This window comes from Schistocerca gregaria, chromosome 7 (genome assembly GCF_023897955.1).
Source record: "Schistocerca gregaria isolate iqSchGreg1 chromosome 7, iqSchGreg1.2, whole genome shotgun sequence".
Classification (NCBI taxonomy): domain Eukaryota; kingdom Metazoa; phylum Arthropoda; class Insecta; order Orthoptera; family Acrididae; genus Schistocerca; species Schistocerca gregaria.
In genome coordinates, this window is record NC_064926.1 from 64,823,132 (window position 1) to 64,884,079 (window position 60,948).

At 45.1% G+C, this 60,948-nt stretch overlaps 1 long non-coding RNA gene across 1 annotated transcript; it reads right to left on the reverse strand.

Moving 5' to 3' along the window:
- Nucleotides 1-34,073: 34,073 nt before the first annotated feature.
- Nucleotides 34,074-60,188, reverse strand: LOC126282109 (uncharacterized). Its single transcript, XR_007551329.1, has 3 exons — nt 60,154-60,188; nt 41,349-41,504; nt 34,074-34,221 (listed from the first exon to the last, which is right to left on the reverse strand). It is a non-coding gene; the product is annotated as an uncharacterized LOC126282109 (long non-coding RNA).
- Nucleotides 60,189-60,948: the final 760 nt, after the last annotated feature.

The following is a 60,948-nucleotide window of genomic DNA, read 5'->3' on the forward strand; positions in this document are numbered from 1 at the left end:
ATGATGCGACATTGAAATTGTGTCTCGAATGGAAAATATAGGCCCCAAGGTACTTTTCTATATGGGCCTAACGCAGCTTCATTTACCTCATTGTATCTCTCCTGGGAGACCAGTAGCTTGTGTTCGACGAACCACTGCCCATTTACTTTATCCCTCGCACAATCATATTGGCGATTCGATGAAGAAATTGCGTCACAATTGAAAATTACTGGCTCCATGCACACATTTCTGTAGGAGACTACCGCGGTAGCACTTACTGGGTTGAATCTCACCTGGGAGCCCAGTAGCTTAAATCCGACGTGCAACTGTCACTTGCTGTACCCGTGGCACCCTCAAATTCATGATGCGACATTGAAATTGTGTCTCGAATGGAAAATACAGGCCCCAAGGTACTTTTCTATAAGGGACTAACGCAGCTACATTTACCTCATTGTATCTCTCCTAGGAGACTAGTAGCTTGTGTTCGACGAACCACTGCCCATTTACTTTATCCCTCGCACCCTCATATTGGTTATTCGATGAAGAAATTGCATCGCAATTGAAAATTACTGGCTCCATGCACACATTTCTGTAGGGGACTATCGCTGCTGCACTTACCGGGTTGAATCTTACCTAGGAGTCCAGTGGCTTAAATCCGACGTGCAACTGTCACTTGCTGTACCCTTGGCACCCTCAAATTCATGATGCGACATTGAAATTGTGTCTCGAATGGAAAATACAGGCCCCAAGGTACTTTTCTATAAGGGCCTAACGCAGCTAAATTTACCTCATTGTATCTCTCCTGGGAGACCAGTAGCTTGTGTTCGACGAACCACTGAACATTTACTTTATCCCACGCACCCTCATATTGGCGATTCGACGAAGAAATTGCATAGCAATTGAATATTACTGGCTCCATGCACACATTTCTGTAGGGGACTACCGTAGTTGTACTTACCTTGTTGAATCTCACCTGGGACTCCAGTTGCTTAAATCCGACGTGCAACTGTCACTTGCTGTATCCCTTGGCACCCTCAAATTCATGATGCGACATTGAAATTGTGTCTCGAATGGAAAATACAGGCTACAAGGAACTCTTCTATAAGGCACTAACGCAGCTACATTTACCTCATTGTATCTCTCCTGGGAGACCAGTAGCTTGTGTTCGACGAACCATTGCCCATTTACTTTATCCCACGCACCCTCATATTGGCGATTCGACGAAGAAATTGCATAGCAATTGAATATTACTGGCTCCATGCACACATTTCTGTAGGAGATTACCGCGGCTGCACTTACCGGTTTGAATATCACCTGGGAGACCAGTAGCTTAAATCCGACGTGCAACTGAAATTTGCTGTACCCTTGGCACCCTCAAATTCATGATGCGACATTGAAATTGTGTCTCGAATGCAAAACTCAGGCTCCTAAGATCTTTTCTATAAGGGACAAACGCAGCTACATTTACCTCATTGTATCTCTCCTGGAAGACCAGTAGCTTGTGTTCGACGAACCACTGCCTGTTTATTTTATCCCTCGCACCCTCATATTGGCGATTCGATGAAGAAATTGCATCACAATTGAAAATTACTGGCTCCATGCACACATTTCTGTAGGGGACTGCCGCGGCTGCACTTACTGGGTTCAATCTCACCTTGGAGACCAGTATCTTAAATCCGACGTGCAACTGAAATTTGCTGTACCCTTGGCACCCTCAAATTCATGATGCGACATTGAAATTGTGTCTCGAATGCAAAACTCAGGCTCCTAAGAACTTTTCTATAAGGGACTAACGCAGCTACATTTACCTCATTGTATCTCTCCTGGGAGACCAGTAGCTTGTGTTCGACGAACCACTGCCCATTTACTTTATCCCACGCACCCTCATATTGGCGATTCGACGAAGAAATTGCATAGCAATTGAATATTACTGGCTCCATGCACACATTTCTGTAGGGGACTACCGTGGTTGTACTTACCACGTTGAATCTCACCTGGGAGTCCAGTTGCTTAAATCCGACGTGCAACTGTCACTTGCTGTACCCTTGGCACCCTCAAATTCATGATGCGACATTGAAATTGTGTCTCGAATGGAAAATACAGGCCCCAAGGTACTTTTCTATATGGGCCTAACGCAGCTTCATTTACCTCATTGTATCTCTACTGAGAGACCAGTAGCTTGTGTTTGACGAACCACTGCCCATTTACTTTATCCCTCGCACAATCATATTGGCGATTCGATGAAGAAATTGCATCACAATTGAAAATTACTGGCTCCATGCACACATTTCTGTAGGAGACTACCGTGGTGGTACTTACCAGGTTGAATCTCACCTGGGAGTCCAGTAGCTTAAATCCGACGTGCAACTGTCACTTGCTGTACCCGTGGCACCCTCAAATTCATGATGCGACATTGAAATTGTGTCTCGAATGGAAAATACAGGCCCCAAGGTACTTTTCTGTAAGGGACTAACGCAGCTACATTTACCTCATTGTATCTCTCCTAGGAGACCAGTAGCTTGTGTTCGACGAACCACTGCCCATTTACTTTATCCCTCGCACCCTCATCTTGGTTATTCGATGAAGAAATTGCATCGCAATTGAAAATTACTGGCTCCATGCACACATTTCTGTAGGGGACTATCGCTGCTGCACTTACCGGGTTGAATCTTACCTAGGAGTCCAGTGGCTTAAATCCGACGTGCAACTGTCACTTGCTGTACCCTTGGCACCCTCAAATTCATGATGCGACATTGAAATTGTGTCTCGAATGGAAAATACAGGCCCCAAAGTACTTTTCTACAAGGGCCTAACGCAGCTAAATTTACCTCATTGTATCTCTCCTGGGAGACCAGTAGCTTGTGTTCGACGAATCATTGCCCATTTACTTTATCCCACGCACCCTCATATTGGCGATTCGACGAAGAAATTGCATAGCAATTGAATATTACTGGCTCCATGCACACATTTCTGTAGGGGACTACCGTATTTGTACTTACCGGGTTGAATCTCACCTGGTAGTCCAGTTGCTTAAATCCGACGTGCAACTGTCACTTGCTGTAACCTTGGCCACCTCAAATTCATGATGCGACATTGAAATTGTGTCTCGAATGGAAAATACAGGCCCCAAGGTACATTTCTATAAGGGACTAACGCAGCTACATTTACCTCATTGTATCTCTCCTGGGAGACCAGTAGCTTGTGTTCGACGAACCACCGCTTATTAACTTTATCCGTCGCACCCTCATATTTGTTATTCGATGAAGAAATTGCATCGCAATTGAAAATTACTGGCTCCATGCACATATTTCTGTAGGGGACTATCGCTGCTGCACTTACCGGGTTGAATCTCACCTGGGAGTCCAGTAGCTTAAATCCGACGTGCAACTGTCACTTGCTGTACCCTTGGCACTCTCAAATCCATGATGCGACATTGAAATTGTGTCTCGAATGCAAAACTAAGGCTCCTAAGAACTTTTCTATAAGGGACTAACGCAGCTACATTTACCTCATTGTATCTCTCCTGGGAGACCAGTAGCTTGTGTTGGACGAACCACTGCCCATTTACTTTATCCCTCGCACAATCATATTGGCGATTCAACGAAGAAATTGCATCACAATTCAAAATTACTGGCTCCATGCACACATTTCTGTAGGAGACTACAGCGGCTGCACTTACTGGGTTCAATCTCACCTGGGAGACCAGTAGCTTAAATCCGACGTGTAACTGTCATTTGCTGTACCTTTGGCACCCTCAAATTCATGATGCGACATTGAAATTGTGTCTCGAATGGAAAATACAGGCTTCAAGGTACTTTTCTATAAGGGACTAACGCAGCTACATTTACCTCATTGTATCTCTCCTGGGAGACCAGTAGCTTGTGTTCGACGAACCACTGCCCATTTACTTTATCCCTCGCACCATCATATTGGCGATTCGACGAAGAAATTGCATCACAATAGAAAATTACTGGCTCCATGCACACATTTCTGTAGGAGACTACCGCGGCTGCACTTACCGGGTTGAATCTCACCTGGGAGTCCAGTAGCTTAAATCCGACGTGCAACTGTCACTTGCTGTATCCCTTGGCACCCTCAAATTCATGATGCGACATTGAAATTGTGTCTCGAATGGAAAATACAGGCTCCAAGGAACTCTTCTATAAGGGAGTAACGCAGCTACATTTACCTCATTGTATCTCTCCTGGGAGACCAGTAGTTTGTGTTCGACGAACCACTGCCCATTTACTTTATCCCTCGCACCCTCATATTGGAGATTCGACGAAGAAATTGCATCGCAATTAAAAATTACTGGCCCCATGCAGACATTTCTGTGGGGGACTACCGCGGCTGCATTTACCGGGTTCAATCTCACCTGGGAGACCAGAAGCTTAAATCCGACGTGCAACTGAAATTTGCTGTACCCTTGGCACCCTCAAATTCATGATGCGACATTGAAATTGTGTCTCGAATGGAAAATACAGGCCCCAAGGTACTTTTCTATAAGGGACTAACGCAGCTACATTTACCTCATTGTATCTCTCCTGGGAGACCAGTAGCTTGTGTTGGACGAACCACTGCCCATTTACTTTATCCCTCGCACCCTCATATTGGTTATTCGATGAAGAAATTGCATCGCAATTGAAAATTACTGGCTCCATGCACACATTTCTGTAGGGGACTATCGCTGCTGCACTTACCGGGTTGAATCTTACCTGGGAGTCCAGTGGCTTAAATCCGACGTGCAACTGTCACTTGCTGTACCCTTGGCACCCTCAAATTCATTATGCGACATTGAAATTGTGTCTCGAATGGGAAATACAGGCCCCAAGGTACTTTTCTATAAGGGCCTAACGTAGCTACATTTACCTCATTGTATCTCTCCTCGGAGACCAGTAGCTTGTGTTCGGCGAACCACTGCCCATTTACTTTATCCCTCGCACCCTCATATTGGCGATTCGATGAAGAAATTGCATCGCAATTGAAAATTACTGGCTCCATGCACACATTTCTGTAGGGGACTATCGCTGCTACACTTACCGGGTTGAATTTTACCTGGGAGTGCAGTGGCTTAAATCCGACGTGCAACTGTCACTTGCTGTACCCTTGGCACACTCAAATTCATGATGCGACATTGAAATCGTGTCTCGAATGGAAAATACAGGCCCGAAGGAACTTCACTATAAGGGACTAACGCAGCTACATTTACCTCATTGTATCTCTCCTGGGAGGCCAGTAGCTTGTGTTCGACGAACCATTGCCCATTTACTTTATCCCTCGCACCCACATATTGGCGATTCGACGAAGAAATTGCATCGCAATTGAAAGTTACTGGTTCCATGCACCAGTTTCTGTGGGGGATAATCGCTCCTCCATTTACCGGGTTGAATCTCACCTGGGAGTCCAGTGGCTTAAATCCGACGTGCAACTGTCACTTGCTGTACCCTTGGCACCCTCAAATTCATGATGCGACATTGAAATTGTGTCTCGAATGGAAAATACAAGCTCCAAGGAACTTTTCTATAAGGGACTAACGCAGCTACATTTACCTCATTGTATCTCTCCTGGGAGACCAGTAGTTTGTGTTCGACGAACCACTGCCCATTTACTTTATCCCACGCACCCTCATATTGGCGATTCGACGAAGAAATTGCATAGCAATTGAATATTACTGGCTCCATGCACTCATTTCTGTAGGTGACTACCACGGCCGCACTTACCGGGTTCAATCTCACCTGGGAGACCAGTAGCTTAAATCCGACGTGCAACTGTCACTTGCTGTACCCTTGGCACCCTCAAATTCATGATGCGACATTGAAATTGTGTCTCGAATGGAAAATACAAGCTCCAAGGAACTTTTCTATAAGGGACTAACGCAGCTACATTTACCTCATTGTATCTCTCCTGGGAGACCAGTAGTTTGTGTTCGACGAACCACTGCCCATTTACTTTATCCCTCGCACCCTCATATTGGCGATTCGACGAAGAAATTGCATCACAATTGAAAATTACTGGCTCCATGCACCAGTTTCTGTGGGGGATAATCGCTCCTCCATTTACCGGGTTGAATCTCACCTGGGAGTCCAGTGGCTTAAATCCGACGTGCAACTGTCACTTGCTGTACCCTTGGCACCCTCAAATTCATGATGCGACATTGAAATTGTGTCTCGAATGTAAAATACAGGCTCCAAGGAACTCTTCTATAAGGGAATAACGCAGCTACATTTACCTCGTTGTATCTCTCCTGGGAGACCAGTAGCTTGTGTTCCACGAACCACTGCCCATTTACTTTATCCCTCGCACCCTCATATTGGCGATTCGACGAAGAAATTGCATCGCAATTGAAAGTTACTGGTTCCATGCACACATTTCTGTGGGGGACTACCGTTGTTTCACTTACCAGGTTGGATCTCACCTGGGAGTCCATTTGCTTAAATCCGACGTCCAACTGTCACTTGCTGTACCCTTGGCACCCTCAAATTCATGATGCGACATTGAAATTGTGTCTCGGATGGAAAATACAGGATCCAAGGAACTTTTCTATAAGGGACTAACGCAGCTACATTTACCTCATTGTATCTCTTCTGGGAGACCAGTAGCTTGTGTTCGACGAACCACTGCCCATTTACTTTATCCCTCGCACCCTCATATTGGCGATTCGACGAAGAAATTGCATCGCAATTGAAAATTACTGGCTCCATGCACACATTTCTGTAGGTGACTACCGCGGCTGCACTTACCGGGTTCAATCTCACCTGGGAGACCAGTAGCTTAATTCCGACGTGCAACTGTCACTTGCTGTACCCTTGGCACCCTCAAATTCATGATGTGACATTGAAATTGTGTCTCGTATGGAAAATACAGGCTCCAAGGAACTTCTCTATAAGGGACTAACACAGCTACATTTACCTCATTGTATCTCTCCTTGGAGACCAGTAGCTTGTGTTCGACGAACCATTGCCCATTTACTTTATCCCTCGCACCCTCATATTGGCGATTCGACGAAGAAATTGCATCGCAATTGAAAGTTACTGGTTCCATGCACACATTTCTGTGGGGGACTACCGTTGTTTCACTTACCAGGTTGAATCTCACCTGGGAGTCCAGTTGCTTAAATCCGACGTCCAACTGTCACTTGCTGTACCCTTGGCACCCTCAAATTCATGATGCGACATTGAAATTGTGTCTCGAATGGAAAATACAGGCTTCAAGGTACTTTTCTATAAGGGACTAACGAAGCTACATTTACCTCATTGTATCTCTCCTGGGAGACCAGTAGCTTGTGTTCGACGAACCACTGCCCATTTACATTATCCCTCGCACCATCATATTGGCGATTCGACGAAGAAATTGCATCACAATTGAAAATTACTGGCTCCATGCACACATTTCTGTAGGAGACTACCGCGGCTGCACTTACCGGGTTGAATCTCACCTGGGAGTCCAGTAGCTTAAATCCGACGTGCAACTGTCACTTGCTGTATCCCTTGGCACCCTCAAATTCATGATGCGACATTGAAATTGTGTCTCGAATGGAAAATACAGGCTCCAAGGAACTCTTCTATAAGGGACTAACGCAGCTACATTTACCTCATTGTATCTCTCCTGGGAGACCAGTAGTTTGTGTTCGACGAACCACTGCCCATTTACTTTATCCCTCGCACCCTCGTATTTAAGATTCGACGAAGAAATTGCATCGCAATTAAAAATTACTGGCTCCATGCACACATTTCTGTGGGGGACTACCACGGCTGCATTTACCGGGTTCAATCTCACCTGGGAGACCAGTAGCTTACATCCGACGTGCAACTGAAATTTGCTGTACGCTTGGCACCCTCAAATTCATGATGCGACATTGAAATTGTGTCTCGAATGCAAAACTCAGGCTCCTAAGAACTTTTCTGTAAGGGACTAACGCAGCTACATTTACCTCATTGTATCTCTCCTGGGAGACCAGTAGCTTGTGTTCGACGAACCACTGCCCATTTACTTTATCCCACGCTCCCTTATATTGGCGATTCGACGAAGAAAATGCATAGCAATTGAATATTACTGGCTCCATGCACACATTTCTGTAGGGGACTACCGTGGTTGCACTTACCAGGTTGAATCTCACCTGGGAGACCAGTTGCTTAAATCCGACGTGCAACTGTCACTTGCTGTACCCTTGGCACCCTCAAATTCATGATGCGACATTGAAATTGTGTCTCGAATGGAAAATACAGGCCCCAAGGTACTTTTCTATAAGGGCCTAACGCAGCTACATTTACCTCATTGTATCTCTCCTGGGAGACCAGTAGCTTGTGTTCGACGAACCACTGCCCATTTACTTTATCCCTCGCACCCTCATATTTGTTATTCGATGAAGAAATTGCATCGCAATTGAAAATTACTGGCTCCATGCACACATTTCTGTAGGGGACTATCGCTGCTGCACTTACCGGGTTGAATCTTACCTGGGAGTCCAGTGGCTTAAATCCGACGTGCAACTGTCACTTGCTGTACCCTTGGCACCCTCAAATTCATGATGCGACATTGAAATTGTGTCTCGAATGGAAAATACAGGCCCCAAGGTACTTTTCTATAAGGGCCTAACGCAGCTACATTTACCTCATTGTATCTCTCCTGGGAGACCAGTAGCTTGTATTCGACGAACCACTGCCCATTTACTTTATCCCTCGCACAATCATATTGGCGATTCGACGAAGAAATTGCATCACAATTGAAAATTACTGGCTCCATGCACACATTTCTGTAGGAGACTACCGTGGCAGCACTTACCGGGTTGAATCTCACCTGGGAGTCCAGTAGCTTAAATCCGACGTGCAACTGTCACATGCTGTATCCCTTGGCACCCTCAAATTCATGATGCGACATTGAAATTGTGTCTCGAATGGAAAATAGAGGCTCCAAGGAACTCTTCTATAAGGGACTAACGCAGCTACATTTACCTCATTGTATCTCTCCTGGGAGACCAGTAGTTTGTGTTCCACGAACCACTGCCCATTTACTTTATCCCTCGCACCCTCATATTGGAGATTCGACGAAGAAATTGCATCGCAATTAAAAATTACTGGCTCCATGCACACATTTCTGTGGGGGACTACCGCGGCTGCATTTACCAGGTTCAATCTCAGTTGGGAGTCAGTAGCTTAAATCCGACGTGCAACTGAAATTTGCTGTACCCTTGGCACCCTCAAATTCATGATGCGACATTGAAATTGTGTCTCGAATGCAAAACTCAGGCTCCTAAGAACTTTTCTATAAGGGACTAACGCAGCTACATTTACCTCATTGTATCTCTCCTGGGAGACCAGTAGCTTGTGTTAGCTTGTGTTCGACGAACCACTGCCTGTTTATTTTATCCCTCGCACCCTCATATTGGCGATTCGACGAAGAAATTGCATCGCAATTGAAAGTTACTGGTTCCATGCACACATTTCTGTGGGGGACTACCGTTGTTTCACTTACCAGGTTGAATCTCACCTGGGAGTCCAGTTGCTTAAATCCGACGTCCAACTGTCCCTTGCTGTACCCTTGGCACCCTCAAATTCATGATGCGACATTGAAATTGTGTCTCGAATGGAAAATACAGGCTTCAAGGTACTTTTCTATAAGGGACTAACGCAGCTACATTTACCTCATTGTATCTCTCCTGGGAGACCAGTAGCTTGTGTTCGACGAACCACTGCCCATTTACTTTATCCCTCGCACCCTCATATTGGTTGTTCGATGAAGAAATTGCATCGCAATTGAAAATTACTGGCTCCATGCACACATTTCTGTAGGGGACTATCGCTGCTGCACTTACCGGGTTGAATCTTACCTGGGAGTCCAGTGGCTTAAATCCGAAGTGCAACTGTCACTTGCTGTACCCTTGGCACCCTCAAATTCATGATGCGACATTGAAATTGTGTCTCGAATATAAAATACAGGCCCCAAGGTACTTTTCTATAAGGGCCTAACGCAGCTACATTTACCTCATTGTATCTCTCCTGGGAGACCTATAGCTTGTGTTCGACAAACCACTGCCCATTTACTTTATCCCTCGCACAATCATATTGGCGATTCGACGAAGAAATTGCATCACAATTGAAAATTACTGGCTCCATGCACACATTTCTGTAGGAGACTACCACGGCTGCACTTACCGGGTTGAATCTCACCTGGGAGTCCAGTAGCTTAAATCCGACGTGCAACTGTCACTTGCTGTACCCTTGGCACCCTCAAATTCATGATGCGACATTGAAATTGTGTCTTGAATGGAATATAAAGGCCCCAAGGTACTTTTCTATATGGGACTAACGCAGCTACATTTACCTCATTGTATCTCTCATGGGAGACCAGTAGCTTGTGTTCGACGAACCACTGTCCATTTACTTTATCCCTCGCACCATCATATTGGCGATTCGGCGAAGAAATTGCATCACAATTGAAAATTACTGGCTCCATGCACACATTTCTGTAGGAGACTACCGCGGCTGCACTTACCGGGTTGAATCTCACCTGGGAGTCCAAGTAGCTTAAATCCGACGTGCAACTTTCACTTCCTGTACCCTTGGCACCTTCAAATTCATGATGCGACATTGGACTTGTGTGTCGAATGTAAAATATAGGCTCCAAGGAAGTTCTCTATAAGGGACTATCTCAGCTACATTTACCTCATTGTATCTCTCCTGGGAGACCAGTAGCTTGTGTTCGACGAACCACTGCTCATTTACTTTATCCCTCGCACCCTCATATTGGCGATTCGATGCAGAAATTGCATCGCAATTGAAAATTACTGGCTCCATGCACACATTTCTGTAGGGGACTATCGCTGCTGCACTTACCGGGTTGAATTATACCTGGGAGTGCAGTGGCTTAAATCCGACGTGCAACTGTCACTTGCTGTACCCTTGGCACACTCAAATTCATGATGCGACATTGAAATTGTGTCTCGAATGGAAAATACCGGCTCGAAGGAACTTCACTATAAGGGACTAACGCAGCTACATTTACCTCATTGTATCTCTCCTGGGAGACCACTAGCTTGTGTTCGACGAACCACTGCCCATTTACATTAGCCCTCGCACCATCATATTGGCGATTCGTCGAAGAAATTGCATCCCAAATGAAAATTACTAGCTCCGTGCACCCATTTCTGTAGCTGACTACCGCTTCTCCATTTACCGGGTTGAATCTCACCTGGGAGTCCAGTAGCTTAAATCCGACGTGCAACTGTCACTTGCGATAGCCTTGGCACCCTCAAATTCATGATGTGACGTTTAAATTGTGTCTCGAATAGAAAATACAGGCTCAAAGGTACTTTTCTATAAGGGATTAACGCAGCTACATTTACGTCATTGTATCTCTCCTGGGAGACCAGTAGCTTGTATTCGACGAACCATTGCCCATTTACTTTATCCCTCGCACCCTCATATTGGCGATTCGACGAAGAAATTGCATCGCAATTGAAAGATACTGGTTCTATGCACACATTTCTGTAGGGGACTACCGTGGTTGTACTTACCAGGTTGAATCTCACCTGGGAGTCCAGTTGCTTAAATGCGACGTCCAACTGTCACTTGCTGTACCCTTGGCACCCTCAAAGTCATGATGTGACATTGAAATTGTGTCTCGAATGGAAAATACAGGCTCCAAGGTACTTTTCTATAAGGGACTAACGCAGCTACATTTACCTCATTGTATCTCTCCTGGGAGACCAGTAGCTTGTGTTCGACGAACCATTGCCCATTTACTTTATCCCTCGCACCCTCATATTGGCGATTCGACGAAGAAATTGCATCGCAATTAAAAATTACTGGCTCCATGCACACATTTCTGTGGGGGACTACCACGGCTGCATTTACCGGGTTCAATCTCACCTGGGAGACCAGTAGCTTACATCCGACGTGCAACTGAAATTTGCTGTACGCTTGGCACCCTCAAATTGATGATGCGACATTGAAATTGTGTCTCGAATGCAAAACTCAGGCTCCTAAGATCTTTTCTGTAAGGGACTAACGCAGCTACATTTACCTCATTGTATCTCTCCTGGGAGACCAGTAGCTTGTGTTCGACGAACCACTGCCCATTTACTTTATCCCACGCTCCCTTATATTGGCGATTCGACGAAGAAATTGCATAGCAATTGAATATTACTGGCTCCATGCACACATTTCTGTAGGGGACTACCGTGGTTGCACTTACCAGGTTGAATCTCACCTAGGAGACCAGTTGCTTACATCCGACGTGCAACTGTCACTTGCTGTACCCTTGGCACCCTCAAATTCATGATGCGACATTGAAATTGTGTCTCGAATGGAAAATACAGGCCCCAAGGTACTTTTCTATAAGGGCCTAACGCAGCTACATTTACCTCAATGTATCTCTCCTGGGAGACCAGTAGCTTGTGTTCGACGAACCACTGCCCATTTACTTTATCCCTCGCACCCTCATATTTGTTATTCGATGAAGAAATTGCATCGCAATTGAAAATTACTGGCTCCATGCACACATTTCTGTAGGGGACTATCGCTGCTGCACTTACCGGGTTGAATCTTACCTGGGAGTCCAGTGGCTTAAATCCGACGTGCAACTGTCACTTGCTGTACCCTTGGCACCCTCAAATTCATGATGCGACATTGAAATTGTGTCTCGAATGGAAAATACAGGCCCCAAGGTACTTTTCTATAAGGGCCTAACGCAGCTACATTTACCTCATTGTATCTCTCCTGGGAGACCAGTAGCTTGTATTCGACGAACCACTGCCAATTTACTTTATCCCTCGCACAATCATATTGGCGATTCGACGAAGAAATTGCATCACAATTGAAAATTACTGGCTCCATGCACACATTTCTGTAGGAGACTACCGTGGCAGCACTTACCGGGTTGAATCTCACCTGGGAGTCCAGTAGCTTAAATCCGACGTGCAACTGTCACATGCTGTATCCCTTGGCACCCTCAAATTCATGATGCGACATTGAAATTGTGTCTCGAATGGAAAATAGAGGCTCCAAGGAACTCTTCTATAAGGGACTAACGCAGCTACATTTACCTCATTGTATCTCTCCTGGGAGACCAGTAGTTTGTGTTCCACGAACCACTGCCCATTTACTTTATCCCTCGCACCCTCATATTGGAGATTCGACGAAGAAATTGCATCGCAATTAAAAATTACTGGCTCCATGCACACATTTCTGTGGGGGACTACCGCGGCTGCATTTACCGGGTTCAATCTCACCTGGGAGTCAGTAGCTTAAATCCGACGTGCAACTGAAATTTGCTGTACCCTTGGCACCCTCAAATTCATGATGCGACATTGAAATTGTGTCTCGAATGCAAAACTCAGGCTCCTAAGAACTTTTCTATAAGGGACAAACGCAGCTACATTTACCTCATTGTATCTCTCCTGGGAGACCAGTAGCTTGTGTTAGCTTGTGTTCGACGAACCACTGCCTGTTTATTTTATCCCTCGCACCCTCATATTGGCGATTCGACGAAGAAATTGCATCGCAATTGAAAGTTACTGGTTCCATGCACACATTTCTGTGGGGGACTACCGTTGTTTCACTTACCAGGTTGAATCTCACCTGGGAGTCCAGTTGCTTAAATCCGACGTCCAACTGTCCCTTGCTGTACCCTTGGCACCCTCAAATTCATGATGCGACATTGAAATTGTGTCTCGAATGGAAAATACAGGCTTCAAGGTACTTTTCTATAAGGGACTAACGCAGCTACATTTACCTCATTGTATCTCTCCGGGGAGACCAGTAGCTTGTGTTCGACGAACCACTGCCCATTTACTTTATCCCTCGCACCCTCATATTGGTTGTTCGATGAAGAAATTGCATCGCAATTGAAAATTACTGGCTCCATGCACACATTTCTGTAGGGGACTATCGCTGCTGCACTTACCGGGTTGAATCTTACCTGGGAGTCCAGTGGCTTAAATCCGAAGTGCAACTGTCACTTGCTGTACCCTTGGCACCCTCAAATTCATGATGCGACATTGAAATTGTGTCTCGAATATAAAATACAGGCCCCAAGGTACTTTTCTATAAGGGCCTAACGCAGCTACATTTACCTCATTGTATCTCTCCTGGGAGACCTATAGCTTGTGTTCGACAAACCACTGCCCATTTACTTTATCCCTCGCACAATCATATTGGCGATTCGACGAAGAAATTGCATCACAATTGAAAATTACTGGCTCCATGCACACATTTCTGTAGGAGACTACCACGGCTGCACTTACCGGGTTGAATCTCACCTGGGAGTCCAGTAGCTTAAATCCGACGTGCAACTGTCACTTGCTGTACCCTTGGCACCCTCAAATTCATGATGCGACATTGAAATTGTGTCTTGAATGGAATATAAAGGCCCCAAGGTACTTTTCTATATGGGACTAACGCAGCTACATTTACCTCATTGTATCTCTCATGGGAGACCAGTAGCTTGTGTTCGACGAACCACTGCCCATTTACTTTATCCCTCGCACCATCATATTGGCGATTCGGCGAAGAAATTGCATCACAATTGAAAAATACTGGCTCCATGCACACATTTCTGTAGGAGACTACCGCGGCTGCACTTACCGGGTTGAATCTCACCTGGGAGTCCAAGTAGCTTAAATCCGACGTGCAACTTTCACTTCCTGTACCCTTGGCACCTTCAAATTCATGATGCGACATTGGACTTGTGTGTCAAATGTAAAATATAGGCTCCAAGGAAGTTCTCTATAAGGGACTATCTCAGCTACATTTACCTCATTGTATCTCTCCTGGGAGACCAGTAGCTTGTGTTCGACGAACCACTGCTCATTTACTTTATCCCTCGCACCCTCATATTGGCGATTCGATGCAGAAATTGCATCGCAATTGAAAATTACTGGCTCCATGCACACATTTCTGTAGGGGACTATCGCTGCTGCACTTACCGGGTTGAATTATACCTGGGAGTGCAGTGGCTTAAATCCGACGTGCAACTGTCACTTGCTGTACCCTTGGCACACTCAAATTCATGATGCGACATTGAAATTGTGTCTCGAATGGAAAATACCGGCTCGAAGGAACTTCACTATAAGGGACTAACGCAGCTACATTTACCTCATTGTATCTCTCCTGGGAGACCAGTAGCTTGTGTTCGACGAACCACTGCCCATTTACATTAGCCCTCGCACCATCATATTGGCGATTCGTCGAAGAAATTGCATCCCAAATGAAAATTACTAGCTCCGTGCACCCATTTCTGTAGCTGACTACCGCTTCTCCATTTACCGGGTTGAATCACACCTGGGAGTCCAGTAGCTTAAATCCGACGTGCAACTGTCACTTGCGATAGCCTTGGCACCCTCAAATTCATGATGTGACGTTTAAATTGTGTCTCGAATAGAAAATACAGGCTCAAAGGTACTTTTCTATAAGGGATTAACGCAGCTACATTTACGTCATTGTATCACTCCTGGGAGACCAGTAGCTTGTATTCGACGAACCATTGCCCATTTACTTTATCCCTCGCACCCTCATATTGGCGATTCGACGAAGAAATTGCATCGCAATTGAAAGATACTGGTTCCATGCACACATTTCTGTAGGGGACTACCGTGGTTGTACTTACCAGGTTGAATCTCACCTGGGAGTCCAGTTGCTTAAATGCGACGTCCAACTGTCACTTGCTGTACCCTTGGCACCCTCAAAGTCATGATGTGACATTGAAATTGTGTCTCCAATGGAAAATACAGGCTCCAAGGTACTTTTCTATAAGGGACTAACGCAGCTACATTTACCTCATTGTATCTCTCCTGGGAGACCAGTAGCTTGTGTTCGACGAACCATTGCCCATTTACTTTATCCCTCGCACCCTCATATTGGCGATTCGACGAAGAAATTGCATCGCAATTAAAAATTACTGGCTCCATGCACACATTTCTGTGGGGGACTACCACTGCTGCATTTACCGGGTTCAATCTCACCTGGGAGACCAGTAGCTTACATCCGACGTGCAACTGAAATTTGCTGTACGCTTGGCACCCTCAAATTCATGATGCGACATTGAAATTGTGTCTCGAATGCAAAACTCAGGCTCCTAAGAACTTTTCTGTAAGGGACTAACGCAGCTACATTTACCTCATTGTATCTCTCCTGGGAGACCAGTAGCTTGTGTTCGACGAACCACTGCCCATTTACTTTATCCCACGCTCCCTTATATTGGCGATTCGACGAAGAAATTGCATAGCAATTGAATATTACTGGCTCCATGCACACATTTCTGTAGGGGACTACCGTGGTTGCACTTACCAGGTTGAATCTCACCTGGGAGACCAGTTGCTTAAATCCGACGTGCAACTGTCACTTGCTGTACCCTTGGCACCCTCAAATTCATGATGCGACATTGAAATTGTGTCTCGAATGGAAAATACAGGCCCCAAGGTACTTTTCTATAAGGGCCTAACGCAGCTACATTTACCTCATTGTATCTCTCCTGGGAGACCAGTAGCTTGTGTTCGACGAACCACTGCCCATTTACTTTATCCCTCGCACCCTCATATTTGTTATTCGATGAAGAAATTGCATCGCAATTGAAAATTACTGGCTCCATGCACACATTTCTGTAGGGGACTATCGCTGCTGCACTTACCGGGTTGAATCTTACCTGGGAGTCCAGTGGCTTAAATCCGACGTGCAACTGTCACTTGCTGTACCCTTGGCACCCTCAAATTCATGATGCGACATTGAAATTGTGTCTCGAATGGAAAATACAGGCCCCAAGGTACTTTTCTATAAGGGCCTAACGCAGCTACATTTACCTCATTGTATCTCTCCTGGGAGACCAGTAGCTTGTATTCGACGAACCACTGCCCATTTACTTTATCCCTCGCACAATCATATTGGCGATTCGACGAAGAAATTGCATCACAATTGAAAATTACTGGCTCCATGCACACATTTCTGTAGGAGACTACCGTGGCAGCACTTACCGGGTTGAATCTCACCTGGGAGTCCAGTAGCTTAAATCCGACGTGCAACTGTCACATGCTGTATCCCTTGGCACCCTCAAATTCATGATGCGACATTGAAATTGTGTCTCGAATGCAAAACTCAGGCTCCTAAGAACTTTTCTATAAGGGACTAACGCAGCTACATTTACCTCATTGTATCTCTCCTGGGAGACCAGTAGTTTGTGTTCCACGAACCACTGCCCATTTACTTTATCCCTCGCACCCTCATATTGGAGATTCGACGAAGAAATTGCATCGCAATTAAAAATTACTGGCTCCATGCACACATTTCTGTGGGGGACTACCGCGGCTGCATTTACCGGGTTCAATCTCACCTGGGAGTCAGTAGCTTAAATCCGACGTGCAACTGAAATTTGCTGTACCCTTGGCACCCTCAAATTCATGATGCGACATTGAAATTGTGTCTCGAATGCAAAACTCAGGCTCCTAAGAACTTTTCTATAAGGGACAAACGCAGCTACATTTACCTCATTGTATCTCTCCTGGGAGACCAGTAGCTTGTGTTCGACGAACCACTGCTCATTTACTTTATCCCTCGCACCCTCATATTGGCGATTCGATGCAGAAATTGCATCGCAATTGAAAATTACTGGCTCCATGCACACATTTCTGTAGGGGACTATCGCTGCTGCACTTACCGGGTTGAATTATACCTGGGAGTGCAGTGGCTTAAATCCGACGTGCAACTGTCACTTGCTGTACCCTTGGCACACTCAAATTCATGATGCGACATTGAAATTGTGTCTCGAATGGAAAATACCGGCTCGAAGGAACTTCACTATAAGGGACTAACGCAGCTACATTTACCTCATTGTATCTCTCCTGGGAGACCAGTAGCTTGTGTTCGACGAACCACTGCCCATTTACATTAGCCCTCGCACCATCATATTGGCGATTCGTCGAAGAAATTGCATCCCAAATGAAAATTACTAGCTCCGTGCACCCATTTCTGTAGCTGACTACCGCTTCTCCATTTACCGGGTTGAATCACACCTGGGAGTCCAGTAGCTTAAATCCGACGTGCAACTGTCACTTGCGATAGCCTTGGCACCCTCAAATTCATGATGTGACGTTTAAATTGTGTCTCGAATAGAAAATACAGGCTCAAAGGTACTTTTCTATAAGGGATTAACGCAGCTACATTTACGTCATTGTATCTCTCCTGGGAGACCAGTAGCTTGTATTCGACGAACCATTGCCCATTTACTTTATCCCTCGCACCCTCATATTGGCGATTCGACGAAGAAATTGCATCGCAATTGAAAGATACTGGTTCCATGCACACATTTCTGTAGGGGACTACCGTGGTTGTACTTACCAGGTTGAATCTCACCTGGGAGTCCAGTTGCTTAAATGCGACGTCCAACTGTCACTTGCTGTACCCTTGGCACCCTCAAAGTCATGATGTGACATTGAAATTGTGTCTCCAATGGAAAATACAGGCTCCAAGGTACTTTTCTATAAGGGACTAACGCAGCTACATTTACCTCATTGTATCTCTCCTGGGAGACCAGTAGCTTGTGTTCGACGAACCATTGCCCATTTACTTTATCCCTCGCACCCTCATATTGGCGATTCGACGAAGAAATTGCATCGCAATTAAAAATTACTGGCTCCATGCACACATTTCTGTGGGGGACTACCACTGCTGCATTTACCGGGTTCAATCTCACCTGGGAGACCAGTAGCTTACATCCGACGTGCAACTGAAATTTGCTGTACGCTTGGCACCCTCAAATTCATGATGCGACATTGAAATTGTGTCTCGAATGCAAAACTCAGGCTCCTAAGAACTTTTCTGTAAGGGACTAACGCAGCTACATTTACCTCATTGTATCTCTCCTGGGAGACCAGTAGCTTGTGTTCGACGAACCACTGCCCATTTACTTTATCCCACGCTCCCTTATATTGGCGATTCGACGAAGAAATTGCATAGCAATTGAATATTACTGGCTCCATGCACACATTTCTGTAGGGGACTACCGTGGTTGCACTTACCAGGTTGAATCTCACCTGGGAGACCAGTTGCTTAAATCCGACGTGCAACTGTCACTTGCTGTACCCTTGGCACCCTCAAATTCATGATGCGACATTGAAATTGTGTCTCGAATGGAAAATACAGGCCCCAAGGTACTTTTCTATAAGGGCCTAACGCAGCTACATTTACCTCATTGTATCTCTCCTGGGAGACCAGTAGCTTGTGTTCGACGAACCACTGCCCATTTACTTTATCCCTCGCACCCTCATATTTGTTATTCGATGAAGAAATTGCATCGCAATTGAAAATTACTGGCTCCATGCACACATTTCTGTAGGGGACTATCGCTGCTGCACTTACCGGGTTGAATCTTACCTGGGAGTCCAGTGGCTTAAATCCGACGTGCAACTGTCACTTGCTGTACCCTTGGCACCCTCAAATTCATGATGCGACATTGAAATTGTGTCTCGAATGGAAAATACAGGCCCCAAGGTACTTTTCTATAAGGGCCTAACGCAGCTACATTTACCTCATTGTATCTCTCCTGGGAGACCAGTAGCTTGTATTCGACGAACCACTGCCCATTTACTTTATCCCTCGCACAATCATATTGGCGATTCGACGAAGAAATTGCATCACAATTGAAAATTACTGGCTCCATGCACACATTTCTGTAGGAGACTACCGTGGCAGCACTTACCGGGTTGAATCTCACCTGGGAGTCCAGTAGCTTAAATCCGACGTGCAACTGTCACATGCTGTATCCCTTGGCACCCTCAAATTCATGATGCGACATTGAAATTGTGTCTCGAATGCAAAACTCAGGCTCCTAAGAACTTTTCTATAAGGGACTAACGCAGCTACATTTACCTCATTGTATCTCTCCTGGGAGACCAGTAGTTTGTGTTCCACGAACCACTGCCCATTTACTTTATCCCTCGCACCCTCATATTGGAGATTCGACGAAGAAATTGCATCGCAATTAAAAATTACTGGCTCCATGCACACATTTCTGTGGGGGACTACCGCGGCTGCATTTACCGGGTTCAATCTCACCTGGGAGTCAGTAGCTTAAATCCGACGTGCAACTGAAATTTGCTGTACCCTTGGCACCCTCAAATTCATGATGCGACATTGAAATTGTGTCTCGAATGCAAAACTCAGGCTCCTAAGAACTTTTCTATAAGGGACAAACGCAGCTACATTTACCTCATTGTATCTCTCCTGGGAGACCAGTAGCTTGTGTTAGCTTGTGTTCGACGTACCACTGCCTGTTTATTTTATCCCTCGCACCCTCATATTGGCGATTCGACGAAGAAATTGCATCGCAATTGAAAGTTACTGGTTCCATGCACACATTTCTGTGGGGGACTACCGTTGTTTCACTTACCAGGTTGAATCTCACCTGGGAGTCCAGTTGCTTAAATCCGACGTCCAACTGTCCCTTGCTGTACCCTTGGCACCCTCAAATTCATGATGCGACATTGAAATTGTGTCTCGAATGGAAAATACAGGCTTCAAGGTACTTTTCTATAAGGGACTAACGCAGCTACATTTACCTCATTGTATCTCTCCTGGGAGACCAGTAGCTTGTGTTCGACGAACCACTGCCCATTTACTTTATCCCACGCACCCTCATATTGGCGATTCGACGAAGAAATTGCATAGCAATTGAATATTACTGGCTCCATGCACACATTTCTGTAGGGGACTACCGTGGTTGTACTTACCAGGTTGAATCTCACCTGGGAGTCCAGTTGCTTAAATCCGACGTGCAACTGTCACTTGCTGTACCCTTGGCACCCTCAAATTCATGATGCGACATTGAACTTGTGTCTCGAATGGAAAATACAGGCCCCAAGGTACTTTTCTATAAGGGACTAACGCAGCTACATTTACCTCATTGTATGTCTCCTGGGAGACCAGTAGCTTGTGTTCGACGAACCACTGCCCATTTACTTTATCCCTCGCACCCTCATATTGGTTGTTCGATGAAGAAATTGCATCGCAATTGAAAATTACTGGCTCCATGCACACATTTCTGTAGGGGACTATCGCTGCTGCACTTACCGGGTTGAATCTTACCTGGGAGTCCAGTGGCTTAAATCCGAAGTGCAACTGTCACTTGCTGTACCCTTGGCACCCTCAAATTCATGATGCGGCATTGAAATTGTGTCTCGAATATAAAATACAGGCCCCAAGGTACTTTTCTATAAGGGCCTAACGCAGCTACATTTACCTCATTGTATCTCTCCTGGGAGACCTATAGCTTGTGTTCGACAAACCACTGCCCATTTACTTTATCCCTCGCACAATCATATTGGCGATTCGACGAAGAAATTGCATCACAATTGAAAATTACTGGCTCCATGCACACATTTCTGTAGGAGACTACCACGGCTGCACTTACCGGGTTGAATCTCACCTGGGAGTCCAGTAGCTTAAATCCGACGTGCAACTGTCACTTGCTGTACCCTTGGCACCCTCAAATTCATGATGCGACATTGAAATTGTGTCTTGAATGGAATATAAAGGCCCCAAGGTACTTTTCTATATGGGACTAACGCAGCTACATTTACCTCATTGTATCTCTCATGGGAGACCAGTAGCTTGTGTTCGACGAACCACTGCCCATTTACTTTATCCCTCGCACCATCATATTGGCGATTCGGCGAAGAAATTGCATCACAATTGAAAATTACTGGCTCCATGCACACATTTCTGTAGGAGACTACCGCGGCTGCACTTACCGGGTTGAATCTCACCTGGGAGTCCAAGTAGCTTAAATCCGACGTGCAACTTTCACTTCCTGTACCCTTGGCACCTTCAAATTCATGATGCGACATTGGACTTGTGTGTCGAATGTAAAATATAGGCTCCAAGGAAGTTCTCTATAAGGGACTATCTCAGCTACATTTACCTCATTGTATCTCTCCTGGGAGACCAGTAGCTTGTGTTCGACGAACCACTGCTCATTTACTTTATCCCTCGCACCCTCATATTGGCGATTCGATGCAGAAATTGCATCGCAATTGAAAATTACTGGCTCCATGCACACATTTCTGTAGGGGACTATCGCTGCTGCACTTACCGGGTTGAATTATACCTGGGAGTGCAGTGGCTTAAATCCGACGTGCAACTGTCACTTGCTGTACCCTTGGCACACTCAAATTCATGATGCGACATTGAAATCGTGTCTCGAATGGAAAATACAGGCCCGAAGGAACTTCACTATAAGGGACTAACGCAGCTACATTTACCTCATTGTATCTCTCCTGGGAGACCAGTAGCTTGTGTTCGACGAACCACTGCCCATTTACATTAGCCCTCGCACCATCATATTGGCGATTCGTCGAAGAAATTGCATCCCAAATGAAAATTACTAGCTCCGTGCACCCATTTCTGTAGGGGACTACCGCTTCTCCATTTACCGGGTTGAATCTCACCTGGGAGTCCAGTAGCTTAAATCCGACGTGCAACTGTCACTTGCGATACCCTTGGCACCCTCAAATTCATGATGTGACGTTTAAATTGTGTCTCGAATAGAAAATACAGGCTCAAAGGTACTTTTCTATAAGGGATAAACGCAGCTACATTTACCTCATTGTATCTCTCCTGGGAGACCAGTAGCTTGTATTCGACGACCCATTGCCCATTTACTTTATCCCTCGCACCCTCATATTGGCGATTCGACGAAGAAATTGCATCGCAATTGAAAGATACTGGTTCCATGCACACATTTCTGTAGGGGACTACCGTGGTTGTACTTACCAGGTTGAATCTCACCTGGGAGTCCAGTTGCTTAAATGCGACGTCCAACTGTCACTTGCTGTACCCTTGGCACCCTCAAAGTCATGATGTGACATTGAAATTGTGTCTCCAATGGAAAATACAGGCTCCAAGGTACTTTTCTATAAGGGACTAACGCAGCTACATTTACCTCATTGTATCTCTCCTGGGAGACCAGTAGCTTGTGTTCGACGAACCATTGCCCATTTACTTTATCCCTCGCACCCTCATATTGGCGATTCGACGAAGAAATTGCATCGCGATTGAAAGTTACTGGTTCCATGCACACATTTCTGTAGGGGACTACCGTGGTTGTACTTACCAGGTTGAATCTCACCTGGGAGTCCAGTTGCTTAAATCCGACGTGCAACTGTCACTTGCTGTACCCTTGGCACCCTCAAATTCATGATGCGACATTGAAATTGTGTCTCGAATGGAAAATATAGGCCCCAAGGTACTTTTCTATAAGGGCCTAACGCAGCTACATTTACCTCATTGTATCCCTCCTGGGAGACCAGTAACTTGTGTTCGACGAACCACTGCCTATATACTTTATCCCTCGCACCATCATATTGGCGATTCGACGAAGAAATTGCATCACAATTTAAAATTACTGGCTACATGCACACATTTCTGTAGGAGACTACCGCGGCTGCACTTACCGGGTTGAATTTTAAATGGGAGTGCAGTGGCTTAAATCCGACGTGCAACTGTCACTTGCTGTACCCTTGGCACACTCTAATTCATGATGCGACATTAAAATTGTGTCTCGAATGGAAAATACAGGCTCGAAGGAACTTCACTATAAGGGACTAACGCAGCTACATTTACCTCATTGTATCTCTCCTGGGAGACCAGTAGCTTGTGTTCGACCAATCACTGCCCATTTAATTTAGCCCTCGCACCCTCATATTGGCGATTCGACGAAGAAATTGCATCGCAAATGAAAATTACTAATCCGTGCACCCATTTCTGTGGGGGACTACCGCTTCTCCATTTACGGGTTTGAATCTCACCTGGGAGTCCAGTTGCTTAAATCTGACGTGCAACTGTCACTTGCTGTACCCTTGGCACCCTCAAATTCATGATGTGACATTGAAATTGTGTCTCGTATGGAAGATACAGGCTCCAAGGAACTTCTTTATAAGGGACTAACGCAGCTACATTTACCTCATTGTATCTTTCCTTGGAGACCAGTAGCTTGTGTTCGACGAACCATTGCCCATTTACTTTATCCCTCGCACCCTCATACTGGCGATTCGACGAAGAAATTGCATCGCAATTGAAAGTTACTGGTTCCATGCACACATTTCTGTGGGGGACTACCGTTGTTTCACTTAGCAGGTTGAATATCACCTGGGAGTCCAGTTGCTTAAATCCGACGTCCAACTGTCACTTGCTGTACCCTTGGCACCCTCAAATTCATGATGCGACATTGAAATTGTGTCTCGAATGGAAAATAAAGGTCCTAGGTACTTTTCTATAAGGGACTAACGCAGCTACATTTACCTCATTGTATTTCTCCTGGGAGACCAGTAGCTTGTGTTCGACAAACCACTGCCCATTTACTTTATCCCTCGCACCATCATATTGGTGATTCGATGAAGAAATTGCATCGCAATTGAAAATTACTGTCTCCCTGCACACATTTCTGTAATGGACTACCGCGGCTGCACTTACCGGGTTGAATCTCACCTGGGAGTCCAGTAGCTTAAATCCGACGTGCAACTGTCACTTTCGATACCCTTGGCACCCTCAAATTCATGATGTGACGTTGAAATTGTGTCTCGAATAGAAAATACAGGCTCAAAGGTACTTTTCTATAAGGGATTAACGCAGCTACATTTACCTCATTGTATCTCTCCTGGGAGACCAGTAGCTTGTATTCGACGAACCATTGCCCATTTACCTTATCCCTCGCACCCTCAATTTGGCGATTCGACGAAGAAATTGCATCGCAATTGAAAGATACTGGTTCCATGCACACATTTTTTTAGGGGACTACCGTGGTTGTACTTACCAGGTTGAATCTCACATGGGAGTCCAGTTGCTTAAATCCGACGTCCAACTGTCACTTGCTGTACCCTTGGCACCCTCAAATTCATGATGTGACATTGAAATTGTGTCTCGAATGGAAAATACAGGTTCCAAGGAACTTTTCTATAAGCTACTAACGCAGCTACATTTACCTCATTGTATCTCTCCTGGGGGACCAGTAGCTTGTGTTCGACGAACCATTGCCCATTTACTTTATCCCTCGCACCCTCATATTGGCGATTCGACGAAGAAATTGCATCGCAATTGAAAGTTACTGGTTCCATGCACACATTTCTGTAGGGGACTACCGTGGTGGTACTTACCAGGTTGAATCTCACCTGGGAGTCCAGTTGCTTAAATGCGACGTCCAACTGTCACTTGCTGTACCCTTGGCACCCTCAAAGTCATGATGTGACATTGAAATTGTGTCTCGAATGGAAAATACAGGCTCCAAGGTACTTTTCTATAAGGGACTAACGCAGCTACATTTACCTCATTGTATCTCTCCTGGGAGACCAGTAGCTTGTGTTCGACGAACCACTGCCCATTTACTTTATCCCTCGCACCATCATATTGGCGATTCGACGAAGAAATTGCATCGCAATTGAAAGTTGCTGGTTCCATGCACACATTTCTGTAGGGGACTGCCGTGGTTGTACTTACCAGGTTGAATCTCACCTGAGAGTCCAGTTGCTTAAATCCGACGTGCAACTGTCACTTGCTGTACCCTTGGCACCCTCAAATTCATGATGCGACATTGAAATTGTGTCTCGAATGGAAAATACAGGCTCCAAGGTACTTTTCTATAAGGGACTAACGCAGCTACATTTACCTCATTGTATCTCTCCTGGACGACCAGTAGCTTGTGTTCGACGAACCATTGCCCATTTACTTTATCCCTCGCAGCCTCATATTTGCGATTCGACGAGGAAATTGCATCGCAATTGAAAGTTACTGGTTCCATGCACACATTTCTGTAGGGGACTACCGTGGTTGTACTTACCATGTTGAATCTCACCTGGGAGTTCAGTTCCTTAAATCCGACGTCCAACTGTCACTTGCTGTACCCTTGGCACCCTCAAATTCATGATGTGACGTTTAAATTGTGTCTCGAATAGAAAATACAGGCTCAAAGGTACTTTTCTATAAGGGATTAACGCAGCTACATTTACCTCATTGTATCTCTCCTGGGAGACCAGTAGCTTGTATTCGACGAACCATTGCCCATTTACTTTATCCCTCGCACCCTCATATTGGCGATTCGACGAAGAAATTGCATCGCAATTCAAAGATACTGGTTCCATGCACACATTTCTGTAGGGGACTACCGTGGTTGTACTTACCAGGTTGAATCTCACCTGGGAGTCCAGTTGCTTAAATGCGACGTCCAACTGTCACTTGCTGTACCCTTGGCACCCTCAAAGTCATGATGTGACATTGAAATTGTGTCTCGAATGGAAAATACAGGCTCCAAGGTACTTTTCTATAAGGGACTAACGCAGCTACATTTACCTCATTGTATCTCTCCTGCGAGACCAGTAGCTTGTGTTCGACGAACCATTGCCCATTTACTTTATCCCTCGCACCCTCATATTGGCGATTCGACGAAGAAATTGCATCGCGATTGAAAGTTACTGGTTCCATGCACACATTTCTGTAGGGGACTACCGTGGTTGTACTTACCAGGTTGAATCTCACCTGGGAGTCCAGTTGCTTAAATCCGACGTGCAACTGTCACTTGCTGTACCCTTGGCACCCTCAAATTCATGATGCGACATTGAAATTGTGTCTCGAATGGAAAATACAGGCCCCAAGGTACTTTTCTATAAGGGCCTAACGCAGCTACATTTACCTCATTGTATCTCTCCTGGGAGACCAGTAACTTGTGTTCGACGAACCACTGCCTATATACTTTATCCCTCGCACCATCATATTGGCGATTCGACGAAGAAATTGCATCACAATTGAAAATTACTGGCTACATGCACACATTTCTGTAGGAGACTACCGCGGCTGCACTTACCGGGTTGAATTTTACCTGGGAGTGCAGTGGCTTAAATCCGACGTGCAACTGTCACTTGCTGTACCCTTGGCACACTCTAATTCATGATGCGACATTAAAATTGTGTCTCGAATGGAAAATACAGGCTCGAAGGAACTTCACTATAAGGGACTAACGCAGCTACATTTACCTCATTGTATCTCTCCTGGGAGACCAGTAGCTTGTGTTCGACCAACCACTGCCCATTTAATTTAGCCCTCGCACCCTCATATTGGCGATTCGACGAAGAAATTGCATCGCAAATGAAAATTACTAATCCGTGCACCCATTTCTGTGGGGGACTACCGCTTCTCCATTTACGGGTTTGAATCTCACCTGGGAGTCCAGTTGCTTAAATCTGACGTGCAACTGTCACTTGCTGTACCCTTGGCACCCTCAAATTCATGATGTGACATTGAAATTGTGTCTCGTATGGAAGATACAGGCTCCAAGGAACTTCTTTATAAGGGACTAACGCAGCTACATTTACCTCATTGTATCTTTCCTTGGAGACCAGTAGCTTGTGTTCGACTTACCATTGCCCATTTACTTTATCCCTCGCACCCTCATACTGGCGATTCGACGAAGAAATTGCATCGCAATTGAAAGTTACTGGTTCCATGCACACATTTCTGTGGGGGACTACCGTTGTTTCACTTAGCAGGTTGAATCTCACCTGGGAGTCCAGTTGCTTAAATCCGACGTCCAACTGTCACTTGCTGTACCCTTGGCACCCTCAAATTCATGATGCGACATTGAAATTGTGTCTCGAATGGAAAATAAATGTCCTAGGTAATTTTCTATAAGGGTCTAACGCAGCTACATTTACCTCATTGTATTTCTCCTGGGAGACCAGTAGCTTGTGTTCGACAAACCACTGCCCATTTACTTTATCCCTCGCACCATCATATTGGTGATTCGATGAAGAAATTGCATCGCAATTAAAAATTACTGTCTCCCTGCACACATTTCTGTAATGGACTACCGCGGCTGCACTTACCGGGTTGAATCTCACCTGGGAGTCCAGTAGCTTAAATCCGACGTGCAACTGTCACTTTCGATACCCTTGGCACCCTCAAATTCATGATGTGACGTTGAAATTGTGTCTCGAATAGAAAATACAGGCTCAAAGGTACTTTTCTATAAGGGATTAACGCAGCTACATTTACCTCATTGTATCTCTCCTGGGAGACCAGTAGCTTGTATTCGACGAACCATTGCCCATTTACCTTATCCCTCGCACCCTCAATTTGGCGATTCGACGAAGAAATTGCATCGCAATTGAAAGATACTGGTTCCATGCACACATTTTTTTAGGGGACTACCGTGGTTGTACTTACCAGGTTGAATCTCACATGGGAGTCCAGTTGCTTAAATCCGACGTCCAACTGTCACTTGCTGTACCCTTGGCACCCTCAAATTCATGATGTGACATTGAAATTGTGTCTCGAATGGAAAATACAGGTTCCAAGGAACTTTTCTATAAGCTACTAACGCAGCTACATTTACCTCATTGTATCTCTCCTGGGGGACCAGTAGCTTGTGTTCGACGAACCATTGCCCATTTACTTTATCCCTCGCACCCTCATATTGGCGATTCGACGAAGAAATTGCATCGCAATTGAAAGTTACTGGTTCCATGCACACATTTCTGTAGGGGACTACCGTGGTGGTACTTACCAGGTTGAATCTCACCTGGGAGTCCAGTTGCTTAAATGCGACGTCCAACTGTCACTTGCTGTACCCTTGGCACCCTCAAAGTCATGATGTGACATTGAAATTGTGTCTCGAATGGAAAATACAGGCTCCAAGGTACTTTTCTATAAGGGACTAACGCAGCTACATTTACCTCATTGTATCTCTCCTGGGAGACCAGTAGCTTGTGTTCGACGAACCACTGCCCATTTACTTTATCCCTCGCACCATCATATTGGCGATTCGACGAAGAAATTGCATCGCAATTGAAAGTTGCTGGTTCCATGCACACATTTCTGTAGGGGACTGCCGTGGTTGTACTTACCAGGTTGAATCTCACCTGAGAGTCCAGTTGCTTAAATCCGACGTGCAACTGTCACTTGCTGTACCCTTGGCACCCTCAAATTCATGATGCGACATTGAAATTGTGTCTCGAATGGAAAATACAGGCTCCAAGGTACTTTTCTATAAGGGACTAACGCAGCTACATTTACCTCATTGTATCTCTCCTGGACGACCAGTAGCTTGTGTTCGACGAACCATTGCCCATTTACTTTATCCCTCGCAGCCTCATATTTGCGATTCGACGAAGAAATTGCATCGCAATTGAAAGTTACTGGTTCCATGCACACATTTCTGTAGGGGACTACCGTGGTTGTACTTACCATGTTGAATCTCACCTGGGAGTTCAGTTCCTTAAATCCGACGTCCAACTGTCACTTGCTGTACCCTTGGCACCCTCAAATTCATGATATGACATTGAAATTGTGTCTCGTATGGAAAATACTTGCTCCAAGGTACTTTTCTATATGGGACTAACGCAGCTACATTTACCTCATTGTATCTCTTTTGGGAGACCAGTAGCTTGTGTTCGACGAACCATTGCCCATTTCCTTTATCCCTCGCTCCCTCATATTGGCGATTCGACGAAGAAATTGCATCGCAATTGAAAATTACTGGTTCCATGCACACATTTCTGTGGGGGACTACCGCATCTGCATTTACCGTTTTGAATCTCACCTGGGAGTCCAGTGGCTTAAATCCGACGTGCTACTTTCACTTGCTGTACCCTTGGCACCTTCAAATTCATGATGCGACATTGAAATTGTGTCTCAAATGGAAAATACAGGCTCCGAGTTACTTTTCTATAAGGGACTAACGCAGCTACATTTACCTCATTGTATCTGTCCTGGGAGACCAGTAGCTTGTGTTCGACGAACCACTGCCCATTTACTTTATCCCTCGCACCCTCATACTGGCGATTCGACGAAGAAATTGCATCGCAATTGAAAGTTACTGGTTCCATGCACACATTTCTGTGGGGGACTACCGTTGTTTCACTTAGCAGGTTGAATCTCACCTGGGAGTCCAGTTGCTTAAATCCGACGTCCAACTGTCACTTGCTGTACCCTTGGCACCCTCAAATTCATGATGCGACATTGAAATTGTGTCTCGAATGGAAAATAAATGTCCTAGGTAATTTTCTATAAGGGTCTAACGCAGCTACATTTACCTCATTGTATGTTTCCTGGGAGACCAGTAGCTTGTGTTCGACGAACCACTGCCCATTTACTTTATCCCTCGCACCCTCATATTGGCGATTCGACGAAGAAATTGCATCGCAATTGAAAATTACTGGCTCCATTCACACATTTCTATGGGGGAGTACCGCGGCTTCGGTTTTCGGATTGAATCTCATCTCTGAGTCCTTTAGCTTGTATTGATGTCCATCCTTGACTATCAGAATCACCCTCTTTTCTTGGGTCTTGGTGAAACTATTGGCAGTATTTCACTACAGTGGCACGTGACATTGCATTTAATCCGTATTCTGCCTGGATTTCGTGGTGGTTCTGTGTAGAATCGTTTTCTCCCACGTACTTTAGTGTTGGAGTGTGTTTTCAATTGCCGCACCATTTCACTCGTGCAATGTGGTGCACCTGGTACCCGCAATGCAGAAGAACTGCATCTGCAGGAAACCAGGAACGTGTCCTCTATGTCAGGGCAATGCGTTACTCTTGTTGAGTTATGGCCTTAGCATAGAACGACATGTTTTGCTTTTGGAAGTCCCCTCGTTATTCCTTTAATTGTGCAGTTACATTAGAGAACTTAAATAGAGAAATGGATAGCTGCAGCTGAAATAAGAACAAGATCTCTCGAATGTAGATAACCTAGTATGAACAGAACAGTGGATGCATTATCGTAACCAAGATAGACATGAGAACCCACTACAGTAGCACATCTTTCTACACATATTAGCTCCGGATGTGGCGAAGAGAGTGAAGGAATTTATGATGAGATAAAGGAAATTATTCAGATAGGTAAGGTAGACGAAAACGTAATTGTGGAGGAGGACTGGAAAGGTAGATAGCATGGAAAGGAAGGGTGGGACTACTACTAGGGAAATGTGAATACGAGGAAAGCAATAGGAGGGGAGCCGACGTGGTAGGATTCTCTTTAGTTTAAGACTCGTGCAACAATGTTGTGTTCATTGAAGAGACCCAGAAACGCAGGAAGCTTTCAGGCACCTTATACACAAATCAAATAAAGTTTTGCATCACTTCGGTTTCGAGACTTCGGGAACCTGTACAGAAAAACGTGAACATCATTTCCGCCCTTCTGATTGCTCATGAAAACCACTATACAGCAAGACCTTCAGAAGTGGTGGTCCAAATTGCTGTACACACCGGTACCGCTAATACCCAGTAGCACGTCCTCTTGCATTGATGCATTCCTGTATTCGTCGTGTCATACTATCCACAAGTTCATCAAGGCATTGTCGGTCCAAACTGTCTCACTCCTCAACAGCGATTCGGCGTAGATCCCTCAGAGTGGTTGGTGGGTCACATCATCCATAAACAGCCATTTTCAATCACAAGATGTGCACGATGGGGGCGCGAATTGTCGTCCATGAAAAGGAATGCCTCGCCAATATGCTGCCAATATGGTTGCACTATCGGTCGTAGGATGGCATTCATGTATGTAAAGCTCTTACGGCGCCTTTCGTGACCACCAGCGGCGTACGTCGGCTCCACACAATGCCACCCCAAAACGGCAGGGAACCTCTACCTTGATGCACTCGCTGGTCAGTGTGTTTAAGGGGTTCAGCCTGACCGGGTTGCATCCAACCACGTCTCCGACGATTGTCTGGTTGAAGGCATATGCGACACTTATCAGTGAAGAGAACGTGATGCAATCCTGAGCGGTCCATTCGGCATGTTGTTGGTCCCATCCATACCTCACAGCGCGGTGTCGTGGTGGCAAAGATGGACCTCGTCATGGATTCAAATGGTTCAAATAGCTCTGAGCACTATGGGACTTAACATCTATGGTCATCAGTCCCCTAGAACTTAGAACTACTTAAACCTAACTAACTTAAGGACATCACACAACACCCAGTTATCACGAGGCAGAGAAAATCCCTGACCCCACTGGGAATCGAACCCGGGAACCCGGGCGTGGGAAGCGAGAACGCTACCGCACGACCACGAGATGCGGGCCTCGTCATGGACGTCGGGAGTGAAGTTGCGAATCATGCAGCCTATTGCGCACAGTCTGAGTCGTAACACGACGTCCTGTGGCTGCACGAAAAGCATCATTCAACATGGTGACGTTGCTTTCAGGGTTCCTCCGAGCCATAACCCATTGGTAGCTGTCATCCATTGCAGCCTGAGCGAGGCATGTCATCGACAGTTCCTGTCTCTCTGTATCTCCTCCATGTCCGAACGAAATCGCTTTAGTTCACTCCGAGACGCCTGGACACTTCCCATGATGAGAGCTCTACCTGGCACAAAGTAACCAACCGCGGTATTGACCGTCAGGCATGGTTGAACTACAGACAACACGAGCCGTGTACCTACTTCCTGGTGGAATGACTGGAACTGTTCGGCTGTTGGACCCACTCCGTCTATTAGGCACTGCTGATGCATGGTTGTTTAGATCTTTGGGCGGATTTAGTGACATCTCTAAACAGTCAAAGGGACTGTGTCTGTGATACAATATCCACAGTTAACGTCTATCTTCAGGGGTTCTGGGACCTGGGGTTGTGCAAAACTTTTTTGTATGTGTGTATAAAGGTGAGCCAGAGATCTTTTAACGAAATTTTATAGCGAAAATCATTTATGTACTTGTATCTCTCGAAATGTATGGAAACGGGAGCAGTATTGTAAATAACACAGCTCGAAACTGTGAGGGATGCATCGAAAAAAAGTTCTATGTATTCTTTGTATTTCTTGGTATGACTGACATAGCCTGAACTCAGCTATACGTTACTCACAATGGAAATTCCCATCGCAGCCCTCTCAGATTTAGTAGTAAAATCGCGCAGTGGATAGCCCTTCAGAAACTGAACACATGTCAAGGGAGAGAACAGGAATAAGGTGTACTGAACTGTGAAAAAAGAAGCAAAACAAAAACAATGAACGGTCCTCGTTCAAGATGTGCAACATTTAGCGTAGTGGAAGAGCCGCGGCGTCGTGTTTATGTGGCCACGGTGTTGGATTACCACAGGGGAGACCCGTGTCCAAATATCCCTCCTGATTTTTGTATATATATATATTTTTCATAAAATTGTGAACTGTTGGTCCGGTCATTGGCATATCTGTTCGCTGTATTCAGATTTGTGTCTGTGTCGTGTCGTGACGTCCGTTTGCAAAAGCGACGCTGAAGAAAGGGACCTCCACACGTACGTACCTCCTCTTTGTTCTACGCAAGTAGGCCTACCACATGTTATGACTCTTGCGTTCCGTTCTGTAAGTTTTGACTCTTCAACTCCTTTGTTGTGACACAGTTGACACTCGTTTATTTGTTGTTTTCATTTCTGTGAGAGTTCTATATGGCATCTCACCTTCTGTCACTATTCATCACACTTACTTGCGACGGTTATATATTATTACCAGACAGTTCTTATTGTATACCCACTGTACAGTAAGAAAATTGCCAAAACTACGGTGGAAGGACAGACAAGTCAACGACAGGACGAAATGTTCATAATTTTGTGAAAAGAAAGAGGCACAAGGGAGATCTGAACACAGATGTTTCGCTTTGCCGTCCAGAGCAGTGACCACACAAACACAACGCGGTGATTGTTGGAATTCTCTTGGTGTTGCACATCTTGAGCTTAGGCCGTTCACTTTTGTATTTCGTTTTTATTTTCACAGTTCAGTACACCTTCTTCCTGCTTTCATGCTTTATCTGTGATCAGTTTTACATAGGCTGATCACTGGGACATTTTATTGCTAAATCTGAAGGGGGTACAATAGGGAGCTTCTCCCGTCAGCACAATCTCGTATTATAAAGCCTTAGTTTGTACACTTTATTATGTGTAGTATGATGTACGTTTGACTGCAGCTTCTTTGATGCTGTGTGCTCGTTTCAGAAGCAGAATACAAATAGATGACATCGTATTCCGTAGGGGTGTGAATATTCGTTCGCTGTCATTCTAAACAGTATTCCACAGACTAAGGATAACACACTATCTACAGTACAGACATCACCCTTCAGCTGCCTGTAAGAAATCCAAACAAATTGGAAAGGAACAGGAAACAAGCATGTGGCAAAACATGGCAATCACTTGATTATATTTTAATGACAGCAACTGAAACATGGCAGAACTTTGGCACTACACACTATAATTGCATCTTAAGCAGCTTTCTCCTTCTTAGTTGCATTAAGTTACTGCTACCGGTACTTCTTTGCAGTCTGGAACATAAAATAACAACAAATTATATACTGTCAGTGCTATCATTTTGATAAATTTGACACACGAACTTAAACTCTTGCATTATTTTAATCACGTTCCATGTGTTCCATCGAGAAGAGCCTATGGGATATGGAAAGAACTCAAAAGTGTACAATTTACTGAAGAACAGTACAACAGAATGAAACAAAACTATGAAATATTGTAACTCAAACGTAGAAGAATTAACTATATTGCAATCAAATGAGGAACTGTGAACAATAAGGGCCTAAAGCACAGCGTCATAGATTTTGAGATTGTAGCATGGATGTATGCCTCTGCCATATGAAAATCTTATGATAAACCTGCCCCAAGCACGTCTGTAGTCCCACACTGAATGTATGAAAATTTACATTCTCTCACCAATATCTCGGATATTCATTTCCATATGTGCCCAAAGCACAAAGCATAATCTTGTAAATCTGCTCTGTTCAATAGTTGTCTAGTGTTGAAATATAATTTAGTGTCTACATCACGTACGCGGTAGTAATGCCTCATAGTCGTAGGTGTACCGGCAGTTTTATTTGAACATGAATCCACAGAATGCGCTTAATGAAAATGACAACGAGTCGCGTTAAGCGCTGGAATAGGTTATAATTGTATGTCTTTTGCATTTAGTACCTATTCTTCATGTTCTGATTCTAGTTTCACATTATTTGCAAACTTTACAAGTGTCAAAAGACGTTATTATCACTAGCCTATATATATGAACATGTTGTGGATTAACGTCAATAATAAATGTAATCTTAAGTATTAATTAATATTTCCTAACACAAAGTTAGTACATTATTTAATCATAGGAAGTATATTATGTTGAGGCTTGGTTAAAAAAATATAATTCAGACCTATGTGACATGTTGTTTTCCTACAAATTTGATTTTCTCAAATATATATTTTTCTCCAAACTTCTTTACTGTATTTTGGATTCTTATAGTACTCGGTGCCTCAGATCATTGTAATATTGTTTAAGGAATTATCCAAAGATCGTTTAAAAACCACCATCGGATCCTACATTTTTTCTATGAGCACTATTCTACAGCTTCAATATATTTCTTTAAAGGAATCATTGTATTCACTTTTTTTTAAAAAAATGCACTAACCCTGAGTGTTCTAGTTAAACATTTTCATCCAAACACACATTTCGCATGAGAAAGAGAAGTTGAGAAATAAAACATTGTTTAATTTACTCATGAAATCCGTTGTACTTCTCACAAAATATTTAACGTGTTCTATCATACTGTTAAAAATATAACTCTACTCTGACATCTACCTGAATTTTAATGCTGTGAAAATTTATATGACAATTATTAATCCCAGACTTTGAAAACAGAATATTACAAGGATATTAAAGACTGTTCATTCAAAATAGTTGCCAACATACCAGGCTATGGTCAGAGGTTTCTGTCAGATGATCTACAGTCAACAGGGGATATAATTGTTACAGAAGGGTTTTGTATTGGAAAATAAAATTCAAAAAAGGCTATTAAGCGTCCCTCTTGCTGCCATCCCTGCCAGTCAATAAGAAAAAACAGATTTGGTCACTCGTTTATAAGTTGAAACATGCATAATGAAGAAATTTCTTTGTGGTAAAATATTTACTGTATGTTGTAAAAATGATACAAGTGATTCAACAAAAAATGTTTCACAAATTAGAAACATTACAACCCAGAACTAACTTGGATTACAAAACTGTATGCTATCTCTTATTTCAGTATGATTATCTCCAATTTCAATTTGTTAAGTAGCTAACAAGTGATTTTAAACGTGGTTGAATGGAATAAAACAGTAACCTGTATATACATAGCGATTTTCCAGTGCATATGGAAATGTAGCTTGCTGAATGTACGGTTCATTTTTAAACGAAAATTCCTCATCCATTTCTACTTAGCCAACTGTGTACCCAGTCACCAGCAAAACCACTGTCCTCCCCAACCTTGATTCCTTACAGAATCGAAATGCCGTCTATGAAACCTCTTCAAGCGTCTGATTTCTTTAGAAATGAGTGAATCTGTTAAATATTTGACGTTAACCCATTAAGTACCAGTGTCCCATTTTGAGGACAGAGCACATATTTATTTGTAAATACACAATAAATCATTAATTTGCAACTATTACTGTTCTACGTCATTTGTTGATGCTTTTTATAACAAATGTTGGCTTAGAGGAAATTAAAAGTAATATATCCTACCATTAATTGATTACTGAATACTAAGGCACATTTTTCGTTATTACAGGTATTTACTTCATCGACAATTTAGTAATATTTGAAATATGTGGCAAATATCTTTTTGTGATTATTTATAGATAACAATGTGTCTTTTAAACTACTTGCATTGTTAGCTCAACTGGTGTTACATTTATTGTTCTCCATTGCTATAAAATTTGGTGTACTCGAAATAGGACACTGGGACTTGGTGTTATTATTTCAGTTATTATGTTATGTGGATATGTGTCCGGAAACGCTTACTTTCCATGTTCGAGCTCATTTTATTACTTCTCTTCAAATCACATTAATCATGGAATGGAAACACACTGCAACAGAAAGTACCAGCGTGACTTCAAACACTTTGTTACTGGAAATGTTCAAAATGTCCTCCGTTAGGGAGGATACATGCATCCACCCTCCGTCGCATGGAATCCCTGATGTGCTCATGCAGCCCTGAAGAATGGCGTATTGTATCACAACCGTCCACAATACGAGCACGAAGAGGCTCTACATTTGGTACCGGGGTCGCGTAGACAAGAGCTTTCAAATGCCCCCATAAATGAAAGTCAAGAGGGTTGAGGTCAGGAGAGCGTGGAGGCCATGGGATTGGTCCGCCTCTACCAATCCATCGGTCACCGAATCTGTTGTTGAGAAGCGTACGAACACTTCGACTGAAATGTGCAGGAGCTCCATCGTGCATGAACCACATCTTGTGTCGAACTTGTAAAGGCGCTTGTTCTAGCAGCACAGGTAGAGTATCCCGTATGAAATCACGGTAACGTGCTCCATTTAGCGTAGGTGGAATAAACTAAAATGAGCTCTAACATGGAAATTAAGCGTTTCCGGACACATGTCCACATAACACCTTTTCTTTATTTGTGTGTGAGGAATGTTTCCTGAAAGTTTGGCCGTACCTTTTTGTAACACCCTGTATATAAAAGTATATTTATGAATATGTTACCCATTAGTAAATAATACAGTTCCAGATGGACAGAGGTATTTACACATTCCCTTTTCTGTAGTTTGTGCTAATGAATTATTCTTTCATTTCACTTTATTTTATTTCATTTCATTTTATATAGATTATAATGGTCTTCAGACGAGATAGATACTCACTAACGAAGAAGTAGAAGAAATAATAAACAGTGACACATTCTATAATGCGGTGTCAGATGATCAGGACCATACTGATATCACCGTATGTCCTCATGAAGTAGACTGTATGATGGACGAAAAAGAAGGTCCAGGCGATGTTACTGGAACCGTGGAACTCTCAGATGTGCGAGGGGCTATTGAATTACATTTTGTTGCATCAGAGAATAACGAAGAAACTGTATGCAAAACTTCACTGCCAAGTACATCCCATGTTTCCAGGAATAAATCGAAGAAGAGACGTCTTACTGATGAGAAAAGCAATTGGAAAAAGACACCTCCAGTTTATACAAAGCTGTCTCAAACTAGTGAGCATGACATCTGCACAAAGAGAGAGGAATTGATGGAACAACTTTCTTCCTTGACTTCGAAGGAGATGTTTGAAGAACTGATGAACGAAAACATATACGACGGTAATTAGAGGGAAACATGGTACTGGGTCCTATTTACACGTATGCTGGAAATGGCCCTCGTAAATGCCTGGCTCTTCCACAGACTAGTACATGGGAAAAATGCACTGGATTTACTGGATTTCAGACGTGCTGTTACAGTTACATACCGAAAACTGGACACTGGAAGACCGAATATTGGACGTCCAATGGAATACCCATCAAGTCAGTTGAGAGTGATACTAGACTTCAGGTTTTGATGGAATTGGTCATATGATTGACAAAAGAAGCACGCAAAGAAGATATGTAAGAGCTAAATGTAACGGGAAACCAAAAACATATTGTGTTAAATGCCGTGTAACACTGTGTGTGAAATGTTTTGTACCATTTCACAAGAAATAAATAGTCAAGACTTGAATACAGTTTAGTATGCTATTCGATACTGTTAGATACCAGCGTCCTATTTTAGGACGGCCATTATATCAGCATGTATCAAAAATATTCTTTGGCTATTTTCGTACTTTTTGTGGTTCATACACTACGTACATTATAATTAAGGAATAAAAAATTCAATTTAAAAAAAATTGATTTGGGACTTTATGGGTTAAGCATGTAAAACTATTATAATTGAAAAAGCTAAACTGTGATAATGTTGGTTTCATTCTTTTTGGTGTATTTGCATGCAAACAAATGAAACATTTCAATTCTAATGACACTCATGTTCATGTTATTAATTCGGTAATTCGGGAAGTCATACGAGAATCACCTTCCTAAACTTTCTCCTTTCGTTATTCTGTGGGGGAGCCTGCGAGATAAAGTTAGTGAAAGTGCTCTCATACTGGGTTAGTATAACGATGCATGTCAGTTGGCCTCCAGATGTTTTAACAGATCCTAACTTTAATACTTGATTTATTGTGTTAAATCTTTAACGTAAGACCATAGATGTTAATGAGTACACTATGAAAGAATTTTAAAAATTAAAATCTGGTCAATAATTATAACAAATACTGAGAAACTAATTTTTGTTGCCCCTGAAAGATGTTAGACAGGCAACTTTCAACTGACACTGCGTGACTGGTTGACCACTTAGGTTTTTAGTATAGATGGTAGTCAACTTTTCAAAAGTTTTCAGCAGTATTTTTAAGGTGTTTGATTTAGTGTACTCTTCGAATAGTCACCTTATATCTGTTTCTAGGGAATTTCACTGTAATCTAGATGTGACCATCAACAGTCGTTGTAGAAGGGCTATGATGATAAGGCCGGTTGGTAAATTTATCTCAGACGAATTCAGTGGGTAACGTATAGTGCAAATGAGCAGGTCAGTAGACCATAGGTACTCTGGAGAAGGCACACTTTAGCATGCTGTAAAGTCAGTGATTTGTGTTGTCGTGAGGTGACATGTCGGTTCGTAACTGCATCTTACATTTTCCGTTTCAGTGCTTTCTGTTAACATTTTTGATCTACAGGGTGTTAAAAAACGATACTGACAGACTTCGAGGGCTTGTGAGAGTGTCATGAGGAACAAACTGAGGATAGGAACCTGTATCCAGAAACGTCGTCCAACGATGGTGCAGAGTGTTGACGTTACAGACGCTGACGCCTGCCTGCTAGGCCACCCCTTCTGCAGCAAATGTGACTTTTACTCTGACGAACGTAGGCAGAACATCTGGCAATTCTGTTTGTTATTCAGCGATCGCGACTGATTTTCACGATCGCCATTGGAGAATACGATGCTACCTGCTGTGTAGACAAGTCTTTTCTCCTGTGAATACACTGCTCTTTTGTCTCAGTGGAATATGATTTTGGAGATAGATCTCCATCCGCATTTTATTTTTCTCCTCTGTAACGAAAAACATCACAAATTTTAGAGCATTCCAGGAGACAAATAAACTACACTTGGAAACTTGTGACCAAAACCATAATCCACCGAGACAACGAAGAATCGAATTGTAGGAGACAATGCCTGTCTACGCAGCAGCTAGTTCCATCTTTTCCACTGATGATCGTGGCAATCAGTTGCGATAACTGACCAACAAACAAAATTGCGAGGCGTTCCATCTACGGTCCGCCGGTGTACAAAGTCATATATACTACCAAAGTGGTGGCCTAGATACATGCGGCGGCACCTATAACTTGACGCTCTGTAGCATAGTTGGATGACGTTTCTGGATGTGGGTTCTCATCCTCAGTTTGTTCCTAACAACACATTCTACAAGCCCTTGAAGTTTGTCACTATCGCTTTGGAACAGCCATATTCTGATTCGTTAAGCAGTGGTATTTAAGTGTCGCGTGTGTGACGCACTGATCAGTAAACTCGTACATCTTGTGTTTAGCTCTTTGTGTGGCAGACATGTGGTGACAACATATGGTGGATGAGGGTTGTCTCAGTAGCTGCTCGGTTGTGTGGAAACTTCTATAATGACACACAACCTTCCTGCTCCAATCTGTAGATTTTTACGAGTCAGAATCCATTTGCTTTCGTGACTAGTTTATCTACCTAAACACCACTTGACGCTGAGGCAGTCAACGGAGTTACTTGATTGTGTAAGGGATTCTTATGTGTTGCATTCGAACAGCTCTGATGAGTTACGGAACATAGTGTATGAGTACGAAATGAGGCACGTGGGAATCAATCTCATCTGCATGGCTTCATAGTAACATGCCTGTGATGGTGCTGTGAGATATTTATTATCGTTCAAAATTTAACCTTCTCTGAAAATTTTGGTGGTAGTGCTGCGACGATAAAATGTGATTTAATGGCGCTCATGCTTTACTTGGACCCAACTCTTCACAATACCACATTTTAACGAATGAAACGTTTCAGTAGAGCCAGCATCAACCCCGAAAGCAACATCGTTTTTTCCTCATACCACACGTAAATGAGCAGATGTGTTTGCAAGAGGCATTCGTGGGTGGCTATGGTAACATTTCAGGAGTAAAACCGCAATTTTGCTTTTCAGTGTCGTCTCACTTGATTTATGTGTTGTACCGCTGATTTTGTATTGCAAGTTGGAAAATTAGAGTGATGTTACAATAGTCATACGTTTTACTGAGTGATCATTTCCCTTGATATGAGTCAGTACAAATCAGTGCGAAACTAGGTGTTTTGTCAGGGGCCACCATCAAACTGACAAACATTGTGCGTGTATCATTTCTATAGTTGTCAGTGAACGCATTATTTTTAAGAAGTTGTTCTTAAATTGTAGCAGCAAGTACAATTATTGAGTATACTAATCAGATCTTTTCAATTTCATATCGCTTAAGCTTTCCCACACTAACACATATATCAAGAAAAACACCAACACCAACAATAACAGTAGACGTATAGTAATCATGTCGATACCGTCATTTTGCTCGCAGTTCCAAGCAGTCAACATGCATGGGTTTGAGAAGGTTTTGACTTCGCTGCCTCCCTTGCAGACAGCCTTCACAGGACTTAAAATTGTTGCACAGATCTGTGGACAGGCCGCATCACAGCACGCCCGACCCACTAGTAGCACTGCAAAACAAAAATGCAGAAATAGTAGCAGACAGTCCAACATTTCATTTTCCAAACATAGATCTTGATCGTCTAATAAATAAAGGCCATTTTTTACAGCTTTCAATATGTATTCAGGATGTTAGGAGTATACACATATTTCTATAGACGACTGAGGACAATGTATTAAACAACATTACATCCGTATTTGCTCCATTTGCAAACTAATAAATACGGCTGTCATGACTAGTATGTTTCTAGGACAGCTAATATCTCCCAAGTACATGTGGCACAAGCAGGTGATTAATGTTTATTTTCTCCGAGGTAGCAGGTCGGGGATTGAAGTGTGACACATAATTACAAAATCTATAGTCTATATTTCCAGGGGTCATCCACTTCACAGTGAAGTTCCGATTGTGCAGTAAACATTATGTGGTAAATTACTTGTAATTGATGCAGAGAAAAAACAACTAACACACTACAGTGAGTACATATTAAGGTACCGATTATCACAGAATCTGTGCTAATACCATATATATATGAGGTGGGAGGCCATGAGTATAGCATCATCCTTTTAGAACACATTATTACCAAGATCGCAAATTTTGTTACATTGACAACCAGTTCCAGGTACCTCAATGACCATCTTCTGTTCCATAGCCCTCAAACTTGGAACATATTAGATACTGTGCGGAAACAGACCTGTTTCCGTCACCAGCACAACTTCTACTGGTCCCCATGTCACGCAAGTTGGCGTGTTATATTACTCATGATTATTACCTCAGGAAGTGTCAGATCATCATACACATGTGATTTTGCGCAGTTTCTACGCACTGTGTGAGAGTGCTCAGTAGTCTGTACAATATCTAAATGTCTAATATATTGCAAGTACTCGGATTACGGGTCTTAAGAAGGAAACTGAGTTGGCTGAAACTGGTTACCTCTTTGATAAAGTATTCGAAATGGATACTAGACGCTCATACCTCAAAATTTTTGTTTCTTCTGCAAGTGTGCTATGTTTCGAGCAATTGTGATAGACTGTAGAGAGCCCAGCTCCTTAAACACATATCTACAAGATAATTGTGTGTGAGCATCACATATTATTCTTACAGCACACTTTTACACAATGAGGATTTTCTTTCTTGAAAATGAGTTACCCCCAGAACATTAATCCATATGACATCATTGAATGAAAATAGGCAAAACAGTCAACTTACTGATTTGTCTCTCGCGAAGATTTGCAAATTTTTCTGAGCGCAAATATGGCTGAAGTAAGCTGTTTTAGAAGTTTGAAGATGTGCTTCGACCAGTTTAATTTCTCATCAGTATGGGCGATATGTTGATTATGTTGTGTCTTTTTAAAACTGAGAGTGAGACCGTACACAGAAAACAAGTCAATGATTCTTTTAGGAAAAGATATACCAGGTGATCAAAAAGTCAGTGTAAATTTGAAAACTTAATAAACCTCGGAATAATGTAGATAGAGAGGTAAAAATTGACAGACATCCTTGGAATGACATGGGGCTTTATTGGAACCAAAAAAAAAGTTTGCAAAATGTCCGACAGATGGCGCTGGACAGCAAAACGTCAGTGACTACGCATGACAATATTGTATAAAAGGAGCTGTAATGAGAGAGAGAATCCAACCCTCTCCACCCAGGTCGATAGCCACCCCTTCACCTACCGCCACCCTGACGATGTAACCCATGCCGGCTCCTTTCTCCAGCAGACCTTGTCTGAGGCCGTGGCGGCCCACGTCCCTACTGTCGCCATCCACCCCCACCGTCCTACCTTATCCCCACAGGCCGTCCTCCTCCTCCGTGAATCCCGCCGTCTCTACCGTGCCTTCCTCCACACGCGTGACTCGGACACATTACGACGCCACCGGCAACTCCAGCGACACATTCGTAATTTGCTCGCGGCCGAGAAACGCCGGGACTGGCGACTGACATGCACCCGTTTGACTGCCACCCTACCTATCAACTCGTTCAAGTTTTGGTCAGCCTTCCGTCGCCTTACCGGAACTAAACCCTCCCCCTACTATCCTCTCCTCCATGATGATCACCCGTTCCCTGACACCCTTAGTAAGGCCAGTCACTTTGCCTCCTACCTCTCCGATGTATTTTCCATCCCCAATGATCCCCAGTTCGATTACTCCCTCTTCCCCGATGTCCGCGATCGAACTGACACCTCTGTCCCTCCCCTAGCGCCTGGTTTCCAGCACTTGGACAACATTGCACACACAGAACTCAATGCCCCTATCACTACACAGGATCTCATTGCTACACTCCGCACCAAATGCAACACCGCTCCTGGTCACGATTGTGTCACCTACCGACACCTTCGTGAAGCTCCTGTCTCTTTCCTCTCCACCCTGGCCAGGCTCTACAATGTAATCCCGTCCACCGGTTACTACCCCGACCTGTGGAAAACCTCACGTATCCTGATGTTCCTTAAACCTGGTAAACCGCCATCCGCCGTCTCCTCCTACCGTCCCATCAGCCTTACCTCGGTCTTCAGCAAGGTCCTGGAATCTATCCTCACCCGCCGCATCCACCAGCATCCCCGCCAGCACCGTCTCCTTTCCATCACCCAGTGTGGCTTTCGGCCTTCCTTCTCTTCCGACGACCTTCTCATTCACCTCACTCATCTCCTTTCTGAACAGCTTAATTCTCGTCGCTCTGCAATCTTCCTCTCCCTGGACCTCGAACGTGCTTATGACCGCGTATGGCATTCTGGTCTGCTCTTCAAGCTCCAAACCATCGCCCTTCCCATTAATTACGTCCGTTTGATCGGCTCCTTTCTCTCCCGCCGTCCTTCCTACGTCACCATCCATAACTCAGATTCCTACACCTTTTTTCCCTCTGCCGGTGAGCCCCAAGGCTCCGTCCTCTCCCCCCTTCTATACCTTTTGTATACGGCGGACATGCCGCCGCCGTCACCCCCCGTCCACCTTCTCCAGTTTGCCGATGACACCGCCTTCCTTGCCCTTGCCCCCACCCTGCAGCGCTCCCAACACCTTCTCCAATCTCATCTTGACCGGTTCACCAATTGGAGCAACCAGTGGTTGCTCAAGGTCAATCCCTACAAAACCCAGGCGATCATTGTAGGCAATACCACCCCTTCCTTCCGCCTCCTTGATTTCTATCTCACCATCTATGGCCGTCCTATCGCCCTCACTCCCACCCTCAAGTACCTTGGCGTCACCCTCGACCGTCACCACTCCTGGACCCCCCATCTCCGGACACTCCAAGCCAAGGCACACTCCCGACTCCGCCTCCTCAAGCTCCTTTCGGGCCGTACGTGGGGTCTGGATCCCTCCACCCTCCTCCACACCTATAAATCCCTCATCCGCCCTATCCTCTGCTACGCCCATCCAGCCTGGATCTACGCCCCCCTTCCTTTTATCAATCCCTTCAAATCCATTAACGTCATGCTCTCCGCCTCGCCTATCGCATCCGTCTCCCCTCCCCCACGGGGATCCTGTACGATCTCATTCCTTTCCCCCACCTCCTCCTTTTCCTTGAAAGAATACGGATCCTGTACACCTCCCGCAAACTCGATCCTCCTCACCCCTTGTCTCGCCCATCCTCTCCCAACCCAGCCCGCTGCCGCGCCTGTATTCTCACGTCCCACCCGGTCTCCATCTCTCCACCCTCCTTACCCTCTCCCAAGGTGGCTTCCGGCAGCTCCCCCTCCCTGATGATGTCCTCCTCCCCTCCATCTACCCCTCCTATCAACTTTGATCCTCCCTCCCTCTTCTTCTGTCTGTTCCTTTAGGCACCCTCCCTCTCTCCTCCCTTTCTCCCCACCCCTCCCCCGGGCTTCCCCTCCCCTGTCCCTCTCCCTCTCCTCCCATCTCCTCAGCCATTGGCATCTTTGTTCTCCCCTCCCCACCCTTTCCCCCCTCACCTTTCTTCCCCTCTTGGCAGGTCCCCGGACTCGCACACGCTACGTGGACTTTCGCGCGCCGGAGATCATCGCCATGTGTGTCTCGTGTGTGTGTGACGTCGTTTTGTGTTTTTAGTGTCCGCCGTCACGCTTCTACGTTCACTTGTGCCATCGGATTCGTCAGTGTTCTGTGTGCCATGTCGACGTGATTTCGGTGTCGTTATCGTCGAGTGTGAACGGCTCCGTGTTTTTTTTTTTCTTGTATATCTGTGACCACTATTTTTTAGCCCGTCACTATGTTCATTCTGTTCCTCCAACCTGTGTTCTGTCATTGTCAACACTATGGCTGAAGAGCGGGGTAGCATGCCGCTGCCAGCCTACCTGTTTGTATAGGTATTAAAATAACAATAAAGGAAAAAGAAAACAAGAGAGAATCCATTCATTCTCCGGCGGTCTTTCATAGGGTTACCGCCCTTCGATTGTTTAGTCCACGCACTAATTGCAACGCTACGGTTTCAGGTGCGAGCCAGCCAGCCAGCCAGCCAGCCAGCCAGCCAGCCAGCAGCAGCAGCAGGAGCAGTAGTAGCAGCGGTCCCGACCAGCATCGCGGTCCAGCCTGTAGCAGCCAGCCACCCCTCCGGCAGCAGCGGTCCGGCCAGCCAGCCAGCCAGTCAGCCCCGACCTCCAGCAGCAGCAGCAGCCCCGGCCCTGTCCGCGGCAGCGTCGCCAGCTGCGGCATTCCTGCCAGTCGGCGTCAGCTTCAGCTTCCGCGCCAGCAGTGTGGGACTCTGGTCGTCGTCCATCTTCGTCTTCGTCCGTCTTCATCTTCGTCCGTCCCCAGTTTTCTTCTTCTTCTTCTTCTTCTTCTTCTTCTTCTTCTTCTTCCCCTTTCCATTTTGTCCTGTGTACTTTTCTATATCCTTGTCATCATGTCAGCTCCCACCACCACTACGACCACTACCACCACAGCCATAGTCTACACGTTCCCCTCTGCCGCCACCACCACCATTACATGGTGTGCCCAGTCACACTCCCCTCTTTCCATCCCTCCTCTTCTCACTCTCCCTTCGCCTTCGCTCTTTGTCGCCCCCACTCCAGCTTCTTCCTCCCACTCCTCTCCCTGTGATCCTTTCCCCCCACTCCCTCAGCCTGTTACTGCAGCAGCTAGGGTGGTGGCCCGTCGGGCCACTGCCCACGACCAACTCTCCCCATCGCCTTCGCCGTCACCGCCACCGCCGTCGCCTTCACTGTCACCATCTCTGGCGCCGTCTGCTGCGTCCACGCCGTTCCTGCCACCTCCCTATAGCTCCTATCCCTCATGTCACCACCCACCCTTCTACCGCCTTTAAACACCCTAGTGGCACCGCCACCTCCTCTGCTCCCAAAAAGGCCCCGCCCCGTCCTCCTTCCCCCTCCCAGGATGCCATGGATGTCACCCCACCTGCCCCTGCTCCCTCCGCTTTCTCCTCCTCCTCCCCTTCTTTATACAAATACCTCCTCTCCCGTCCGGATCCTTCCCTTCTCGAGGCCCGGATTCTCTCCCTCCTCCTCCGTCAACACGTCCCTGGTGCCCTCGTCTCTCTCCTCACTCCCAGACGGGATTCCGTTCTCATCTCCTCCCCCAGCCCTACCCTCCATACTGACATCCTCTCCCGCCTCCCCATCACCCGTTTTGGCCCCAACGCTTCCCTCACCCCTGCTCCTTCTCCATACCCCAACCGGCAACCCCAACCCCCGCGTCGCCCGCCGACCCTCACTGCTGTGATCTCTCGGCTCAGTCTGACGATCACGGAGGAGGAGGTGTTGGCGGAGCTCAAGGCGCATCCCACACTGGAGGTACGGGCGGTCCGCCGCATTTTCAACTGGTCCGGCCCCACCCGCCTTATGCGGGTTTTCTCCAAGGACGCCCCCTCCATTGACCGTCTATTGAAGGAGGGTGCCCTCCTCTTCCACCAGCGCTATAAGGTCGACCCCTCCCGTTATCCTCCTCAATCCCTGCGCTGCCAGAGGTGTCTGCAATATAACGCACACCCAACAGCTGAGTGCCGCGACCCCCCCACGTGCCCGCATTGTAAACAAACGCACTTCCTCTGGCAGTGCCCTAACCTACAATCCCCTCCCTCCTGCAATATCTGCAATCTCCCCCATCCAACCTACTCCCAAAAGTGTAAAGCCCGACCCCCTCCGACCACTCCTGAATTCACTGTACCTGTCCGTCCTCTGGATGCTCCCACCCCTCCTGGCAATTCCCTTCGTCCCCCCTCCTCCCCCACCTCTGAGAACATCATCAGGTTCCTCACCATTGTCTTACAAAACGTCCACCCTTTCCAGCGCCCTCGCACCCTTCAACAGGTCTCTCTCGCCGCCTGTTCCATTTTCCACTTGAAAATGTATGCCACCTACTCCAACAACCAGGCCCATTTGACCTTCTCCCGTCTTGACACCCTTGTCTAAATCCCTGTCATGGCGCGACAGCACCGTATCCTTTTCAACAACATCCGCTCCCTTCCCGCCAACAAGAACCTCTTCCTGCACCCCCTTGCCACCCACTGCGTGGATGCCTTCCTCCTCAATGAAACTTTCCTCCAACCCCACCACACCATCCACACGTCGACCTACCTCCTTCACCGCTCCGATAATCCCCTCCCGATTGCATGTGGCGGAGTTGCCATTGGTCACCACCGCCAGATCCCAGTACGGCTCCAACCTCTCCTTCCTGACCCCACCGAAAACCTGATCCTTAGTCTCTTCTTCCCTGGCCTTACTGTCACCTGCACCACCATCTATGTCCGCCCTAACGTCCCTATTCCCTTCGACTTCCTCTCCCACATTGACCGTACCTTCTCCTCCTACGTGATCGCCGCCGACCTCAACATCCATAGTCGTTCCGCCACCCAGTTACGGCGGTGGCATCGGTTCCTCTCCTCCCTTCAAGGGGACCTCATCCCCATCCCCATCCCGAATCCGACTCCACTCCCGATGTTATCCTTCCCTCCCCTAACCTCCTTGGCCGCATAACGGTGGATGTCCTGGAACCTATTGGTAGCGACCATCTCCCTGTCCTCCTCACCGTTTCCGACGGTCTACTCCCCCGCCCCAACCCTCGTAATGACTCCCCCCCAAAGTATATCCATGATTATTCCCATGCCAACTGGAATGCCTACCGGGATACCCTCTCAGGTCGATAGCCACCCCTTCACCTACCGCCACCCTGACGATGTAACCCATGCCGCCTACTTTCTCCAGCAGACCTTGTCTGAGGCCGTGGAGGCCCACATCCCTACTGTCGCCATCCACCCCCACCGTCCTACCTTACCCCCACAGGCTGTCCTCCTCCTCCGTGAATCCCGTCGTCTCTACGGTGCCTTCCTCCATATGCGTGACTCGGACACATTACGACGCCACCGGCAACTCCAGCGACACATTCGTAATTTGCTCGCGGCCGAGAAACGCCGGGACTGGCGACAGACATGCACCCGTTTGAGTGCCACCCTACCTATCAACTCGTCCAAGTTTTGGTCAGCCTTCCTTCGCCTTACTGGAACTAAACCCTCCGCCTACTATCCTCTCCTCCATGATGATCACCCGTTCCCTGACACCCTTAGTAAGGCCAATCACTTTGCCTCCTACCTCTCCGATGTATTTTCCATCCCCAATGATCCCCAGTTCGATTACTCCCTCTTCCCCGATGTCCGCGATCGAACTGACACCTCTGTCCCTCCCCTAGCGCCTGGTTTCCAGTACTTGGACAACATTGCACACACAGAACTCAATGCCCCTATCACTACACGGGATCTCACTGCCACACTCCGCACCAAACGCAACACCGCTCCTGGTCACGATCGTGTCACCTACCGTCACCTTCGTGAAGCTCCTGTCTCTTTCCTCTCCACCCTGGCCAGGCTCTACAATGTAGTCTTGTCCACCAGTTACTACCCCGACCTGTGAAAAACCTCACGTATCCTGATGCTCCTTAAACCTGGTAAACCTACCGTCCCATCAGTCTTACCTAGATCTTCAGCAAGGTCCTCGAATCTATCCTCACCCGCCGCATCCACTAGCATCTCCGCCAGCACCGCCTTCTTCCCATCACCCAGTGTAACTTTCGGCCATCCTTCTTTTCCGATGACCTTCTCCTTCACCTCACTCATCTCCTTTCTGAACAGCTTAATTCCCATCACTCTGCAATCTTCCTCTCCCTGGACCTCGAACGTGGTTATGACCACGTATGGCATTCCGGTCTCCTCTTCGAGCTCCAAACCTTCGCCCATCGCCGCCGTCACCCCCCGTGCACCTTCTCCAGTTTGCCGATGACACCGCCTTCCTTGCCCTTGCCCCCAACCTGCAGCGCTCCCAACACCTTCTCCAATCCCATCTCGACCGGTTCACCGCTTCATGCAACCAGTGGTTCCTCAAGGTCAATCCCTGCAAAACCCAGGCGATCATTGTAGGCAAAACCACCCCTTCCTTCCACCTCCTTGATTTCTGTATCACTGTCTAAGGCCGTCCTATCGCCCTCACCCCCTCCCTCAAGTACCTTGACGTCACCCTCGACCGTCGACTCTCCTGGACCCCACATCTCCGGACAATCCAAGCCAAGGCACGCTCCCGTCTCCATCTCCTCAAGCTCCTTTCCGGTCGTATGTGGGGTCTAGACCCCTCCACCATACTCCACACCTATAAATCCCTCATCCGCCCTATCCTTTGTTACGCCCATCGGGCCTGAATCTCTGCCCCCACTACCTTTTACAAATCCCTCCAAATCCTTGAACGCCATGCTCTCCGCCTCACCTATCGCATCCGTCTCCCCTCCCCCACGCGGATCCTGTATGATCTCATTCCATTCCCCCACCTTCTCCTTTTCCTTGAGAGGCTAAGCATCCAGTACACATCACGCAAACTCGACCCTCCTCACCCACTTGTCTCGCCCATCCTCTCCCGCCCCTGCCCACTGCCGCGCCTGTTTTCCTACGTCCCACCCTGTCTCCATCTCTCTACCCTCCTTACCCTCTCCCAAGGTGTCTTCCGCCAGCTCCCCATCCCTGATGATGTCCTCCTTCCCTCCATATACCCCTCCTACCAACTTTGATCCTCCTTCCCTCTTCCTGTCTCTGTTCCTTTGGGCTTCCTCCCTCCCTCATCCCTTTCTCCCCACTCCTCTCCCGGGCTTCCCCTCCCCTGTCCCTCTACTCCTCCTCCCATGTCCTCAGCCATTGGCGGCTTTGTTCTCCCCTCTCCACCCCCTACCCCCACTCCCGCCCCTCTTCCCCACTTAGCAGATCCCTGGACTCGCACACGTTACGCGGAATTTCGCGCACCGGATATCATCGCCATCAGTGTCTCGTGTGTGTCGTCGTGTTTAGTGTTCAGTGTTCACCGTCGCACTCCATCGTTCACCTGTGCCATCGCCGTCTTCCGTGTTTGTGCGTCGTGTCACCAGTTTTAAGTGTGGACTATCGTCAGGTGTGAACGGCTCCGTGTTTGCCTTTCTGTGTCAACTGTTTTCTTGCCCACCGTTCTGTAACCTATGTGTAATCTTTCTGTCTTTTCTCATCTTGTATCCTCTGGCTGAAGAGCAGCATAGAACGCTGCTGACAGCCTGCCTGTTGTACAGGTTTTTAAATTACAATAAAGAAAAAAAAAAAAAGAGAGAGAGAGTATCAGATGCGCCAACAGTCGCAGCATGTTGACGTTACCTGAAAAGGCGCTTTTAGTGAAGCTGTATTATCAGAATGAGGAATGTGCTAGTTCAGCGTTACGATTCTATCGCCATAGGAAGGGGATTCGAACGGGTAAAGGTCCGTTGACAAATGCAGCCGTGGCGAGAATGATTTTGAAGTTCGAAGCCACGGGTTGTTTAGACGATAGACCTCGTAGTGGCCGACCGAGCACAAGGGGTAATGCTGCTGAGACAGTTCAGGAAGAAAGGGACACTGTAGCAGGTTCGTCTATGCACGGCGAAGTCAGCGCTCGTGCAGTCGCACGTCGCACCGACATTCCATACACTACTGTTTGGTTGGCACTTAGGAGTACCCTCTGATGCTATCCGTACACAATCCATCGGCATCATGAAAAACTGTTACCTGGCGATTTAGTGAAGCGAAGAGCATTTGCGGTGTGGGCGTTCCAAAAGATGGTGGAAGATTACGATTGGTTGAGTAACGTGTTGTGGACTGGCGAAGCTCATTTCACGCTCCGAGGGTCTGTCAACCCCACAACTGCAGAATTCGGGCTACCGAAAATCCTAGAACTGTCGTGGAAACTCCATTGCACGATGAGTTAGTCACGGTATCGGTTGGATTTACCACATATACCGTAATCGGAACTTTTTCCTTCGAGGAAGTGCGTTTTGTAACTGCTACCATGGCGGGTGAGAGGTACTCCGATATGTTACAGAATCGCATCATCCCCAGCCTGGCTGATAAACACATGCTCGAACGTACGAGTTTATGCAGGATGGCGCTCCACCCCATATTGCTAGACGCGTGAAAGATCTCCTGCGAGCGTCGTTTGGTGATGATCGTGTGCTCAGCCGCCACTTTCGTCATGCTTGGCCTCCCAGGTCCTCAGACCTCAGTCCGTGCGATTATTGGCTATGGGGTTACCTGAAGTCGCAAGTGTATCGTGATCGAGCGACATCTGTAGGGATGCTGAAAGACAACATCCGACGCCTATGCCGCACCATAACTCCGGACATGCTCTACAGTGCTGTTCACAACATTATTCCTCGACTACGGCTATTGTTGAGGAATGATGGTGGACATATTGAGCATTTCCTGTAAAGAACATCATCTTTGCTTTGTCTTACTTTGTTATGCTAATTATTGCATGTCATTCCAAGCATGTGTGTCAATTTGTACCTCTCTATCTACATTATTCCGTGGTTTATTCAGTTTTCAAATTTATAGTGACTTTTTGATCACCCTGTACTTGTATATATACGTATTACGACCCTGGACTATATTGGTAGAATCACTAAGTACAACATTCTGCATTCTTTTTGGTTACATATGAGATATTCATTGGTTGGCTATACTATCAGTCCCATAAAATGTCAGTTTATCTAGGAGAATACTGTGATTCACACAATAAAATGACTTAGAGAGGCTGCAGAAAGTACCAATCGGCTCTGCTTGTAAAATCTGGTGAGTGAATGATAAATAGCTTTCTCAATTGAGCAACCTTTCTTGGACACAAACTGGGATTTGCTAAGGAAACTACTGTTGCTAAGGTGAGATACTATTCTAGAATCTGGAATCTGCTTCTCAAAGATTTTGGAAAAGATGTCAGCAGTGTGACAGGTCGGTAGTTATTGATATCCCTGTCATCACCTTTCTTAAAGAGGGGCTTAACAATGGTATATTTCCGTCTTTCTGGAAAGATGCCTTGAGTCAGTGATGCATTACATATTTCAGATAAGGCTGGCCTTATTACATGGAAACAAATTTTTAGTTCTTCTATTGGAAACACCATCAAAACCAGGTGGGCTTACATTTTTGAGAGAATATATAATTTTCTTAATTAGAGAAAGACAATTTGGTGGTATATTCATATGACTGAACTCTATGAAAGTTAAATTTTCAACATACAGCTGTAATTTTACCCTTTATTGGTCTCCATGCTTTCTACTATATTTAAGAAATGATTATTAAAAGCATTTGCCACCTGTGACTCACCATTTATAGCCCTTCCATTTAATTCAGTAGTAATGATGTCCTAGTCTGTGGCTGGTTGTCCTGTCTCCCACTTCAGTACATTCCACATAGCCTTATGTCTGTTGTCAGAACTGATTTTTAATAACCTTTCTTGGTAAGTTTTAGTAGTATTTGTAGTGTGCAACTACTGCGGAGCCTCTAATCTTCCCAAAAGATACATTTTCCTTATCCTTTCACGTGATACTTTAAGGCCTCCAGTGATCCATGGTTTTTTACATGGCTGTTTGGTGTCATTTCTGCCTAGCTTATGCAGAAAGCTATTATCAATATGTTGTGATTTGGTTCATTAAAAGTTACATTCCATGTCGTCTCCGGTAAACCATTCTTAAAAACATTTGTCCTTGAGTCATTAATCATTCTGATTTCCGTACTTTCAACATTGCAGCACAGTCAGCAATCATGATAATCTAATATATAAGAAACTATTAGCCTCGATTTCGATAATGAAACCAACCATTGAGGAGTATCCACAGAGTAAGGCGCTTTATTATTTATGCTAACCAACTCTGAATCGCGATCAGACAGAAGCATTTGTTAAAAGGTAAACAGTAATTACCTTGCTTTGAGCTTCAATCAAAGAAAACTTTATAGAGTCGTAATGTCTTTATCCAGCCGTATTGGAAACCTGGTTACTGAGACCAAATTGTAGGAACCAAACAAGGCTCCCAGATTATTTTTCCTAGGAGAATCCTTTAGAAAACCTACATTGAAGTCACCACATACTATCAACTGCTGGCTATTGTTGACAGGTAGTACAGTAAGAAATAAAGTTTCCTCATATAGTTCTAAATTTCCCAGTGGGGATCTAGACAGAGTTTCAATTAAATGTGATCCATTTTTCGGCATTAATTTAAAAGCACACACTTCTATTTGCTAATAACTACAAAATTTACCTCTCTCAGTGTTTCTGAACTTGTGACCTGTCTTAATGTATCTAACAACTACTCTTTTTCACATGTTATTTCTACATGGTTATGAGCTGCAATACTGTAATCTTTTATGTGTAACTTATCTAACCCTGTGGCTGTGTGGTGCTCAGACGGGCTCAGGATGTGTATCTTTTCACAGCTCCCTAAAGTTTTAAAACACACAAAAACTCTTCTACATTATTGCTAATGTTTCGGTGAAATAAGCTAACCTTACTTTTCTGTGCATTATTAACCATTTTGTGAGGTTCTTCTGTTATTTTCAGTTCTTTCAAAATAGTGTGCCTGAAGCATGATTGTAACCTAAAAAGGTACCCTCTAACAGCATTAAACACAGGGATCTTGTATGTATGATGTTGGACCCCATATAGTATCTACAAGAAGCTCAGTCAACCTGTCTTTCTTCATCCTACTTAAGTGTAGGCCGTGTCTCGTATGCGAGTATTCCCATCTTCGAATTGAAGCAACCGGCACTGCACTCACGAGAGATTTCGTTTTGTCAACAGCAGCGTGCACAACTCAGTGCTCACACTGCACACAGTAATGTTTGCCCAGGGCTGGCCATGGTGGAAGACCTCCATAGAACTCACATTTGCGTGTGTAGTTGCTACTCAAACTTCATCCAGGTCACAGCCAATGCTTTAATTACGGTTCTTAGCCAGGATGTTCCCTGCTCCACCGGCTATAATAACCTGATTGTCTTTGCCAAAACCTTTACACAAATTCCCTTTGTTTTCTGTCATCTGGATAAGGCCAGAACTTGGCTTCACAATAGCTGTGGCCCGGTACCCTATCCCTGATTTGTCCTGTACCATCTGGCCTACACCCCTTCCCAGGCTACTGCCTAGCAACAGGACTCTTTTCATCCTCCTCTCTTTTACTACCGACTCACGTTGAGTTTCTTTGGTAGAAGTCTGCTGCATCCTAATGTGAATTACAGCTGGATAAGTTTCTTCCCCCCCTGCTTCAGGTGAGAATTCAAATTTATTCGATACTGTTACCTGAAATATAGATGAAGAATGTAGATGAAGTTGAAGATGTGTTCTCCTTTCGCTCATTACTTGTTACCATTACTCAGTTCCCAAGATCTTTTTCCCCCTTCAACCTATCTAGTTCAAATCTCGCGTAATGTAATTTAGCCTGAAGGGTACAAATACTTGCCTCCTACTCAGCGATTCTCGTGGCTTTTTTGCAAAACCTACGTGAGAGACTCGTTGAGTCCCTGTTCAGCTCCCCACTAGACACCCTAGCGAAATTTCAACCCACGTTTTCCATTTACCGCTTCCTCTTTGACTATCCTAAGGCAACATCCAAACTTACCACTTATTTCAACGAAGATTACACGCTTAAAAATAGAATTAGACCACGTAACATACTTTGCACTACACGAATTTTCGTTACTTATGAATAGCAAAGATTAGGCCTACAGGTTAGAGTTCAGGTGTATGATACAACGTGAAAAGTTATTTATTCCCGCTTACAACAATAACGTAGCACTCACTCACAGTATCCGCTAAATTAGCTTAATCACAATGGAATGTAACTTTAATATACGCAAACTGAAGGTAAATAATCGACTGATGAGAAAAATTATAAATAAAAAATTAAATTATTAATTTAAAAGATTAATATTCACGCTACTGTCTAGAAATATGAACTGAACAGTGAATGGACACAGTCAAATTAAGCGGTTTGTAAGAAAAACGGGACAATTTAGCGGGATTCTCTTAGTTAATTGTGCCAAAACGTAAACAAATATACGATTAGAACCCGACCTTACGACCTTTTCGCGTTTTCCGGACTAATATTTAAAGGGAAGGGATACCTTTAATACACATTGAAAGAGTATTTACACTGAAGAGCCAAAGAAACTGGTACACCTGTAGGGCCCCTGCGAGCACGCAGAAGTACCGCAACACAACGTAGCATTGACTTGACTAAGTCTGAAGTAGTGCTGGAGGGAACTGACACCGTGAATCCTGCAGAGCTGTCCATAAATCCGTAAGAGTAAGAGGGGGCAGAGACCTCTTCTGAACAGCACGTTGCAAGGCCTCCCAGATATGCTCAATAATGTTCATGTCTGGGGAGGTTGGTGTCCATAGGAAATGTTTAAACTCAGAAGAGTGTTCCTGGAGCCACTCTCTAGAAATTCTGGACGTGTGGGGTGCCGCATTGTCCTGCTGGAATTGAACAAGTCCTTCGGAATGCACGATGGACTTGAATGGATGCAGGTAGACAGGATGCTGACGTACGTGTCACCTGTCAGAGTCGTATCTAGATGCATTAGGGATCCCATATCACTCAACTGCACACACCCCACACCATTACAGAACCTCCACCACCTGGAACGGTCCCCAGCTAACATGCAGGGTCCATGGATTTATGACGTTGTCTCCATCCTCGTCCACGTCCATCCGCTAGATTCAATTTGAAACTATACTCGTCCGACCAGACAACATGTTTCCGGTCATCAACAGTCTGATGTCGAAGAGTGAGAAACGTGTGTGAAATCTTATGGGACTTAACTGCTAAGGTCATCAGTCCCTAAGCTTACACACTACTTAACCTAAATTGTCCTAAGGACAAAGACACGCACTCATGCCCGAGGGAGGACTCGAGCCTCCGCCAGGACCAGCCGCACAGTCCATGACTGCAGCGCCCTAGACCCCGCGGCTAATCCCGCGCGGCTCAGTCTGATGTCGGTGTTGACGGGCCAAGGCGAGGCTAAAGCTTTGTGTCTTGCAGTCATCAAAGGTATACGAGTGGGCCTTCGGCTCCGAAAGCCCATATCAATGATGTTTCGTTGAATGGTTCGCACACTGACTGATGCCCCAGCATTGAAATCTGCAGCAAATTTCAGAAGCGTTGCACCTCCGTAACGTTGAACGATTCTCTTCAGTCGTCGTTGGTTCCATTCTTGCATGATTTTTTCCGGTAGCGCCGATGTCGGAGATCTGATGTTTTACCGGATTCCTGATGTACACGGTACACTTGTAGAATGGGCGTACGGGAAAATCCCCACTTCATGGCTACCTCGAAGATGCTGTGCCCCATCACTCGTGCGCCGATTATAACACCACGTTCAAACTCACTTAAATCTTGACAACCTGCCATTGTAGGAACAGTAACTGATCTAACAACTGTGCCAGACACTTATTGTCTTATATAGGCGTTGCCGACGGCAGCGCCGTATTCTGCCTATTTACATATTTGAATACGCATGCCTATACCAGTTTCTTTGGGTGCTTCAGTGTAACAAGTAATTTGTACTAAACTAACTTTTATTACAATCTAAATAACTTATCTTTACGAGAGCGAAAAAACTCGGATGCCTCGGCTGGCTCAGAGAAGAGGGCACGAAGCACTGCCTGAAGAGGAGAGATGTCCCAGAGATGGAGGAAATTCAACCAAAGAAGAAATGTAATGACGTCTGCGGTGAAAGTGAGGGTATTCCTGGGACACATCAACAACTGAAGGACGCGTATACAGTTTCCTCTTGAACATTACAGATCTCCAGACCTACAGACAAATAGTTCACAATTACAGTGAGCGTGACTCGTACCTGAGGTATCTGAGAAGAATAAACCGAAAATCGAGCAATACATGTTAGTCTGCTACGGGAGTGCAACAGGCAGACAGTAGTGAGAGCTGACGATAGTAATTTCTTCCAGGAACAGACATTCCCTATAATACTGAGAGAAGAAAGGGTGTGACACAGATTTAATGGAGAAGGAAATGAGGTGCAGCCACACCAGTAACTCAGGTAATCGCCTCACAAAAAACTTCATAAGAAAAACAAAGCACATCGTGGCTAGATGGGACGTTTGTGGGCCCAATAGAGGAACAGAGGATAAGCAACACGAAGAATGCGTTGTGTAAGGAGTTTGGGAGACACGGCGCTTCTAGCAAGCGGCGAGCCTCCAACTGATTGCAGGTTTTGTCGCTTGACAACTGTGAGAATGGCAACAGCACATCTGCGTATGGCTAACTGTTACCAGGATTTCACCTTCTGTGTACTGGAGACGTACACAGTCTGTTGGGTAGGCCCAAGTATGAGTAATAACAACGAAACATGGGAAGCCTATTGCTCGTTTGGAATTAACAGGATTACTATATCTTCTGTTTTCGGTACCTACTGAATGAAGTTCATTTTTAAATTTTACATTGTATTTATTAATTTTGTATTAATTGCTTATTAAGTTCAGGAGTACATTTCAAGTTGCAGCAGAGAAACTGTTCTTGATGATATGACATTAAAGCAGGCAATAAAAATACATATTGTTTGTTAAAATACAATGACATGTTTAGAAATGTACCAGTAAAACTCCGATTATTTGAAGAATAGAGTGGCCAAGTATTAAAGAGCTTCAACCGTCTGACTACCGGCACTTTACAAATGAGTTAATATGTTAAATATTTGCCTTTAAGCAAATAAGGGAGAAAAAGTTTAGGAAAGGTTTGACATTAGGGTAATTTGTTTTACATTTTACGCAAAACCTAGTTTTTCACACATATCCTTAACTATGTGTCGTACAATGCAGGTGAATTAAATAATATATGTTGATACTTTGTGCAAAACGCGTTGCGAATAGGGTTAGTAGTAAAGAAGTAATAAACTAAAACAATATGCTTTATGCTCGAGTTCAACTCTATGAACAGCGAAAATGCAGTAAGCGATAACTTTTTTCTTTCATCATTTTGTGGCGGTGTCAGCGAGAAAATGTTTCGTAAAGGTCTGATATTATGTGTATAGTTTCTTGAAAATCTCTAGGTGCTTTCAAATACTGGATGAATGAAGACCTTACATTTGGACGCCGTCTGATACTCTGCTTCAAGGCAAATACAGTTTCTAATTGCAGTACGGGTATTATTGTGCTACATTTATAATGTCATACCTCTTAAAAAGTAGGTTGTGACAGCATTTTAATTTTTTAAGTTCGGTCAATAATTACTCAACTTACTATTTTTGTTTTCCCTGGACTGCAGGTACTGGGTTCTGAATCCCGGTATAACGTTTTAGTAACACAAATTTCTGCAGTTGCATTAAGGGTGGGCACTATTCAGAGCTACTTGATGACTAGTGGAACAAAGTACACAGGCATATACATAACATAACCAGAAGGAGGAGGGGGAACTGTAGAAAACGTTACACATTAATGCAGCATCGTTGAATTGCATGTAACGCCAACTGGTCAAATAATTCTAAATGTGAAAGGAGCTCACACGGAATGAGTTAAGTATATTTTTATTTTCCATGTTATGGACTCATATGAATAGCTACGTCATCCATAGAACATCCTTTATTCAATATTGTGTTACTGTTGATATAGAGTTTTACCTCTGTTAGGATACATTCCTTGTGAATGGTAACTGCGTTAAAACACCATATGACACAACGTGCTGATATTTTTGGAAATATGGAAACTAAAATGTCCGAAGTCTGTATGAACACCCACATCTACACGTTTATCAAACAGCCATGAGTAGTTTGCATCTTCATTTGAGCATTCATTTCCATAATGCCGTATATCGAGATAGTTTGCACTCGGAAAACTGGATGTATCTATGTAGTTGTGAAGAGACTGCTTACAAGTACTAAAACTTTACGTGGTGGTTTGGCGACAGTGAAATAAAAGAGAAGTTCTGAGCTAGTGGTAGAAAAATACGAGAAATGGGCTACACTTACAAAATCAAATGTAATGCCCAGAGACTGAATCCAACCAACAAGTTACATGCAAAATAGTAAATAAATTTTCTAATGAAACTAAGAATAACCTTTTTACTTACAGTAAAATAGTGACATCAAAGTAGAAGTAACGTCTCGAATTTGCCAAGTACCTAAGACATGTCATGAGCTGAAATGAAATGATCGTATGGCATTGTTGAACCAGGAGGCCCCATGCGGGGAAGTTCGGCCGTCGTATTGCAAGTCCTTATTAGTTGACGCCACTTCGGCGACTTGCGAGTCAATGGTGATGAAATGATGATGAACATATAACACCCAGTCATCACGGGGCAGAGAAAATCCCTGACCCCGCCGGGAATCGAACCCGGGACCCCGTGCGCCGGAATCGAGAACGCTTCCACAAGACCACGAGCTGCGGACATGTCATGAGGTAATGCAATATAAGAACTCACCGAGGGCAGCAATAACGAAACACCTCATGTTTGTATGTTTGTAGAGGTCAGCTGGCTCTGTAGGCATGCCGCTCTGTCTGTTGCGTTATATAAGGAGTGCCATTAGTGTCGACATCTGTTTCCAGATTCCCTAACTGCCGCCTGTGACCTTGAATTAGTCGACAGTGGGACACATGCAGCCATCTTACACATATCTAACCGCAGACATGGTGCAAATTGTACTGCCACTGTAGTTTCTGGACCTTCAACCTTTCATATACATGGTCGACGTGAACCGTAATCATTATCATATTAGGCAAAAGCAGCTTTCTAGCATTCTAATTTCTGGGAAGCGACAACGTAAATATCCTCTGGGAATATCAGGACATCATTCCTAACGATCTGTTCTTCTTGATGGTGAAAGTCAGGAAGTGAGATACGTCTATTTTTGAGCTAGCTAAATCTCTTTCATACTCTGGCACTACAGTCTCAGATACTTTTTCAGCACAGTTTAACAAGCGCACAGCGAAGTGTGTCTGGCCATAATCCTGTACTCAATTACAGGCGTTTCCACAATGTTGTACAGTTTTCGCCACAAATTAAATACAATGGAATCAGAGAATACAGATGTTTCTGTGAAGTTGCGAAGGGCATGTTTCTCAGTCAAATGTCCCTCTCTCCAAAGTGTCAAGAGAGGTGTTAATCCAAAGAGAAACTAATAGTCACATGCAGAGAAATTGAAATGGTCGCTATGTATTCTCGAAGTACTTTTTTACAATAAGGTAGTGAGAGGCTGTAATCATTCATCCAATATTT